This window comes from Oryza brachyantha, chromosome 3 (assembly GCF_000231095.2).
Source record: "Oryza brachyantha chromosome 3, ObraRS2, whole genome shotgun sequence".
In the NCBI taxonomy this organism is placed as follows: domain Eukaryota; kingdom Viridiplantae; phylum Streptophyta; class Magnoliopsida; order Poales; family Poaceae; genus Oryza; species Oryza brachyantha.
This window is the reverse complement of record NC_023165.2, coordinates 1,434,858-1,485,824: the sequence shown is the minus strand read 5'-3', so window position 1 is coordinate 1,485,824 and position 50,967 is coordinate 1,434,858. Positions and strand designations below refer to the sequence as shown.

At 42.7% G+C, this 50,967-nt stretch overlaps 5 protein-coding genes across 6 annotated transcripts; 2 read left to right on the top strand and 3 right to left on the bottom strand.

Moving 5' to 3' along the window:
- The first annotated feature begins 8,093 nt into the window (after positions 1-8,093).
- LOC102700695 (protein NLP1) lies at positions 8,094-12,832 on the top strand. Its single transcript, XM_040521725.1, has 5 exons — positions 8,094-9,265; positions 9,469-9,516; positions 9,597-10,617; positions 11,017-12,471; positions 12,579-12,832. Exons 1-4 carry the CDS (start codon positions 8,432-8,434, stop codon positions 11,910-11,912), a joined length of 2,799 nt encoding a protein of 932 aa, XP_040377659.1. The 5' UTR covers positions 8,094-8,431; the 3' UTR covers positions 11,913-12,471; positions 12,579-12,832.
- A 62-nt stretch (positions 12,833-12,894) lies between these two features.
- Positions 12,895-16,566, bottom strand: LOC102700416 (probable serine/threonine-protein kinase PIX13). Its single transcript, XM_040521726.1, has 6 exons — positions 16,374-16,566; positions 15,946-16,295; positions 15,363-15,498; positions 14,590-14,726; positions 13,973-14,096; positions 12,895-13,872 (listed from the first exon to the last, which is right to left on the bottom strand). Exons 1-6 carry the CDS (start codon positions 16,441-16,443, stop codon positions 13,478-13,480), a joined length of 1,212 nt encoding a protein of 403 aa, XP_040377660.1. The 5' UTR covers positions 16,444-16,566; the 3' UTR covers positions 12,895-13,477.
- Positions 16,567-17,901: 1,335 nt separating this feature from the next.
- LOC102706262 (probable serine/threonine-protein kinase PBL21) lies at positions 17,902-22,966 on the bottom strand. Of its 2 annotated transcripts, none has more exons than XM_015835684.2 (5): positions 22,194-22,966; positions 21,952-22,124; positions 21,662-21,851; positions 19,050-19,441; positions 17,902-18,605 (listed from the first exon to the last, which is right to left on the bottom strand). In XM_015835684.2, the coding sequence occupies exons 1-5, from the start codon at positions 22,279-22,281 to the stop codon at positions 18,300-18,302; spliced, it is 1,149 nt and encodes a 382-aa protein (XP_015691170.1). In that variant the 5' UTR covers positions 22,282-22,966; the 3' UTR covers positions 17,902-18,299. The 2 variants fall into 2 exon arrangements, with proteins under 2 accessions (XP_015691170.1, XP_006649331.1); XM_006649268.3 differs by having other exon boundaries at positions 21,952-22,121; positions 22,194-22,964.
- A 6,581-nt stretch (positions 22,967-29,547) lies between these two features.
- Positions 29,548-35,718, bottom strand: LOC102700130. The gene is made up of 9 exons (XM_015835724.2): positions 35,323-35,718; positions 34,646-34,721; positions 34,468-34,552; positions 34,317-34,362; positions 34,123-34,221; positions 32,430-32,498; positions 31,414-31,744; positions 31,197-31,330; positions 29,548-31,050 (listed from the first exon to the last, which is right to left on the bottom strand). Exons 1-9 carry the CDS (start codon positions 35,602-35,604, stop codon positions 30,196-30,198), a joined length of 1,977 nt encoding a protein of 658 aa, XP_015691210.2. The 5' UTR covers positions 35,605-35,718; the 3' UTR covers positions 29,548-30,195.
- Positions 35,719-38,413: 2,695 nt separating this feature from the next.
- LOC102705985 lies at positions 38,414-49,648 on the top strand. The gene is given in 20 exon segments (XM_040522083.1): positions 38,414-38,532; positions 38,616-38,703; positions 38,782-38,872; positions 39,688-39,772; positions 39,944-40,100; positions 40,483-40,594; positions 42,661-42,764; positions 42,767-42,801; positions 43,124-43,210; positions 44,166-44,186; positions 44,560-44,608; positions 44,643-44,695; positions 44,731-44,734; positions 44,984-45,024; positions 45,027-45,102; positions 45,750-45,854; positions 46,093-46,172; positions 46,679-48,433; positions 48,527-48,695; positions 48,782-49,648. Coding segments are annotated over 20 exon segments (3,816 nt in total). The 5' UTR covers positions 38,414-38,487; the 3' UTR covers positions 49,441-49,648.
- Positions 49,649-50,967: the final 1,319 nt, after the last annotated feature.

The window sequence follows — 50,967 nt, the reverse complement described above, 5'->3', positions numbered from 1 at the left end:
AACTACTAATTAGTAGCCAACGATACGAAAGTTTTTAAAAAATAAGTTCCACCACTAATACATGCGATAGGTTAATATGTGTATATGATTGAAAAAAAATACTAATAAGATATATATCTTGCTTATTGTATCAATAAGTAACAATTATACGTTCTATCAACATGTGTAGTTTAGATGATGTGATATATGCTTGTAGTCATTAGTTAGCTATACTATTAAACTTGCTCTTAATGGTTTGCAAGGGGCGCACTTACGTGGTATGTTGATCTAGTCTTTATATAATGTGATGGTTACATAACATCACATTTGGTATAAATAATAAAAAATAAAAGCACGCCAGATAAAACTGTCATACAAAGTACCGAGGGAGTCTTAATAACGAACTAGTTTTAAAAGGATCCCTCAGCCTAGTTTTATGATTGAGAAATAAGAATCGAACTCACCCTATAGTTGACAGAGCGAAAATGGACCTTTCCCAATAAATTTTTACCTCTGTCTTTCCGCATCTGTTTATCCATATAAGCTAAATTTAAATTTTCAACCTTTGATTTTGAGTTGATTTTAGGATTTTTTTTTGAAGTTTATTTTTTTAGCATTGACTTATATCACTGTATTTATTCATAATATTTTTTATTTGTAAATATGTTGTTTGACTTTTCTATAAAAATACCAAATAATCACCCTTATCGTGTGAGTTGGGCCACAATAGTTCGGTACTCACCAGTCACACCAAAGTCCACAAACATTTTTGTTCGGTTCTTACCGAGAGAAACAAGAAAGGACAGGAGAGGCTTAGCTCCAAACTCCAATTGCAATTGGCAATTTGGGCCACAAAGTTTTAAAGGGAAAAGCAACGTGCCATGTCTATGACTTGCAAGTTAATTGCGCTAGCTTCCTCGCTCTCTACTTCTCTGCATTCCACTAGAAAGCACTAGCTAGCTTCTCCTTTGTTAACAGCGTACGCGCGTGTACGTACGTAGCACTAACAACGCATTACCGACGGCTTCTTTTGCTAATATAACGTACGTACACGCAGCCCTAACAGCGCATTACCGGCCGCCCATTCGTAGATCGAGCTGTTTCGATTTTCTTGGTCGCTCTTCTGGTTCAGTTATGGCCATGACGCCAAACGAAGCCGTCGATCGAGCACAATCCTTATCTGGATGTCACAAGCTGTATACGGCGCCCCTGCACGTGTACGACCAAGTACGGATCAGTATTATCCTGATTCCTAGTCCAACTGAATTTCAGTTTTTTTTTCCTTCTGCACTTTTATCCGGACTTTATATCCAAACGAATATATACAGCTATTTTTTAAATTTAGAAACTTAGACCTTAAATAAATTAATCTAAAATTTATGCTTCTATAGAGATTTAAACTTAGATCCTTGGATGCTAACTGAATTTTAGATAATTAAGATGGAAGAAGGGAAGCACTGTAGTAGACACTTAAAGTTGATTTTGGGTTTTTTCATCGTAGTTTATTTTTTAACTGGGTTTTATATTAATAATATATATATATATATATAAGTTTTATTCATAAATATTTTTATTTATAAATATGTTGTTTAACATTTTCTCTCAGTCACCCCCGGTGACCCGGTCAGTCTTTGCAACGTAGATTCCTTCCTCTCGTTGCGGGGAGAATCTACAAGTAGACGTTAAACAAACTTGAGTGTTGGGCTTAGCAGAATGGCAGGATAGTATTAGCTGCGCCATTTGCAGGGGCAAATTGAAGTGCCCCACGCATTAGTGTCAAGTGGCTAACTTATCAATCGCCTCGTTCCCCAATGCCATGAGTTTTTGCTGCTGCATCTTAGGCTGATCAATCTACATTAAGAATCTGACACATGTATGATGTCTGAATTAATCACCCGGTTAATGCAGAGATTTGTTTAGATGCAGTTGCGACTTAGTGCGCACGAAGCTGTGGATGAGGCAGTCTTAGCTTCAGGTGTACCAAACGGATTAATTGTTCAAACTAATTAAGAATATATACGATACATGCATGATCCACCAGTTGAGAAATATATTGGGGTTTTTTTTTCTTCAAACAAAGGGGAGAACCCAATACCATCGGCTACTGGCTGCAGGGAACTAAATTAATATGACGTTAGTTAATGGGTACTAATGTGTTTCAACGCGCAAATGTGTCAGATTAATCATGCAAAACGACGAGAAATTTCTTGCTCATACAGCTAGCTTAGCTTTATTGAATCTTTGTTCTGAATATGAATATATGGTCCATTGGACTTTTGTTATGTCTGAACATGTCACGGTCTCTGTCCATCAAAGTTCAGAAAAATCGAGTGAGAGATATGATCCATCCATGTATGGTGCTTGCTAGCAAGAAACTAGCTACGTGTTGGAACTTAATTTGTTCATGTCATAATTAACAAACCATTGCAGCAAGTTGTCAGTTAGCGATGGTGTGACGCAAGTTGTGATTTAATTATGCATTAGCTTTTGCAACCTGCGTGCCGCCCACGGGTGTCAATTAGCACCAACCAATTCTTCTGCTGGAACCCAAGAAACTAACTGCACTAACTATTATCCTAAGACAAATCATTTCAAGATGTTCACATCAACCAAACGTAGTTAATGTTAACCTTTCTTCCTCTTTTTTACTTCTGAGAATACGCACAAAAACTATGCTCTATGCTCCAAGAGTACTACTCCACGTCTTGAAAACTACCAATTAATATCTCTATCGCGAGTGACTGCTTAACAGCGATTAAGGCCCTGTTTTGTAAAAAAAAAAAAAAATTCGCGTTCACCCGTCGCATCAAATCGTTGGACACATGTATAGAGCATTAAATATAGTTAAAAAATAACCAATTGTACAGTTTAAAAGGAATTTACGAGACGAACCTTTTGAGTCTAATTAGACCATGATTAGCCATAACTGGTACAGTAACTCACATGTATTAATGATAGAAATTAGGCTTAAAAAATTATATTATGTTTTTCTGACGTCATATGTACCTAGTTTTTTAATTAGTCGTTGAAATAGTCTTCCGACATCTAGTCAAACATCTCCGATGTGACACTCATCCCAAAAACTTCAATGAACTAAACAAACCAAGCTATATAGATGAATAGATGTAGATGCATGATTCAGCAGTTAATTTCTGCAGAGATTCGTTGGCAGCAAGCATAATCATCCACACATGCAGGAGAATCCAGCAATAAACTGACAGTCCAATACCACTAGGGCGAGTATCTTCAGTTCTTTCTCCGTTAAGTATTAATCAAACCTAGCTTAATTAAGATACTAAACCGCGAGATCGAGCTCACAGCAAATAGGAGCCAATAACTTACCGTCAAAGGATTATTAACAAGCACGTAGGCATGCCTATAGCATTACTGATCTACCAGTTTTAAGCTGATTCATCCACTAATTAATGAACTTCAGTTGCTTGCATCATCATCATCATCTCCTTCAACCCTAAACTTTGTTTAGCAAAAGTCTTGCCCCCACATGAAGACCCACACGCACCACACATAATGGATTCCAAGTTCCCCATTAACAAGTTAATTTGATCCCTTTGGATCATGGACCACCATGTGAAACCCTAGTGACCTTGTGGCCTGCACAAGCTTGTGTGCATGTCCCACTTTTATTTTCTTCATTGCACTTGCAGATAAAAATTGGTGCCCGGTTAATTAACTAATTCGTTTCAAATATTCCAGGGAGATCTGCCTCAATAACCATTACCTTTCTTACGACTTACCATGGCTATTAGTGGACGATACTTTACGTACCTAACCAAAGTCACTTTACTTAATTATAAGGTGTTCGTTTCAAACAGAGAAACATCAAGCGGCAGTGCCACTTGACTTTCAACTGCATGCTACGAATAAACAAACGGCATATTGAGAAACAAAAAATAATTTATTGATAAAAATTATATATATATATATATATGTATTCTTAACGATCTAAAGACAAGGCTGAAAAATATATTTTAGTGATTTTTTTAAAAATCAATTCTAAATTTAAAATTTAAAATTTAAAATTTGGTTTATAAGTATAAGCGTAAATAAAAAGATTGAGGTGATATACTTTTTTCTTCGCATGAGATGGGACTTTACTGACCAATTTGAGCTCACCAACCCCCTCGGATTTTGGATGTTGCTTCTTCAACTACCACCAAGTTCATACGTCCATGTTTGTATCAGTAGGGCTAAAATTGGAGTGAACTATGCACTATTCCCATGAGATTTTATAGATTTCTGGATTATTTAATTTTATTGTAATCATTTAAGAACACAAACAACTAGGTTAAATAATACAAAGTTAAAAATGTTGCTTTAGAAAGACCGGGTGATGAACTTTTACATATAATTTTTATAGCAAAACCCATCGCTCTGAAGTTTGTAAAGTGTGGCTATAAAAAAAACAGACTCCCTCCATTTTCTTCTCCGTGACGTCGTTAACTTTTAGGTTCAAGTTCAAACAACCTTTTTATCCAAAAAATGTATAATTATTAGTTATTTTATTATCATTTAATTTATTATTATATAAATATTAAGTATGAATTATAATTGTGTATATTGGGATAAATTTTTGAATAAGACGAGATCCAAAATATAATGTCAGTCGTATAAAAAATGAAGGGAGTAAAATTATTCGGAGGGAAACTAACGCAGACATAATCTTACGTGGCATTACCAAACTAAATTAATTAAGCATGGCCAGCAAGCTGGTTGATTCGGAATCTTTTCTCCGTGGAACTGAACTGCTGGTGTCAATATCAAAGCATGGGAGGATCTTTGATTGGAGATTTTAATCAATTCCGTCTTAAATTAGTCAGCAACCAGCTTGCTTGCTTGGATTAAACTTTTGATTCCTGCTTTAATAATAGTTGGAAGTAGAGAGCTGGTGAGAGTTGAAACGCCAACATGTCTCGAGATTCAGGACAGCTAACAAAGAGAAAATAGCTCGCGTAGCAATCAGTGTACTACACTTGTACGAACACGGATGTGCGTTGTAATTTACACATAATAATCTTTTAAAAGCCCGAAACTTTTTTTTTGGCTTCTGGTTGATGTGATGTGGTTAATTTATACGCTGAATCCACGGGCAATAAGGTGAAGTCCACTGCAATGGTAATAGTCAGATCAAAATATCAGGGAATAACAAAAGTTTCTTGTGAAACATTGTGCTAATCCGATTGACAGAGATGTTTCAAGATTGTACTAAACCAGTGCTCCACTTCAAAACTACTGGTCTCAAATATAAAACCCCGTAGTATTCCCCTGGTCAAAGCATAAGAGAAAAATTGATTTTAATACTTAATTTTCAAGTTCGCCCCAGCATTTTCTTATTCATAAACTTATTTTCTAGCACTTACTTTTAAATTGTTAAAAATGCATGTAAAAATTTCACCCATAAGTTATTTTGATGGTTGATTAGTAGTACTACCATAAGCGAAACAATGAGATGTAAGGCTTTTGGGAAATTTCCAGCATCTACAGCTTCTCCAAAATTTCCAACTCCCTGGAACAATTCAGATTTCTACTTAGATTATAAAATCAGCTTAAAAAACTAGAAAATAAACTAGCATTAGCTATACACTATTACTCTAAAAATAATACAAACCTACGTAAATAAAAATAACTTCATTAACTTTTTTCTCATAATTTCGCATATTTGTCTTGTACAAATTTTATATGTAAATAACAAATTTAATTTGTGTTTAATATATATTTAATAATAACTTAAATTATAATAAAATAAAAAACAATTATGTAAGCCATTTAAAATTTTTAAATAGAATAAATGATTAAACGTGGACCTGCATCTTAAGTTCTTAACTGCGTCATGTATTAGAGCAATTTCAATAGTATAGTATAGTTAACCACTAACTTCAATTTATCTTTAGTCAATTTAATAGTTAACTTATACAATAGCTAACTACAAAATATATACCACCATGTCTTACATGTTATACATATACTGTGTATTGGAATACATGCTGTCGCGAGCTATAAATTAATAGCTCACTCCTCTTTTCTCTTTTTATCTTCTTAAAATATATTTATAGCTGGTATTGACGAAGAATACGGGTCTGTTTGGCACAACTCTAGCTCCCAACTCTAACTTACCTAGAGCTGGAGTTGTGCCAAACGGTCTAGATTCACCAAAAGTTGGAGCGGAGTGGGGTGAATCGCTCCAGCGTTTTATACTAACGAGGTGGAGCGGCCAAAACGTGGCTCCACAGCTCCACTCTGATCATGATATGAGATTTACCTATGCATCTATTGGGCAACGTGGGTCAATGCATGACACAACCGTGTTATTTACTGCACTTCAAACTGATTTAACTATCTTTTCTCATCTTCCACAAGGTAAATAACGTGCTATATCTTGGTTTTTGTTCCTTTTCAAATGAGTATAAATTGATACATTTCTATACATTTGTGTTCTAGGGAAATATTATCTTGTCGATGCTGGCTATCCAAATCGCCCAGGGTACTTAGCGCCATATAAGGGACAAAGATATCATGTCCCATAATTTCGGAGAGGTACATCGCCGAGTGGTGAGAAAGAAAACTTCAACTTCTTACACTCCAGTTTGCGCACCATCATTGAGAGATGCTTTGGTGTATGGAAGATGAAGTGGCGGATTCTACTCAAAATGTCTAGCTTTCCAATGTGGAAACAGAAGATGGTTGTGGTGGCAACAATGGCATTGCATAATTTCATTCGTGACCATGATGCGTCGGATAGGCATATTCATAGGTTTGAGAGGAATTCAGATTATGTGCCTACCATTCCATCTAGATTTAGGAGATATGTGTTTTCTCAAGATGCATCGGATACATCCACTGAGGGTCAAAATGATGTATCCATGGATGTATTTTGTGATGACCTAGCCGGTCGTATTGCAGGATGATGGACATATGCCATATTTTGTGTTGTTCCATGGTATTTTGCTTTATCTTTTGATGACAATACTTCTAGTTATTATTAGTAGACATTTATATTATTAAATACATGTCATGCAAAAACTTGAGTATCAATTTGTTCAAGTATCAATTTTTGTATTATTATAAAATTACTAAACATGCTGAGATTATTTTAGAATAAGCCACTGTGCTGAAATTTTGATGAAAAAATATATATTTAGTACTACATAAAGTTAACTGTGAAAAAACACAAGGTTAGCATTGTCTATCTACCTCCTATCCTCTCTTTCAGAATTTTTGGAGCTGAGCAGATAGACAAATATTTTCAGACCACCTTTAGGTCCCAGTGAAACTAGGGAGTTGGAGTTTAGAGTTAGGATCTAAGTAAATGTGGCTCTCCAGCCCTACATCTTGTGCTGCGCAGAGCACGGAACGTCGCCGTCGTCGTGGTCTTCCCCCCGAGCACGACATGCCATGGCCCACGCATATCCCTCACACACACACTCAGACACCAGCGAAATACCCGCCCTGCCCCTCCCGGCCAACCGAAACCTAGTTGACTTCCGGCCCCCACAAGGCCCATTCCCGCCATTTTCCCTCGCGCCAAATAAACAACGAGCTCACGTGGGCCCCGCCGGAGCTGGGGCCGGAGCGAGCTTGCAGATTCCGTCGCCGTCGTCACCCACCGTCGTGCGGCTGCACAAACAAAAGATGCAAGCGAAGAGAGAGCGCACAAGAGGGAGGTGGTAGTAGTAGATAGAATCAAAGAGAGCGCACTCCGAGGAGGAGGCTACTGCTGCTGCACAAATACGATTCCACCACCGCCTCTCTCGATCGCATCTTCTTCCTCTCTCTCGCCGCGGGAATCCCTTCTGATTCTTGCTCATCCTCAGATTAAACTGTTCTATTGGAGCCCCCCCTTTGTTGCTGTCACTGCTGCTGCGCCTACGAGAGATCGACCATGCTCTGCTTCTGCTGCTGCTTCTGAGCTAGGTGGGTCAGCTCAACTGGCCAGATTGTAGTAATCAAAGCTGGCGTTTTTTTTCTTCTTTTGGTGTGTTTTTCTCGTTTGATTCTTGCTCTTCTTGTGGGAGTAGCTGGTTAGTGTGTTTGTGTGTCGTCTTGTCTTTCTTTCTTTGCGGGCGGGGCGGGGAGGGGGAAGGGGAGGGGAGGGGGGCGTGACGGCGATGTGCCTTTGCTTTCCATGATGGGGATGTGTCGTCGGCTTCTGCTCCCCATCAATAGGCTCGCGTTGCGGTGTGTGGCGCGAGGTAGTGGATTCCGCTGTGGCAGCCATGCGACCAAAAAGATCACGTCGTGTTGCCTGCCTGCTACTCGATTCCTTGGGTTCGTAGAGAATTTGGCATAAAAAGGTTTTGCATTTTTCTCGCTGCCCAATTAATCCCAGGTTCGTGGCTCCGGTTTCTTGGCGTGCGCGGCGCGGCTGCGTTTCTGCTTCGACTTCTTTGGCGGATTGGTATGATTGGATTCTGAGGTCAGGCTGGGTGAGCCGGTCATGGAGCAGAGGCCGCCGCCGAGCGAGGATGATGGGTTGCTGGGATGCGGGATGAGCGGAACGGGCGATATCGCCGCCGGCGACCTGGATCTCATGGAGGAGTTCCTGCTGGCGACGCCGGGGCTCGATTTGTCGGAGTTCTGGCATCCCGGCGCGTCCCCGGGAGCGAGCCCCTTCTCCCCGCTGTTCGACCTCGGCAGCAGCGTCACCGCCTTGACTCCTCCCCCCGCGCCGGTCGGCGATGACGACAGGGACGAGGAGGCGGAGGTGCCCAGCCGTGGCGGCCTCGAGGTGAGCCCGACGCACCGCGGCTGGGTGCTCCAGGCGCCGCAGGAGGCGGCTGCGGAGCCGACGGTGAAGGAGCGGCTGCGGCGCGCGCTGGAGCGCATCGCGTCGCAGTCACAGGCGCAGCGTGGAGACGGCGGGGAGCTGCTCGTGCAGGTCTGGGTGCCGACGCGGATCGGCGACCGGCAGGTGCTGACGACGTGCGGGCAGCCGTTCTGGCTAGACCGCCGCAACCATCGCCTCGCTAGCTACCGGTCGGTGTCGATGAAGTACCAGTTCTCCGCCGACGAGAGCTCGCGCGCCGACCTGGGGCTCCCCGGCCGGGTCTTCGTCGGCCGCGTCCCCGAGTGGACGCCGGACGTCCGCTACTTCTCCAACGAGGAGTACCCACGGGTCCAGCACGCCCAGTACTTCGACATCCGCGGGAGCATCGCGCTGCCGGTGTTCGAGCCGCGGAGCCGGGCCTGCCTTGGCGTCGTCGAGCTCGTCATGACCACGCAGAAGATCAACTACAGTACAGAGATCGAGAACATCTGCAGTGCTCTCAAGGTAGATTCCGCAATACTACTCTTTCTGCTCCATTTGATTCTCCAAAGCCAAAAAAAATGTACTTAACCTATTCGATGAAATGTCATTAGGAAAAGATGTGATAACTGCTGGGCACACCAATCCCCAAAGTAATCAATCTTTTCACTTCTCCTACCTCGGTGTTATGCTTGTCTTAGTAAAGCTACTTTCTTGAAAAATTACAGGAAGTTGATCTAAGGAGTTCGGATGTTTCAAGTGACCCTCGTTCCAAGGTGAGCTGAAAGATATTAAAGATCAGAGTGCTTTGCTGAACTATTGTTCTCAGTAACAGAAGCTGCCTACTTGATGCCAGGTGGTTGATACTTCCTACCGAGCAATTGTACCTGAGATCATGGATGTTCTCAGAGCTGTTTGTGATACCCACAACCTGCCATTGGCCCAGACATGGATACCGTGCATATGCCAGGCCAAGAGGGGAACCCGCCACTCTGATGAAAGATTTAAGTATTGCGTGTCCACTGTGGATGAGGCTTGTTATGTCCGCGATTGCTCTGTATTAGGCTTTCACCAAGCTTGCGCCGAGCATCATCTGTTCAGAGGTGAGGGTATTGTTGGCAAGGCATTTGGGACGAATGAGCCGTGTTTCTCCCCAGACATTACTGCCTACAGCAAGACCCAGTACCCTCTTTCACATCATGCTAAACTTTTCAGCTTGAGGGCAGCAGTGGCCATCCGGCTGCGAAGTGTCAGGACTGGAAACCTGGACTTTGTCTTGGAGTTTTTCTTGCCATTGAAGTGCATAAAGACTGAAGAGCAAAGGGCTATGCTCAATTCTTTGTCTAATACCATACAACAAGTATGCTATACATTAAGAGTTGTGACTCCAAAAGAACTGGTAAATGATGAACCATTTGAAGTTAGCCAACCAACCAGACCAGAATTTTATGCCAAGTCTGTGCATGAAAACTTGGATGAGCTTTGTAGTGGTATTAATGTTCCTGGAAGGACGACAACATTGGAAGCTTCTGAAGAGGTATCCTCATGGATAGCCGGCCTAGCGGATGCTCAGAAAGGAGCAAAGGGAGAAATAGATGTTCCATTTGAATTCAGCAAACACGATGATGAAGGGTTTAGTGTTACAGCTGGCTGGCATACTTCATTGGTTATAGCACCTGAGGGCAGCATCTTTTCAGGGTTTAAGCATCACGAAGATTACGATGTCAAGGAAAACACTTGTTCCAGTGACCCAAGCCATTCGAACTCAGATAAAGCAGTAGAGAAAAGGCGCACTAAGACGGAGAAAACAGTTAGCCTGCAAGATCTTCGGAAGCATTTTGCTGGTAGCCTGAAAGAAGCTGCAAAGAATTTAGGAGGTAATTTAATGACTAAATAATCTCTGAAATTGCCTTCTTTACCCTTTTTTGTGTAGTTTGCCTTGTATATTTATCCCCTTGGATCATTGGATGAGTATTCAGTTGATTGTAGACAGCTTCGTACACTATTGCAATCATAAAATATCGTAATACCCTTACCCTTTTCAAGCATGGCCCCAAAGAACTGAAACATGGTTGTTCACAAATCATAATAATAAGATGTTTAACCTTCCTTTTTTGGGGTTTTTTTTTTTTGGGGGGGGGGGGGGCTATGTAATGGTTAATTCGAATTTCTTGGTTTTGCGTAGTGCTAACTGAAAGTATACAGGTAATAGGTGTAATGTTTCATTCGTTACTTGCATATGGTTGACTGAGATGTGTTTCTTCCATTTGCTCCAGTGTGCCCGACTACGCTGAAGAGAATATGCAGGCAACATGGAATCAATCGCTGGCCATCACGAAAGATCAAGAAAGTTGGGCACTCCCTGAAGAAATTGCAAATGGTCATTGATTCAGTACATGGTCCGGAAGGAACAGTTCAGCTCAGTTCACTCTATGAGAATTTTACCAAGACCACATGGTCAGAAAGAGAGCTACAAGGAAATGCCATTTTTCCAGCATCTGAGCAAAACTTTCAGTTGGAACCTTCAATTCCTGATCGGCCATGTGAGGGCAGATTCACTTCTCACACTTCTGGCTCTAATTCCCTCTCCCCATCCTGCAGTCACAGCTCAAATTCTAGCCTTGGTTGTTCCAGTGGCCCAAAGCCTCAGCAACAGCACGGCAGTGCTCCTCAACTTGCAGTCAAACAGGAAATTTCTATGGAGGAGATTCATGGCTCCACACCAATCAAATCAGCTAGCCATGCAGAGGCCGAGCTGCAAATGTTTGTTGAAGAAAGACCCGCCACGCTGTTTAGGTCTCAGAGTCAAGTACTTGTAAGTGAACACAAACAGACAGAAAACATGTCGAACATGCAAAAAGCAAGGTCTGATTCTCTCAAAATAAAAGCCATCTATGGTGAGGAAAGATGTATATTCCGTCTTCAGCCTAGTTGGAGCTTTCAAAGGCTAAAAGAAGAGATTGTAAAGCGGTTTGGCATTGCTCAGGACACTCATGTGGACCTCAAGTACTTGGATGATGAATCGGAGTGGGTTCTTTTAACTTGTGATGCAGACCTACTGGAGTGTATTGATGTATACAAGTCATCAAGTAATCAAACAGTTAGAATTTTGGTTAATCCTAGCATTCAACCGGTGCTTGGTGCTTCCTTCGGTCAAACAGGTCTATCTTGACGTTTGCCTCAGGCCTCAGCTGTAAGTCAAGATGATATACAGTGGCTTCAGATTTAGATAGATTCCTGGGGTGAGGTGCAAACTAATAGACAGGTGCCTGCTAATTGCTGCAATTGGACCGTGTTGTGTTCTAGAATTGGAAATGAAGTAATCGTTGATGTTCCCTCTCAGCGCTTGGTATTGATTTGCATGTGCTCAAGTGCATGCAGTCCAGTCCACGACAATAGAAGATGGAGCTGTATGCCTTTTGTTCAGTTTCACAACCTTAGGAACTTTGTGTAGGCAGACCAAACTAGTGTACATAATTGTAGGTCAGAGGATAGAAATAGTTTGAATTTGTCGAAACTAATCTTTGGGATAGGTTTAGCACTCATGATCAAGTTACAGAACAAAAGTTAGTGGTTCTTTTGGGGTTTCATCTGACTCTAGTTCTCAAGTATCTACTTCAAGGTTTGAGCATTTCAAAGCTTACCTCAGGCTCAGGTTACCCGTTACCGTGTGTCTGTTCAACCTTCAGGGGCAGCATTTTTTTGCAATTCTGAAGTATTCTCTCACCAGTGTAAGTACTTTTTAATATATATATATATATATTGCTTTCCTTTGTTAGCCTCATTAATGGTCATGGTAACCTTATACTACGTATTTGCTTGCACCCATGTATTGCAGAAACGAAGGTTCACGAGAAAGCTCCCTGAGTACTAGCAAGGCAACAAGATAATCTCCAATGTCGAGATGCACTTCTGTTGGTTTTATACCAGTGTTAAGCATGAATCTTAGTTGTATGTTGAAGTCGGACATTTTGCTGTGGCTCGATCGTGTAAGTTTGCTCTACGAGTGATGATGTTTTTTTGTATATCCATCATGTACAGTTCAGTACAAAATGCAGGAATTGTGCTACTTGGCGACATTGTAGCAAATCATATGTTTTCTTATCTCTCTGTTTTTTCCATTTTCCTACTTGCCAGCTCTACCTTTTTAGCCATTTCACTAACAGTTTTGAGTGAATACAAGATTACATCGTTACTGTAATAGAGAATATTAATAAGAGAATGAGAAAGGAAACGAAAGAGATACATAGATAGGCGAGGGAATGTACAAAGGAGAAAAATGAAACTGTACCTGAGCATGTCAGAACTTCCGAGGTTAATCTGCGTATTTCTGTCCTCAAATCTACACTGCATTTATTCCAAAAATCAAGTCACGTATATATGTGCTTCTCCTGAATGCACAGGTCTGGATCATCTTGTCGCTCTCCTGACCGATCCCTACCCGGAAAGGGACTCGGTTCATCGCTACCACTACTTATGGATCCCAGAGTTTCATCATTTGCAATGGAGCAATCTTATCGTCCTTAAAAAAGATATCATAAGGTAAAATTTGATATCTCACTTCAAATACCAAAAGGTATTAAATTTTATATATAAAACAGAGCTACCTCATCTCATCTAAGAATGTGAAAATTGCTCTTTGCAAAGTGAGATTGTTAACGATGACACGCGCCGTAGAAACCAAAAGAATCAATACAATTCGGTTCATGTTAATTAGTCTGCAGAACAATCTCAAGTTCACCGCGGCTTCGAAGGGTTTCGGTGCGGCGACCGGTGCGCGACGGGGGCGCGCGGCGGCAGCCTCGACGCCGGCGGCCGCGCGGCGCCCATGGACTCGATCTCCTGGAGCGCCGCGACGACGTCGTCCATGGACGGCCGGCTCTTGGGGTCGCCGCAGAGGCACCTGTCGGCGAGCTTGGCCGCCCGGGCCGCCGCCCTGGCCGGGTAGTCGCCGGCCAGCCGCTGGTCCATCAGCCCCGCCAGCTTCTTGCCACCGGCGATGTACGGCCGCGCCCACTCCACCAGGTTCTGCTGGTGGCTGGGCCGGTTCAGGTCGTGCGCGCGCAGCCCCGTGAGCAGCTCCAGGAGCACCACGCCGAAGCAGTATACGTCACTCTTCACGTACAGATGGCCTGCAAAAAAACACGATCGGTTTAGTCGCCGTTGCGTCGCACGTCGTCGAGGTAGCCATCAGCGCCGCCGTGCATGCGTGATGCATTAATTCGTACGTACCGGTCGCGACGTACTCCGGCGCGGCGTAGCCGTACGTGCCGATCACCCGCGTCGTCACGTGCGACCTGCCGGCGACCGGCCCGTTCTTGGCGAGCCCGAAGTCTGACAACTTCGGCGTGTAATCCTGAAAAAAGAAAACGTGTACAATGTTACAGTTTGTGTTGCCGGTAACGTTGTTAGTCGATGATGATACGGTGTAATTATGCTAGATTAGGGAGGTGCTCTCATAATTAGTGCCCCGATACGCTACAACTATAATCTATTACCAAATATAGTGTGGTGATATATTTACAAGTAAAAAATAATTTGTAAATACAAATTTTTATATACATGTGTTTTTATTAATCTAAAAATTATGACTGAAAACAAGGAACGAAGAAAAATCCTAAAGTCTACTATAAACTTAAGATTGAAAATTCAAATTTAAGTTTATAAGCACAAGCAGAAACAAAAAGACAGGGTGTTGTTTCTATCATCAAGTTTAGATCTTATATTGTGTGTTTCTATCTCTAGTTACCGATGTCAATTCCAGAGCCGGTTTCCCGACAAGTGGCTATTGGAACTTGGAAGATATCTCGATCGATCTGTATAATCTTGCAAGAAGAGTTGAGAATTACCACGTCGAGGAGGATGTTGGAAGCCTTGAAATCCCTGTAAATGATCTGCCGCTCCGACGAGTGCAGGAAGGCGAGGCCGCGAGCTGCTCCAATGGCGATCTTGAGCCTTAGACTCCATGACAGAGGATCAAGTGCTCCTGAATAGATTACGTTTGTCAAACGCTCCTCAGACGAGTGCACAAAGATCATCGATTAATCACCAACAAGTCAACACGATGAACAAACGATACGGCACTGACTTTGCAGAAGTCAAGCCGGCATCTAAGAGGACAAGTCTGTCTGTTGACAACTAAGGTGGTGTTTAAGATTGGGAAAATTTTTAGGAGAAGTATTACGTCAAATGTTTGACCAGATGTCGGGTTGGGGTTTTCGGACACGAATGAAAAAACGAATTTCACGGCTAGCCTAAAAACCGCGAGACGAATCTTTTGAGCCTAATTAATCCGTCATTCGCACATGTTAGTTACTGTAGCACTTATGGCTAATCATGGATAATTAGGCTCAAAAGATTTGTCTCAAGATTTCTTTCATAACTGTGCAATTAGTTTTTTGGTTCATCTATGTCTAATGCTTTATTTAGGTGTTCAAAAATTCGATGTGATGTTTTTGGAAAAAAATTTAGAAACTAAAAGGCCTAATATTACTATCAGAGAACGTCAAATTATGTTAGGTAGGAGCAGGAGACTAACAAATTATTAGAGAACGTCAAATTATGTCAGATTCAGACATAGGTACAGTTTCAGATCAGTTTAGCAAGTTGGTCGTAGCCTTACTCCTGAATAGATGGTTTTCCAAGCTTCCTCTCGGCATGAACTCGTACACCAGCAGCAGCTCCCTCTCTTCTCTGCAATATCCCAGCAGCTTCACAAGATTTGGATGCACCAATCTGCCCAAGAAGTTGACTTCCGACTATACTTGCACAAAAGAGAAGAAATTGCCCATGAGTTCATGGCTAATCAGAGAACACAGACTCGAATTAACATGGGCAAGGCGCAGTAAGTTAAACAATGCAGCATGCAATTCAAGCAAGCAATGCATCACATTACCAGGTCATCGGTTGACTTGTACAGTTTTTTTTTTCCAGAAAGCAACAGGTTAAAATAAAAGGCCATTTTATCTGGAAAGATAATGTTTTTTAAACGCAGGAAAAGCTCTCTCTTTTTTCAATTTGGGAGGATGTTCAGTTAATCTAATCTGTAAAAAACTAAAAATGATCAGTTAATCTAGAAAAAAACAGGTAAACGTGAACTGTGAAGCTAATTATGCGCAAAACAAAACGCAAATTAGACGAGGAATTGGGTTCGGATTTGCTATCGAACTCATGGCGAAGCGAGCAGCGAGTTGCACTGCGCTGACCTGCCATTCGTGCAGGCCCTGGACGCTCTCCGGGTTGAGCTTCTTGACGGCGACGACGACACCGGCGGAGCTCTTGGCCGGGTTGAGAGTGCGCTCGTCGACCCAGCCCTTGTACACCGGCCCGAAGCCGCCCTCGCCGAGCACCATCTCCGGCTTGAACCCCCGCGTCACCGCCCGGAGCTCCGCCAGCGTAAACACCCTCAGCCTCGGCGCGTCGAGCACCCGCCCCGCCTCCCCACCGCCGTCGCTGCTCCCCTTGCTCGGCCACCGGCTGTACTCCTCCCTCCCACCACCTCCTCCTCCGCCACCGCGGCCGCCTCCTCCTCCCGTCCCGGCAGACACCGTCGTCCCTGCAAGCACACGCCGATTGAATCAAACACGAATCACCTGAAAAAAATCTTCAGAACGTACCGGTGTGTAATCTGCACCTTTGCCCCCACCCGCCGGCTTCTCGTCGGCGGCGGCGGCGGCGTCGGGGCAACAAAAGCAATTCCCCATGTCGACGGCGACCTGATCGGCGGCGGGCGTGTTCTTGATTCGGATCGTGTATGTATATAGGCAAAAACGATGTAAAGCTTCGATTCGCAAGTGAGGAGGAGTAGAACTACCAAACCAACTAAGCTACTCGTATAGTAGACACGGAAATTTGGACGTGGACAGCGCGAGACACTGAGATGGCGCGAAGTGATGAACTGGTCGTTGCGCTGCGTGCTGTCTCGCTCTCTCCGTGAACCCGGTGCACGGCCGGCTCGCCCTCGCCTCCGGGAGATGTATCCTGGTGGTGCGTGGACTCGGTCCACGCAGGTTGGCGGCTCATTGCGTGCGTGCGTGCGTGCGCGTACGCGCCTCATGTGGCTCTCCTCGCTAGATTCCGCTGTTCACTTCCCGGCGCTGCAAGTGCACGCGCTGAGACTGACAGATGGGCTCCACGGATCACGCGGGCCCACTCGGCAGTGGCTGATTAGGTGGTGATTAGCTTCTTCACTAATCCTCCTCGTCTGATTGGATTAGCCAACAGCGCAGCAGCTGCATTTCCGTTTCCTGGAAGCTGCACTAGCATAGCAATGCATGCGCTGACGTCACCTTTCGAATATGAGCACGAGAAAGAAAATTAAATACACTGTACGTAAACTGTAAGTGTGTGTTTTATTCCGGTTGAACGTGAAAGATTATTTGATTTTTCTATAATTATTTTATGGTTAAAATGGTGCAATTAGCTACTACTGCATATTTAAAAATCTATTTTAAAATGCAAGATAAAAAGCTTACATATTTTTTCAAAAAATTTGTATATTTTAGTATTTCAAGAAACATATGCCTAACAACGTAAGAAAAGGCTAAGAATAATAACGGAAAAAGAACTAGGGCGAAGCTGCAAGAAATTTTAATTAGAGTTTATTAATTTTCACCATCTATTCATTTCTCTGATCCAAATTTAGACACTCGTAGCACTAAAATATAAGTCAGTGACACCCCTTTATTTCACTCTTCGTCCCGAAAAGAACACAGCTTAAGTTTTTTGTCATCTCCATGCTCCTGCATTGGGCCAGCTCAGCTCGGCAGCCATTGGTTTGCCCGGATTTGAGGTCGTAGTGACGGGCCTGACGACCATTGGTACCAGAAGAAAATCACCGTGTGCCGGCTAAAAGCGTAAGGTCATTTCAACAAAAGGTTCAGATCATCAGACTTTGGGTTAGGGAAATCATGGCTCTCTTTTTTCTTTTGAGAGGAGATCATGGCTATCCTTGGAGGCGAAGGAAGAAAAGATGATAGCTGAAATGATGTGTGCGCTTCCATGGCGTGACGTGGGTGCTCCATGGACCAAACAAATCTCTTCTTCAGCTTGCTCGTCAGAGTCAACCTTGTCAAGCAAAACTCGCAATTTTTCACTCGCAAAATGTTGCAAGCTAGGAACAGGAGACAATTTTGTAGTACACTCAACTGAGACATTTCAGATTTGTTCCATCCACAAGAAGGCAATAATATGCAGCAAGGCATGAGAGCTTTGTACATGATTAAGAACCTGATCAAAATCCCAATTAAGTACATTGTTCCCATGCTTCTAGTCTGGACTTATGCATGTCTGTTGGCTGTTGCCCAAGCAGGGGACAACCGATGCTATATACACTGGCAACAGGATTAAGGAACTGGAAAACAATAAAAGGAAATGAAAGAACAACAGTCATGGTCAGCTTCAACTATCACCAGTCTCAGCAAACTGTGTCAACCAGGTCGCTAAAGACCAGTTCTTGAATCAAGGCTTTGACTATATGGCATTTTTGACAGTTTCAACTATCTACCCGTCTCACCAGACTGAGATGTTGCTGTTCTTCGAGACAAGCATGTAGTCTAGGCTATGCATACTGTGGAACTCTTCTACCGGCTCGCCTTCTCGATGGTGTGCCGGCAAATTGCGGTGACCCACACCTTGCTGGGGAACTCAGGGACACCGAGGAGCGCTCAGGGACGTATGGTTGGCTTGCGACATGGTTCAGGCCGATCACAACATCAGAGATGATTGGGCGGACGTGGGGCTGGTCTTGGAGGCACATGATGCTGATCACAACCAACTGATTTAGTGCAGATGTTGGATAGCAGCCCTGCAGAGCCGGGTCAGCGAGCCTGTGGAATTTCCTCTTGTCATGCAGAAATGGTCTTGACTGCAAAAATCCAGAAAAAAGAGCCAGCATTAATGAATGAGCTTAAATATCTAAAAGTGCCAAAGCTTTTCACAATTGAATTGGATGGTGTGCATATATGGTAATCATCATCAGGGAACATACAATGCACTGCCTCCATATAAAAGGATGCCACGGCAATATGGAAAATCATTTTAGCACTATCTAACACATAAAGGGAACTCAGAGACATTTTTTTTTGGCGGGGTGGAACTCAGAGACATCTCTAAGGAAATTAAGGGTTTGTCATACGACTGATTTGCATATACAGAAAACACTGTGATCCTTTTGCCAGGTCTTAAGCTCTAAATTTCGAATAAAAAAAACCTATGACAAGCAACTACTATATTGGTTTGAGTTTGAGAAGCGTTAGAAGAAGACATCAAACATTGGAAGCATCAACTGAGAGAAGGTAAAGCTGCTTACCCATGTTAGTAAACTCTGCTCTGGTTTAGGTCTTGAAGCATCATAGATCCTTCTTCCAGTGATCAATTCCAACAGGAGAACACCAAAACTGTATATATCAGATTTCATGGTAAGCTTACCACTCAACACATAGTCAGGGGCACAGTAGCCATAAGTGCCCATGACCCTGGTGGAGACATGAGTTCTGTCACCAACTGGTCCAACTTTTGCTAGTCCAAAATCAGAGAGCTTTGGTTTGTAGTCCTCATCCAACAGAATGTTAGCAGCTTTCATGTCACGGTAAATTATAGGAGGATCAGCCACATTGTGCAAATACGAAAGCCCTTCTGCCACTCCAACAGCTATCCTCATGCGGGTATTCCAGTCGAGTGGCTGCTTGCCAACAGGAACATCTATAAAAGTTGAACTTTCTATTAAATCAATGAAATGTATTTCAGAATGTAGTTTTGAGCAATGGCCATCAAGTATATCAAAACAAGCAATTTGATAATGCACAACTTCAAATATTCTATCACATAATTGCATAGCAAAGTCAAATTGATTCACAGTCCCATTATGGGATGGGAATTATCATTGATATAAGATGGAATAGCACTTCATCAAATCAAAATATATATTTACAAAAATGAAGAATCTTCACAAAAAAAGTTAAGATGATTCACAACATGCCTATAACCTAGCAGGCTAATGCTGGTATCATTCAGGAAGGCATGTGCTGTTCGGGGATGAGACAAGCCATGAAGGCCTGCGGACTTTAATGATTAACTGTGGGGACAGTTTGGCTAGAGTTGGGTATTATTTTGCTGAACAATTTTGGCATCTAGGAAAATGGTTGATCAGCACAAGGTTTCTTTTCAGGTTGGAGCTTAAATAAACAAGTATCACAAAACTTGTGTTGACTGAATAATGGATCTGCATTGTTTTTTTAGTTTTCCACCTTGAACAAATGGATGGTTAGCACAATCCATACTAAAGTTTAATACAATAAAACTTACAAACTTTGCCATAACTAGTTCTCATTTAATAGACAATAAATACATCTCAGTCATTGGGAATAAGTATAACTGGTCTACAACCCTATGTAGAGAACCCACTGAAAGATAACTAGTTTGCCTGTCATTTTACCGGCAATAAAAGTTCATTCATGGTGTTGAGGTATCAGAAACATATTGATTTTTGTGTGAATGGGACCAGAAAAAGGGCAAAGGCAAGGACATGGAAGGCTAGGATTTTTACTCGGAAGAAAGAGTAGAATGGTTGTGACGTATTTATTGAATAGCTCAATTATTGTCATTTATTCTGACATTTCACTTCTTTAAATACAGAATCTGAATTGTAATCGAACTCGTAAGTAGTATGTAAGGTGGATGCTCCAATAGTCAATGGAGATAGATAGTAACAAAAATAGCTGAGTTTGAAGTTTATAGCTATTTGTTTTTTTTTATGTGCATCAATAACCTCAGCTTTATCATCATTGTCATCTACTCCTATCTCACAGCAAAAATTTTCAGTGCATAAAAGATTGGTTTTGAGAATTTCAGTGAGACCTTGTAGCAGTAATAGAAGATAACTATGTATTACTTCCATTTCATATTATAAGATGTTCTAGCCCTCCTTAGAATCATATGGGTTCTAATGAATCTAGGCATATATATAACATATTTATTGATCTATGGATGGATTTAGGTAAGGCCAAAACATCTTATAATATGGAACAAAGGGAGTACAATGACAACCTCTCATATACTATGTCAATGAAATAATAACGAGCTAATACTACAACACACAAAAAAAATACTTTGACGCTACAAGATTATTGGTTAGTACTACCATATGAGGATGCCTTGCTCTAAAAATAACTACTAAGTGAGGATTTATTATGATCTAGTCATGGAGATTGATTCCTTTCATTGTGCAGTCCTAAAAAGTCCCCTTTCATTATTAAACACACTATATTTTTATGATGACCGCGTAGTTAATAATCATAACGATATTGATAAGTGAGTCAAAACATACTGCAGCATGGGAGCTGCAGTAAAATCATTTACAAACAGCAACAAAGCTTTAAAAAAAACTTGTCAAGAAAAAAATTCAGGAGTTGGAAAAAAAGCACTCAGTTCTTGAACCAGGAAAAGAAGATATAGATGATTTGCTTGTTCAGGGTTTCTCTCTCCTTTCATCTAATTTCATATTGAGCTAACCAAATACTCCATGTCATATCTTCTTTTATCTTTTCCTCATAAACATACCATTAACATTTAACAAAATATCAGTCAGGAAATATATCATGATATTTCTTTTCAGACTGAGATTTGGAAAGCACGTCATTAGAGTGAAGGAGAGGCAGTAAATTGGAGCTGTAAACCCCTGGAGTGGATTGCCATCTAAAGGAGCCAAAGATGTATCACAAGCAGACAACTACCGTAAGAACAAAAAAATGAGATGTTAACACAGGTTCATATTATGCCAAAAATTTAGGCAAATAGGGAGTGCATTTCAACAGTAATGTGTAATCTGCCAAGAGCAGACGAATTCCGCGTCAACACCAAATGCCAACACAAACTAGGCCTATCATCAGGCTATCATGCACAGGAAGTTTGAGGAGAACGTACCGAAGAGATGGCTCTCCAAGCTGCCGAATGGCATGTACTCATACACCAGCAGCCTCTCGTCACCCTGCGCGCAGAAGCCGACCAAACTGACGAGATGAGGATGGTTGAGCACGGTCAACATCAGCACCTCCACCAAGAATTCGTTCCTCCCCTGTACACCGTCCTGAGTGAGCTGCTTCACTGCCACCATCTAGACATCACAGACGAAGAACATAAAAAAATACATAAAAATAATCAAATCTTGGAGCAGAAAAGATCTCGAGTAGAATATGGAAGAGTCGGTGAACCACCTGCCCATTGATCTTGCCCTTGTACACCTTCCCGAAGCCACCCTCGCCGATGAAATTTGCCTCGTTGAAGTAGCCTGTCGCCACGGACAGATCCTTAAAGGTGAAGCTGTGCGCGTAGCCGTTCCCCCCATCCGGCGCCAAAGGCGCGACCTTTCTCCTCGCATCGGCGCCTGCTACGGGAAAGAGTCAGAATCCGTGCAGAAAAAAAAAAACAAACAAACCGACACAGCACACCCAGGAACCTGATGATTCGTCTGAAGAGTGGTAATTGGGCTTGGATGGCTTGAGGTCGTCGTCCACCTCCGGCAAGAAGCACCCGAAGCAAGCCATCTCAATCAACGCCGCGAATTCCTCGAGACGCCCCCTCGCCGGAGAGCTCTTATCATAACACACAACCGCAAGAAGAAAAGCCAAAGAGAAGAGGGGCAAGGGCAAGGCTCAAGAGCAAGACGAGAAGAGAAGAGAAGAGAGAGCTACTCCTATCCAAGAAGCGGCTAGTATTAATGCACGAGCGAACCGGGCATGGAACGCCCACCCTGGGTCCCAAGAAGAAACTCCAAATCAGGAGCCGGATTGATCACCAACCGGCGAGGGATTGCGGGGTTAGGAGGCAACAACCCGAGGGATTTGGCGAAACGGGGCAAGAAATTATAGCAACGGGCGTCGCCATGGCCCCGCCCCCCGGTGCCGCCGCGCCCTTGGTCCCCATGCCCGAACCGCAACCCCGCAGCAAAGGAGCAATCTTGGAAGGCATTAACCGGGCAAAATCCAATTTATTTACCCATTCATCCTGCCAAATCTCCCTGGAGATTTCCTCTCATCGGCAGGCTCCACGAGGGGGAGATGAAATCGAAGGGGCAAGCGCCCGGCTACCGGATTTGGACGCCGGCCATCAGTCTCGCGGCTTCTTCGGCGTCTCCCTTCCCCTCTCTCCTGTTCCGATTTCTAAAAAGGTGGGTTCTTTGGCTGCTGCTTTGGCTTTTTCCCGCGAGCTGGGGAAGTGTGGATAGTAGCGAGGGTTCTTGGCTCGGAGCGCGCTGCTGATGTAGCTGTACGCTGTGTACTCCGATATATAATCATCGCTTTCTTCGCCAGCGTGATCCGGCATTGACGGTTAGCACGCGAGCATCCACGGTTATTTGCCACTCCTCTCACTCTCACTGTGGAGTGTGTGTCCAGCACTCTCCAGCCAGATCACTGCAGCTGCCAGCAGGGACGTGCTTCATGTCACGAGGGTGACATGTGGGCCCCGAATTCGACCTAGCAGGTCCCACATGTCATTGTCAGATTCGTGTATTCTTTTTTTTTTCATATTACAGTAAGACTTACAAGTACACGTAAACAGACACACCCAAACCCATGTGAATGCGCCCCTAATACTCAATTAATACACGCTCAAAAATGTCGGATGGCTATGCTAGATGATCTTGAACCTTATCAAATTTATATTGAACGCTGCTATCAAATTCGAGTAATTGTAGTAGTTGTGTACAGATCCCATTCACAACTTCACTGTCACTGTAGATGATTCCACGTATCTGTACATCCTTGAAAGGATGGTTTCACCTTTCTTTACACGAAGAAATGGGCACCATATCCTGTCCCAGGAGACCTGGGAGCTGAACCCATGTGAGTAAGCGAGAAGGTTGAACAGCTTCACGGCGACCGGGCCATTGATCCCAGCAACACAATCTGTACCACAGCCACCAGGATTGGATTCCATTCAGGCAGGGAGACAAGGGCGTCAAGTAGCATGGTACGTTTGCTGCACTAACGTTTCACAGTGCCACGCAACAGTGGAATCTGTAAATAAATTTCAGTCATCCTATGCTGCTTTCTCTGAATGAAGCATCAATGAACAACCAGGACTGAAGCAGTTCAGGCAGCTGAGTTATGCTGAATCTTAAATGCATTTGCATTTGTTAGCTGAAAACTTGCCTTCCTCAGCTCCTATCCCTTCTCCAAATGCGTCGGCGTGTGAGGTAAAAATGTGGTATAATGTGCAGGGATTCAGATGTGGGAACAGTGCTTGGTTAGCGTGTCAGTAATCATGGAAGATGCTGGTGCATGCATGTGTGTGCGCCTTGGGCTTCAGAACACTATGAAACAACGTGCTCATGTTTTTTTTTTTTTTTGTATATACATCAGCTTCAGATAGAAAATTGCAACTGATCATTATGCTTTCTGAACTGGGGATGGTGATCACGATTAACAACAGCCTCCAATGTTCCAAATACAAGCATCCCTAGCTATGAATTGGGACATATAACATTCTTGGTATTATCCTTCCTCGAAAAAAAAATGCTTGGTATTATCCCCTTTTTTGTAGCTTGTGCATGGTAGTATGGCATACAAATAACTATGATGCCTTTGTTGGAATTTCGATATAGTTGCATATGTAATTGCATAGTAAATTGTGAAGCTGTTGTGTCCTCTTCAAGAGAGACAAATGCATCTTCCAAGCAGAACAAACTTCCTTATTAAGTACTACTACGCAACAAGAGCTAACAAGAGCTGGACACAACTTCTATGCATATAGTCAAGACAAGAGCATCTAGATATACAATTAAATAATTAAAAATAGATTTTTAAATGACAAGAAGCCATAGCTAACATTTTTCACTTTTGACAGTGGGTAAAGAATCTGTCGGTGCCATCTTCTTGCCCTTCAACTCTAGCATCCTCTTCTTCAAGTTCCAAATCAGCCTTTGCTTTAGGGTCAAATTTGGCCTGCCAAGCTGGACCATTGTCAGGAGAAGTGTTCCCTGAAATGCTTTCCTAAGCTATTTCCAGTGCAGCTCTTGATGGATGCGAGAACAAAATTGCTACCAAACGCTTCTGCATCCACAATCATATTTGCTTTGGGTCCACAGCCCGAATACATAGGACTTAGTACATGGCATTAATTAACTAGTAAAGCTATGATCTGATCGAACAAGTACTCTCAAGAAATCATATGGAGCAGATCTGATTTTTCTTTTCAATGCACTAAAACACTTAAAAATACATGGAAACAATTATTGGCATATAATAGAGACTATAATACAATATCTACCAGAAAATTCTGGAGCTGAGACATCAGACATGTCCCCTACAATGCCACCGGAGACTGTTGTGTGGAGTCGAACATGTTTCAGAAACCCCTTTTATTTCCAGAGAAAAGGAGTACAGGAAGTTTTCAGGATTTTTTTTTAAAGGTTCAGAATGTTTCAGGCTTTCAGCAATGAATCGCATTTGCCATTTGAAGCAGGACAATCCCATGTGAATATGATCTCACTTGTAAAGTCCAATGTATCAATTGATCAACTCCAATTACTCGTTTGTCTAGACTAACTTTAGATGCCGAGTGCTGCAAATTAAAGCTGTGATTAAGGGTTAATTTGACAGCAACTAGTCATTGTAGTTGCCTATGATCTCTAGATTGATAAGTATATATACCAGGATATAATCATATACTAGCTGCAACATGGGCTCATCATTTGGATCGTAGCGAGCAAGAACAAGGAGTAGGGGTATCATCATCGCCATCGAGCAAGTAGTCCAAAAACTTTTTGCAGACGAACAGGAATCGGAATGGATTGCAGCTGCGTCATGCATATGCATGGCCCGGGCACGCAGCATGATATGATGGACGGTGCGTGCCTGCGACCTCAGGGAAAGTTGCCAACCTTGCAACAGTGCAAACAATGGCCAATGATGGACTCAACTTGATGTAGTTTTGGTGTTCTTTTTCGAAGTCCTTGCAAAGGTACCGAAAAGGCTTACCTCCCTCCGGGTTTGCAATACCAACCGGAAAACAACGAACGCTAGCTTTTTTATTATTGTAAAAAATTATCTTGAGATATCATTTTTCTAAAAAAAATTAGAATCCTGAGAGACATAACTTAAAGTATTAAAATTTTATAAATAATTTTTTTGGTACTTTAAGATACTTTTTAACAATGGTAAAAAGAACCCTTTCATTAAACATAAAAGCTGGTCTATGGAGTTGACCGAAAGTTGTCGACTTTTATCGTTTTTTCCTTGTCTTTTTTCTTTTTGGAAAACTTACAGTTACAGAGATTGGTTGTCGCTTTGAAACAATAATGTAAATACTACACCAACACCTCTTCGGAAAAAGTTGTGATTGATCAACAACGGATGTCTTTTTTATTTTAATGACGTGATAAGGGGGGGGGGGGGGGGGGGGTTTAAGCCTCACTATGAGATATTTCATCGTTTCTTATATATCATATAGATAGTTATAGAAAAAATTAAAAATTCAGCAAAATGTATTAATGCATGACACATCAATCTACAAATAAACAAGCTTAAATTTAACATCTACAAGGTAAAAAAATATTTATGAATTAGTATGCTCATATATATTACTTAGAAATTAATTTGTTTTTATTTACAACCTGTAGATGTTAAATTTGAGGTTGTTTATTTGTGGAGTGATGTGTCATGCATTAATCTATATTAAGATGCTTTTAATTATTTTATAACTATTTTTATGACACAAAAAACCGAGGAACATTGTGTATGCCTGAGACAAACATCCATTATCTCACTACTTCAAAGCAGACTCATCAGTCTTTCTCCCCATCCCACCTAATGCAAAAACCATTGATTCAATAAAACAGAAAAATATCAAATCGTTTCTTAATAAAACCGTTTCTTTTTTCAAGATATATGTGCAGTCTATCATCAGTTGTATAAACCACTCTGTTTTATTATTGGTTGCAATTATGTGAAGAAATTCCTGTATTATTGGTTGCTAATTGTGCGAAGAATTCCTTGCGACATGTTCACGAACCCATCAACGCACGTGTCGTTGACGATGGATGCATGAACAACTAAACAAATGGTGGTCGAAACGAAGGCAGCACAGAGGAATCGAGAATATATGAGACACTACAATGGTGGTTGCCTGGATGTGTTAGGCTTCCAAGGACGGGCCGGCGCTGAAAGGCTAGCAGCTAAACTGTTCTAAGCACAAATTAATGGCCGCATAGAATAGAAACTGGTTTACCTCCGTGTCTTTACATTGTTATGTTCAACATTTAACCATTGTCTTATTTTTTAAAAAAATTATTATTATTATTATTATTATTATTAAATAATAAAACATGAATAATACTTTTGTGTGACTATTTTTTAAAAATTTTTATATTTTTGAAGTAAAACGAATGATCACACGGAAATTGACAAATACAATTAAATTAGGACGTTGGGAATATGCCTGCACGCATCAGGTGACGAAGATCTAGCTAGAATAGCTAGCTGTGTGCCTGTGTGCTGTGCTACACGAGCAGTACGTCGTCAATAAAGAGATTGATTGATCAGTTAGTTAATCAATTTAATCAGTGGCATCAAGTAGCCTGGTTGATTCTCGGCTGGTGTCACAACTGAAAAAACCCCTTCTATGTTAGTGGGACAAAGAGGCAGCTGAGTGTCCGTATTACCTTTGTGGACCAAATGGCGCCTAAAAAGATGACGCTATGAAGTGTAACATTAGTAAATTGGCAAGTGGATGTGGAACAGATTGCAGCTTAATTAATCTCTTCCATGCATGTGATGAAAGCTGAATCGATCGCCTCACATGCGCGAACGCACGACAAATTCACGGCGAAATTGTAGCGTTTCGATGGCCACTTGCGTTTCGTCAAGTACTCAAGTCGTAAGGTATATAATGAGTGTTCCTAGGACGTCTGTCTGATGATCATAAGCAGTTGTTAATTAATCTGTGTCTTGACATAAGATTACATATGTAGATATGCTCATTCCATTCCTTCCAAACCACTCCAGTCCGCTGACGATCTGCCATGATCGGTCTATCAGGGTGTTTTGCGTAGCTCACAAGCCAATCTTTTCGCCCCAATCAATCCCTACTGGATATATAGCAATCAAGCAGATGATTGTAATAGACAAAAACTGCGAGATTGATTGCAACAAAATGAAGATGTCCAATGGGTAAAGACTACAAGTCTGAGATGGGGTCGTCGATGTGTGGTTTCATTCACCGGTTCAATCATATTTTCCGCAACCACGATTACACATTCGTGGTTCTTCTTTCAATATGAATTTAATAAGATTAACGGACTTATCACTTAGGTCATCTTTTCATTTTTTTTTCCAGGAAAAAGCCATACACACATATTTGCATATAGAGAATAATTTACGAATAAAAATTTTATATACATGTTGATAGTGATCTAAAAGCCGCTAATGAAAATAAAATACGATGAAAAAACCTCAAAATCCACTCCAAATTTAAGATTAAAAATTTAAATTTTAACTTCAAAGCGTAAGAAAGCCAAGAGATAGGGGTGTCTGTCTTTCGACGGTGTATAAATGGTTTTACTTTGAGTATAGGTATCTTCCCTATAATGAGAAAATCGAACTCCGATTCTCTCCGTTTTAAAATATATTCCCTCCCGTCAGCGGTGAACCTAGAAAAAAATTACCGGTGGTTCTATACATCATAACATATAATGTTTTTATTTTTAACTAGTAACGCAATTAATATAGACTAAAACAACTAAACATTAGAATTTTACTTGGGTCATGTCACCGACCCCGGCTAGCACTATATAGAAACGCCACCGTCTCTGGCTAAGGGCACCTCCAATGCAGGTGCTTAGTGAGGTGCTTAGCAACATAATTAAGCTAAGCACTATACTTAAGTTGAGCTGTTTAGCTTAATTAAGTTATTAAGCACCTCACTAAGCACTCTGTATTTATATGACATTTAGGAAAAAAAATTATAACTACATTCAAGTCAATCTGACTGACCTAAATATCATATGTCCAAAACTGGAGGTAGTAGTTATTTTGAGAGGGCTATATTAATGACAAAGTAAAGTAATCGAGTTAGCTTGTCTACATACACACTGTACTTTGGTTTGCGACTGAATATATAGACGGCATGGAAACCAGCAGCTAGCTGCAGTTTTTAGCCGAGGGGGGAAGTGAAGCTGGAACAGTAAGCAGAAGACACTGGTACCGTAGGACAGTACGGGCCCGAACAGTTTCACTGTGAGGAAGTTATGGAATGGCCGGGGCCGCCGCCGCGCAGCAAACCCAGCCCCAACCGGATCTCGATGCCACAATGAATGGGGCAGCGGCGCCGAGCATGATGGCTACGACGACGACGACGAGAGTTGAAACGAGGCCATATGCATGCCATATCGCCATTGCCATCGATACCGGTGGCTGCCTCACGGGCTTTCACGTGTTGCTGATACCTGATACTACTACCACTATACGGCCCGTGCATGCTTTGCTGTAGCGAAATCTGTGAGATTTTGAGCTGTTTTTTTGCTCTTGGTGTGGGCTGGCCGCCTGCCGACTCGATCGTCGTCGTCATCGCGATCTCGACGGATGCGGATTCAGATTTCGGGGCAGCAGATCGCTTCGAGTCATGCAACATCCATGCAGATCAGCAGGAGGAAGGACATGGCACGGCTCAGTTTTTTCACCTTCCAACTGGATTTGATCTGGCTGTGTACGTGAGAGAGAGAGAGAGAGAGAGAGAGGAGAGGCCGAGAGAGAGTAATCATTGTGTCTTGTGCTGTGAAAACGAAGGACAGCTGAATGCTGGCACGGGGAAAAATATCAAGACCATATCTGCTCCTACTATATGCCAGATTCCAGGGCAAGAAGTACAGTAACAGCAACATCAACAAGTGTTAAACAGCACTACATAATCATGTCAGTAAAAATGTCAACACAGAATCATGTCAGAGGCTCAGAGCAAGATTTGATGACTCAGGCTACTACTCAGCTCAACTGGGGTGGAGGTCCAGCAGCCATGGCATTCTTCCATCCACCCCAGTCTCATACAGTATGTGGAACCGGATTCATCGTCCTCGCAGGAAAAGGCACACGTATTCACTTGCCTCTCTGCTTGTATACCTCCACTACTATAATGTTACACATTGGATGCCAGACGCTGCCCATCCGGAAACATCATCGAAAATAAGATTAGAATCTATACAGGTTACCTACCCTTTTACAACAAATTCGCTGGGCGTCAAATGATTCAATGGCTCTAGTTACTCCTTCCCATGACCTCTCCTCACAATGAATTATTCTTCGACGAGAAATCCATTGTTATTCTCCTGAGCACCACACAGTGTGCTGCTACAGACACCATCAGCATAGCAGAAGCCGGAGAATAAGGACTCGAGAAGCTGAGATTCTGAATCATGTTCCATCAAGGATGGTGCTAAGCTGAACTATGTCAATGGCTACTTGTATTCAGAGCTGTAATGCCAGGTCCGGATGCTTTTTTGGATTTGCCAACTTTCCACTTGGCATGGATCCTGATGGCTGAACACCAGCACCTAAACTTGGAGCAGAACCTGTCTCGTTTTGTGCTGACGCGGCTTCTGAATCATGACCTGAATCTGGTGAAGGATTAGTGGCTGCCTTCCCAACATCCCCATTTTGTGTTGCTTTGATGCTATTGGCCACCAGTGGGTGCCCATGGATAAAGCCATTGGTTCTGCCATTGACTCCAGAAAACATCCCAAGTACTTGAGCATGTGTCAACTGCATCTGCCCCAAGAACCCTTGCCCTGTAAATTGACTAATCGTGTTTGGCCCAGCAGTGAAGCCATTCATATTCGAGTGGATTTCTCGACTATGGTTGTGCTGCTGCAAGGTAGGTGCCTGTCCAGTACTACCCACACCATCACATGACACGCTAGCTCCGTTTTCATGATTGACCAATGGGTTGGCAGGAAATTTTGAACTCGTCTCAACACATGCAGATGTCGAAGCCACTGGCTCAGTTCTAGTTAGATGCTCTTCACCAGCAGCATCCTCATTCGGAGAAAATCCAGACTTCTGATGGGATTCATCATTTTTGGATGTCATGTTGCTGGCTGGAACACTAGTAGACTGGATTGATGGATCAGGCAGTGCCGGAACTCGAGACCAATGAGAGTTTTCGGGTGGTTCACCATCCACAACCCATCCTGGGCCAAAATTTGTCCCAGGAGGCAGTAGCCGCCTGATTCTCTTTGCCGCTATATCCCAGCCAATGGGACCAAATTTTGCAGCAAACCGTGCCAAGCTCCTAGCATATGCATGTGGCTGTTGAAGTCCCACCTGTTTCAATATTAAAAAGAACTCAGAACTGTGATATCAATGCAGCAGATAGTAGTTGCCAATGTTCAATTTTAGGTAAGTGGGCAAGATTTATAAATCTTTTAATGCGTAAATTATTCAGGACAAAATTATCTGAATGTGCTTACCGGCAAAAGTAGTTTCCTCTCACCATCAAGGGCAGAAAACAGAGGACTACTATGAAAATATTGCGGATCATATGTACTACGCCGATCATCATCTGAAATAGTGGGGGTGGTCTTCTTTCCATACTTCGAAGGGCCTAAAAGATACCACAATATCAAACCATGTTCTTCCATAAGTACAGCTCTGTAGAGATATGCGCACTTAGCAGTAAAAACAAACCTGAATAGTCACCAAATTTATCTGTTCTTTTGCCAGCAAAAGAACCAAGTATATTATTTTGAAGAAAGGATGAGTCTCTTGCTGTTATGTTTGCATTTCGAGTTCTGTCTCCAGTCAACCTTTTTCTGATTGTCTCAACATGATCTGCAGATTTTGCTTTTGCATTGGATAAATCTGGTGAAGCATCATTATCAGTCTTCTCAACAATTTTCTTTGCATATTTTGGCGGCCTGCCTCTTCTGGGTGCAGTCTTGGGTTGTTCTTCTTCACCATCACTAACTTGCCTCAGGTTCTCAAAATCCTTTTTGGCCAGAGCCTCAATGGATCGTGCCTAGGTACATAAATGGACACCTCAGGGATTGGAAGCCAAGACTACACAAGCAGGCTAACTTGCATAATGAAATATTCTTACGACGAAATAGAACAGAAAGGACCATATCAATGGATTTCAGTGGCATAGGAGTTTATCCTACATATAATGTCCTGTATTATGCCAGTGCATTGGTTTCTTTTGTGCTGCAGTATTTCCTGCTGGGGAAACATACTGTAGAAGATAGCAAACTTGATGTTTTGGCTTTACAGAAATTATCAGTATAAGAAAAGTCAGATGGATTTTCAATGCCCAAAGAGTCAAAAGAAGTATTAAAATATAATACCAAAGGAGGTTGATTTAAAATCTAGAGTTGCATTTACCAAAGGAGGTTGATTTAAAATCTAGAGTTGCATTTAGTGTATCAATGATATTCATGCTTTTAGTGCATTTGAAATCTAGTGTTGCCAACACCAGCAACACAATATGAACAAAAAGGATACACACCATTTGTGAAAAAGGTGTGCAGATTTTTATTGAAGTCTAAAAAAACTGCACCAAGCATAAAAATTTGCAAAGCTTATGAATAACCTACATAACTCAAGCATCGAATGTGTGAAGACAATATGTAAGTATATCTGCCAAGATGGATCACATGGTCCTAGAGCAAAAGGCACATGCACTACAGCATTAGTAAAGCAGATACCTGCCGATAGTAGATCGTGTCGTCTGAATTGTAGGACATGGCATTTGATGTAAGTAAAAATACATCACTCTGCACGATCAGAAAAAAAAAAGATTACTCATCATGATTTGCTTCATGCTTTACTAGTTTCTTGAAAAAAAAAATAGTTTCCCATACAGCAAACATATGCAGGAAAAGTGCATAACTCTCAGAGGTGTTGTTGTGTCAAGATACACACCAATTTTTCAAAAAAAATGAAACATTGTACAAAAATGAACGAACAAAATATGCCACTGAGTTTTCCAAATCCACAATATGCCACTTGTTGAGAAGTTAATTAGTGGGGCATCAGCTGTACATTATGGTTTAATTAGTGGGGCATCAGCTGTACATTATGGACCTTTGATGGAACTCAGTGGTATGAAAATAGATAGCCCCCAAAAACAAAATAATAAAGTAACTTTATGTGTACATATCACATGGTACTATGGTAGGATAGCATGTCACGAAAGGTTTTTCAATGGTCTGAAATAACATCCCTCTCTTCTAAAATGCTTATCGAGTGGGAAATGCAGATTTTGAAGAGTAGGGGCTGAAAGCAAAGCATAGACATTAGAAAGAAAGAAAAAAAATAGTGGCTTGAGAAGATGTGCCAGAATAGGAAACATGAAAGCTGATTGAAGTTCACTTCACACGTGGATCCCTTATTAGAAAGAACAAATCTATTTGACCTGATGCAGAATTTGGATATTGGACTCAAAACACCATTGACTGCAATCCTAACAACAAATCAACTCGGTGTTCACTTCACCAAAAAAGTTCACAACAGCTAAGGGGATAGACAAAGTTAACCTATCCAAGAAGTACAGTGTCAATGTGGAGTATGGTTTACAAAGTCTTTGAGATATTGATATTTTTTGTTAAAGAAGCCAATTTGAGAATACAGAACCATCTCATTTGGGATTACTCTTAGCAACCATCTGGATAGATTTGCACAGGTGAAAATTCACAATCCAACGATCTAGCCTGAGTTAGCATGACAGATGAGCCCTGTGCTGGCCTGGTGGAAAGAACGCAAAGGTTCCCACCAAGCTGGGCAAATCAATTGCGTACAGAAAGACCACAAACAGTAAGCATAAAGTATCTGTAAGCTATTGAATGGATACAGCATGGGAGCTAAAACAGGAGGAATCATTGTGAAGTTTACTGGGCTTTCTCTTAGCTAAAGTCCAAGATGATCATTAAAAAGTAGCACATGCAACCTCTGCATGCCATCATAGAGCAGTTTCCATTAATGAAGGCATTAACTCATATAAACGAACCATAATTTGACCTGTGTAATAACAAGGATATATAGCAATGTACTTTCTCAAAACAGGAATTCCTTGACAACGTTACCAAAATGCAGAGGAAACTTCAGTGGCATCATAAACAGTATTAACAAATCCATTGAATGTGAATTTTAAGAGTATATTTTAACTTAAAAACTGTAATAACCACTTGCATAACAGTACAAACAAAAGAGAGAAAAGACATAAGCTAGACATAAGGCCTTGGATTTCACAAGAAAACAACAGAACTATCCATTATAAATCAATAGAAAAAAGGACAGAACAGTAAACAGAAGCAAACATCTGGACTGTCAGTGAATTAATAGAGCCAAAAAAACAGACAACCCGCAAGGAGACAGCAACTCAAACTACAGGCAACATACCTCAAACTGCTCTAAGGTGGTATAAGAGTCATTCAACAGCTTCTCACGTATCGTCGAGAAGTCCATAGGATGGTCGATGATCTCATGGTAATCTGGAAGCTGCAGGCACGCAAACAGAAACAGCATATATGCTATCAGCATCAACACAACTAACACAAAAAAAACACCGCAGACCAAGAACTGAATTTGCTCACCTCCTCAGGGTCGACGGGCTCCGAGAAAACTCCATAGGTGTCCTTCCTGGGAGCAGTACAAAGAAGAGAGACACACATAGCTGAAGCAATCAGAGGCAAGCTCTTATTGTGGGGAGAAGAGAACTACATCAGGATGGGGCCGGGCACTCACTTCTGGAGCCTGTCGAGGATGAAGAGAAGCAACTTTTTGTCCGGGAGGGGAGTCCCCGTGGGCCCGCCATCCGACGCAGCGTCCCCTGCTCCCACAAGCGCAAGGAGGCGTTCACCCGAGAAAATTTCAAATTCTTTAACTACTTCAACACTAATGCTTGCTTCCCTCCAAGCCTCACCTTTCCCGGTCGCTTTCGCCGCGACCTTCTTCTCCTCCACCACCACATCCTCCTTCACCGCCCCCTCCTCCTCATCCTGCAGCAGCATCGGAGAGCAGCTGTTAGGAGTCGAATTCGGCATGGAAACCAAGTTTTGAGCGAAGGTGGTGGCTCAAAAACGTCAGCTTTTTCCATCACCAGTGCGAATTGCTGCAAAACACCTGACTTCGCACACAAAAAACGAAGACTTTTCCCGCTTTTTCAACTCCGGACAGCGCTTGGAGCACAATAATCCGGGAGAAAAGCGGTCAAATCCGTCAAAACTTGTCAGATCCGCGTACTGTTCCCTTCGATGGAAAGGATTAAAGCGCTGACAAGGTCAAGATCCCTAGACCCGGGGCTCCAGGGGAAAACCAAAATAAAATCCAAACCCGCGCCCAAAAAGCAACACTCTCCAAGAAGCCAAAAATCCCCAAGTGCCACTCCCACAGTCGCACTGATCTCCCCTCCCGCGCAGATTCCCCACCACGGAGCGAGCCGTACCACGAAACCACCCCCGAAAAAAATTCCAAAATCGCAGATCCAACCACTACGGCTCCGCATCGCCGCGTGTCCCACGGCAAAAACCCCCCCTCGGGGCGGCCCCCAAAACCTCGGAAATTTCGAAAAATTGGCGCGGCAGGGGAGGAGACGCCGACCTCGCCGCCGCCGGAGAGGACGCTCTTGAGCCGCTTCTGCCGTCGACGCCCTCTACCGACCCCGTCGTCGTCCTCGTCGGAGGGATTGGGGTCCCTGCGGGTGGGGGACGGGGCGGTGCTAGGGTTTTGGGCCTGGAGGCGGAGGCTACGGCGCTGTAGGTCGAGGAGGGACGGCCGCCCCTTCTTCTTGCGCTTCCGCTGCGGGGATGGGGTTTCGGCCGGGGGCGGCGGCGGGGGCGGCGGAGGAGGAGGAGCGGCCGCGGCCTTCCGGGTCTTCGCCATCGGAGGCAGCCGCAACGGCGGCGGCGGCGGAAGGGAGGAGGAGGTGGTGGTGGTGGTGGTGGGGCGGCCTCGCCTGCGAACGGGTCGGGGTGCGTGTGGCTTTGCGTGCGTTTGGTATTTTTCCTTGGGGCCTTTCGGTTGCGGCGGGGTCGTCCGGCTCGGGCGGGATCACCTCCGTCGCTGATATGTGGGACACGGGATCCCGGGGCCCACATGGAGGCCACCTCAGGCTCGGGCGGTCCGTGTAACTGGTTTCGGATCGGCCGGCCTCCGGGGGCGTTTGGTGGGGGGTGGGACCGGTCGAGCGCGTGTCGTGGGCGAGCCTCATTGGTGGGTGCTCCACGGGTCATGTAGGTACTTGTTTTCTACTGCTAATCTACTGCTAAATTGGAAAATTTTGGAGCAGGAGGACGTTGGCCCACATGTCAGTGGACCGTTTTTGACATTTTTTGTCATTTGGTAGTACTGTTATATTGCCCGCAATTCTATTTACATTTTCCGATCTGGCGTTTTATGTAGACCGTTTTAACAAAGGTTAATCGGACAGTCGGTGTGCTGACCGAGCTTACCTGATTTTTTATAACTAGGTAATATTATAGATGATAAAATTAATTAATATAGAATTCAAAATCTATTATAGAAATGTGACATTATGAACTTTTATATATATATATATATACACCTTTTGCAAAATATGCAATGTTTGATAGGAAAGTGCGCTTAGAAAACGATGAATAATCCAGCCGAGAAGAATACAACCAAGGCATATGGATGTTTCGACCACAAAAATATGAGCTATTACATGTCACGTGTCTACTCGCTTTTGAACTGTTTGACTCTCGTTTTGGCTCATGGTTGTTCCACCAATATTCCAATTTTGAGTGTTGTATGTACTGGAGTTTGATAAAACATGAGATAAATATATTAAAATTATAGATTTTATAACTCTACTTGTATATGCCAGATGGGCTAAAAATATTTTTTTACGGACAAATGTAGTATATTATAAGATATTTAACTTTTTTAAAGGCACAAAATTTAGGTTTGATTAAATCTATGAAAACATAGCGGCATCCTTAATATAAAACTAATATATATGTCAAGCGTGAATTGAATGTTCTATTTTTATTATTATCGATATAATTGTACTTATATATAAATTTAATCAAACTTAACAAACTTCAACTTTAAAAAATAAAGTCATCTTGTAATATAACATGAAATAGGGGTAAGCACGTGTAAGTGTGTAACATATGTCTGTGATGTGTCATTTGTGTGCTCTATTGACTGTTGTGCTCGCCCAAAAAAAACACCGTTAAATGGACAAGACAATGCTTAAGGCGCCACCACATATAGAAAAATAGTCTCTCCGTAAAATAAAACATCGTTTTTACCATTTTTCTCACAATGATTATATTTTTTAAAGTAATCGTTTTTTTTAAGTTTGAGAATATAGAGACAAATTCAAGTACATTAGGGTTGAAGAAAGTTAGATAAATACATTGGACTTAATAAAGGTGAAGTGTATTTTAGTTATACATTAATACTACGTGTGGAATAGGATGAAGATGGAATTTTTTTTGGGTTAGAGGTTTCAACTGCATGTAGTATTTGTTTCAGCATGCTGTATCAAGCGAAATGACATGCAAAAAACTGAGATGTATAGATCATAATGCTTGTCAGTACAAATGGCTGTTGCCAAAGTTCGTTATCCTCGTATTTCTGGACAAGCTTATGCTTACAATATAATTAAAAGCTTAAATTTAAAGTTAATTTAAGATTTATCATAATTTATTTTTAACATCTTTGGAAGTGTCTTCGCTCATACTTATAAACAAAAAACAATGAGGCTCTGCCATATCAAATCACGGAGAAAATTAGTATTACATTAGTTTTATATTATATAATTTTTAAGTCCTTTCTATGGATACTAATAATTTAAATACATGTATAAACATATTCATTTATCCGGTTAAACCTAAAACATCATAATTCTACTAACGGAGGTGGTACCAGACACGCGACCGAGACAGTGAAACAACAACATGTCCTTGCATGAAAGACATTTTTACGGCTACAGTTTATTAGTGGAAGACACGCAATCAAGGTAAAAATAGTAATTTTGTGATAAGACTGTCGTGCTTTGAGTGGTCCACATCCAAATATAGAAAACCGTAAAAAATGTCAATTAATTCTAAAAACAAGTCCTGAAAATCAAAACATGTTAGTTATAAGAACAAATTTCATCATCTATATTATCATTTAGATGATCATCTAAAAATAGATTCTTTATTCATATTAGTTATCACTTCAACAGAATATTCATATTACATTGTTTATATATATTATTAATGTTTTACAACATCATCCTCTATTATTGTTTCCTTTTGTGATGGGATGATGAGATATGGAGAAAGAAGAGAGAATATTAATATATATATATTAATATATATAGTGTTCCTCTCCAATGGGGATCCTAATCTATTTATAGTTGACGAGATAAATAAGCTGATAGAATCTTTTTTCCCTACGTAGTACATCATATATTTTAGAATAAATAATAGGATGGATGAGTTTGCTCCGTGGGTCAAACAAGCAGGCATTAAATGCAGCATTTGGATTGTATCGAAAATCGTATTTCTTTTTACTGGGCCGTTCTGTATATACGGCTGGGCCCAACTCTACGTACCACACGTTGGCCCAGTAGTGGCGGAAAATAATCCTACCCAGCCCATTCCACGTTTACGCCTTCTCTGGGCTGGCTTCCTGGCTACGCCTTGTGCGTCTCCTCCTCTGGTCTGGTCGTGCCCTCGCCTCGGGCTGCCGCCGGTGACCTGACCTGCCCGGCTGCCCCCGTCGCGGCTGACTGCCACAGCCGATCCGATGGCCGCCGCGCCGTCGAGGTGCCTGCTCGTCACCGGCCCGCCGGTAAGGAAGCCTCCTTCCCCAAGCCCCAACGCTAAAACCCTTCTGCTTCGCCAACTGCCTCACGGCCGCCGCCGCTCTCGCAGGGCGTGGGGAAGACGACGCTGGTTATGCGGGTGTTCGAAGCCCTCCGGGCATACCACCCGCACCTCAGCATTCGCGGCTTCTACACCCGTACTGCCCTTTTCAGAGGTTTGACACGCTTGCTTGCTGTTCGCGAGCAGAAATCTCACCTGTTTTTGTGTTGTGCAGGTGAGGTGAGGGAGAGTGGGGAAAGGGTCGGGTTCGAGGTCGTCACGCTCGATGGACGAAGCGGGCCGCTCGCCTCCTCCAAGGTTTCCAGGTCGGGTTCATATGGCTAATGTGCTTGAATTTTAGTAGTAATTACTTGCCTAACATCTATGCAGGAGATACATTTGTCTTTCTGCACCCAAACGAAGTGCATTTGGTGCACATGTTGTGAAAATCTCAAAGGATATGTGATGGGATACTCGTTTCTCGTGCAGTTCCTACTCGTGCTGTGTTAGTCTGGAAATTTTCGTTTTCAAACTGTGGAGTACATATAGCCTGCCCTGTATACCATCTAGTTTCAGTCACCTTAGATAGTCAAATTCCATACTCGTCAAAAGTAAAGACCCTTTCCTTATCAATGGACAGAGTTGTATATGACGTAGTAACCTATATCTGTTGCATTTTTTTACCTTCTCACTTATGCAGTGACAGGGATGGGGGAATACCAACCTGCTGATGGTATCCAGCATATTTGGATGTCTTATGTCTCATATCATGTGCAGGGCTCGTATCTGTCTGGCACTTTCCCTTATTTTCTGAACTTCTATCCATTTGACTGTGACACACTTCTCATCGCAACCATAATTGTGAAACTAGTTAGTGTCATTGGCCATCATTAGGATAATTTGATACTACTACTGAAAGTTCCGGTGCAAAATACTGGTATTTAAGAACTTGATGTTCCACGGTTCCTTATTTTCCCCTCTAATATTCTGGATTCTTACCTTAGAACAAAGCTTGTAAGGTTTGACTATTGATCTTTGTTAGATACTTACATTTGAATCCCGTCAATCCAATTTTTATGTATGCTTACTGAATTTACCTGATGGCTGTCCATGTCATCTGTAAGATTTTCTTTTCTTGCAGCTGCGAGTCTTTTACATGGCCAACTGTTGGGAAGTACAAAGTAGACATAGCATCTTTTGAGTTGCTAGCATTGCCTGAGCTGCAGGTAAGCCATTCCGATTAAAGATGTGAAGAATAAAGGAAAGGATGCACATTGTATTAGCACATTCGTGCTAGACATGTAAATGTAATTTTAATTGCACAATGATCAAAATAGTTGGTATAAACTTTTTTTGGTGTGTGTGAACCGGTGGTAATAACTTCTTTTTCATATCAGGTAAAAGAAGACACAGATCTTTTCATTATTGATGAAGTGGGTAAAATGGAATTGTTTTGTTCGGCATTTTTCCCTGCTGTAATGAGAGTTATTGAATCGAACATTCCAGTGCTAGCCACGATTCCGGCACCAAGATTAGGCCGAGATATTCCTGGAGGTACCATCACTTCATAATTAACATCTTGACAGAAGCTACTTATTAATGATTTTATTAGCTGTACCACCTTCTACGGAGTACCATTTGCATGGTCATCTGCTTTAAAATGCCAATTCAATTATAGGTTTATTACAAAGTTGCACATGTGTACATTTCTGTAAGCCCTCTACCTTATATCCAGCTATACAGCCTATACTTATACATTGAAAGAACTAAAGGATATTTCGTTTACTCTTACAAGAATAATATTTTTGTGCCACAGCCTTCTTCAGATGTACACATGAGTTATGATTCTGAATTTCTGATTTCCTGAATCCACACACATACAAAAAGCAAAGAACTACAATAAACTAATTCTATATATTCCTCACATAAAATGCAGTTGCGAGGTTGAGGAATCATCCTGGAGCAGTTATTGACACCTTAAATACTGGTAATAGGGATGCCATGAGAGAGGGTATCTACAATCAATTGAGCAGCTTGTTGCAGAAAAGGTGATTGTTGCCCTCTATGTGCTTCTTTTGTCAGTCTTTATAGTGTGTAAAACTGCATTTTTCTTAATGCAAATGAAGAGCACTCTTTTAGTGATTGCCCCATAAATTAGTAGCTTGTAACAGATTGTTTGGTCAAATATGCAAGTATTGTACCTCAATTATCTTTTCTATGTTTATCGACCATGGAAAGGCAGCGGACAGTCATATTCTTGTACTTTGCTGGTTAAATTTGGATATGAGTAAAGTACATAACATTAGTTGGTTCTTCTTTCATGTATTTAAATTCATCCAGTTAAGTTTGTATCCTCAGAACAGACTAGTTTGCAAACTGTGATAATGCCTTTAGCGTGTAGTGCTTTTGAAACTAGTACCACATGCTATACACAATTCATTTGCTACTGGGCCATTATTGTTGCATATATTGTATCAATGAAAGCTCTTAGTTTGGTTTTGCATCCCTGTTGTATGCTGCATTGGTTATTTCTCTTTCTCGTTTGTCTTTTTTAAGATGACCAAGTAGCTTAAATGAAAATCAAGTTGAATTGTAATAATTCACATGAGATGACTTGATATAGGGATTTCAAGCAGTTTGCCAGTTTCATATCAAAAAAGAACTTTTGGTTTCTTGTGGAGTATATGAGCACTAAAATGGTAATGCCTAAATTGAGTGATAAATCATGTGGGATAGTTCAGTTCAAAATGCATCATGTAGTTCTATGGGTCGAGGCATGGTCGCCTTTTTTGGCCTGAATTAGATTTTGTGCTGGCAGATTATCAAACCCATTCTAAAAGTAGGAGGTATATAATTCACTAACAAAATAGAACTGATTCTATATGCATATAAATCTTCTCTGATCTAAAGTGTAGTACAAGCAGACCCCAGCCAATGCATTAAAAAACTCAAAAGAGAATAGAGAACTTGTTTTATATTTCAAAATCACAACAGCAGCAGCTATGCAAATGATCGCACCTATTAAGAAAAGAGAGTATCAAAATATATTAGGCTTGTCAATCTCATACTATGATCCATGTAAAAACAATTCATGGACAGAGATGGTCTCCTCTCTGCCATGCTTCCAGCATTTTGGACCATTGTTTCCAAGCCACCACCTAATTCAGTAGGGCTTATCTCTCAAGCAAGCAGCAACTTCACATGACACATGTTCTTGTGGGGGCACTTGATATGAATGATCACAGGAATTTTTACCCAAAGATGCACTAGCTTTTCATTGAGATGGGCACATAATTAAAGCGCAGTGCACTGATGATGACACCACTTTACAACCCACTGAGCCCGAGTTCCTCTTAAAACCCTTGCAGAAAGACACCATAAAATGCCAACCCTCTGAGTTTTGGTTATAATTAGCAAATGGCAAGTGAATGAAGGACCATCTCAGTAGTGTTTTTGAGTTTTAACTATTCAAAGCTCCTTTACACTTGTTGACGATGTTTTTGAAGGCAGAAAGTGCAAGGCAATCTCAGAAGAGATACGGTGATCTATTTTATCTGTAAAATCTTTTCATTACGTGTAATGTTGAGCTGGAAGAAGCAGACATGCACAAGGACGAGTATAGCAGGTTATTCAGGGGGAGTTTTACTCCATTGGGTCTGAGACACTGAGTAGTCATTTCAGGGAAAGAATAATTCTCAACTGAAGCTCATAAATAATTGGGAGTTCTTGTGCACACAAGTGTGCCTGGTCTAAAATGTCCATAATGTTCTACTCTTGAGAAAATGTTGGTGAACAATAGTCGTATACTCGTATTGGGTGTTCTGAATCGACAGCCCAGCGATTACCCTATTGCCCCTTTGCTTTAGGCAGCGTGGAGGAACTGAATGGTATTGATTCGCTGGGGAGCCCCACCATGTGATCTGTTCATCTAGGAGGGTCACAGTTTAACTAGTTTATCAATCAGATATGATTTTTCTTCTTCTTTGCAAGTTTAGTTTAGTAGTGAGGAATGATGGCTATGCATGCATGCACGCCATTTCATAATCTCACAACCAAACATAGCCGCAGAAAGAAGATTTACCTCCCTACGGAAAGTGCCCTGTTTGCTCTGCAGGAATGCTGTTAGCTTCATGTCCCTGAGAAGATCCAACATGAAGAAGCATGTCTCCTTCAAATTCATTGAGCTATGCTTCCTTGTGCTGTCCATCTTGCAGCAGCAAGCCCCACTTCTGGATCTGATCTCCCTTAGAATGAGGTAAACTCCTTCATTACTACTCCCTCTCCTGTTTAGATAAGATTTAATTAAACCTTTTAAATTCCAATCATTAATGATTTCCAGATGTTTAGTTCAAAACAAAGAAAAATGGTACGGGATATTGTCTTAAGTACTATCATAATATCATAAATTTATTAGATTTTTCAAAAAATTCTAATATAAATTGATGAGCGGAATTTTCAAATTTTGATCAGATCTTATCCTAAGTGTTAAATATTTCTAACCGAAGGGATACATGTTCCCGACTTCTCCCTGTTAAGTGTTACCCAATTCTGCAAGCCGGCCGTTTTCTTATCCCTAGATTCAGTCGACATGGATGAAACACCGGAGACAAGGAGGAGAAAACATGGGTCCGTCCAGCCTAATAGCCTGTTTCAGTTGGCATGCAGTTTGGTGAGACATGCAGAGAAAGAATTAAGAGGCAATAATACAGTGGCCAGTGCTGCATACAAATAATAATATGGACCATCAGATCTACATGCTGTTTTGTAATGTCATTGCTGGTAGCTAGTGGCAGCTAATAACCTCCCAGTCCAATCTGTACTACACTTAAACCCCCAATTAAGTGTATAGATAGATTTGTTACTGGGTCAAGCTAGATAGGCGTGCATGTGCATGCGGACGTCACCAACAACATTCTGATCAAGCAAGGAGATCCTCGCCATCAGCTGTCGCCCTCTCGCATGGGGTCGCTTCTCCCGCTGGTGCACCACACCTACCCGGTTATCCACTGGGTGTGTCTCTGCTGCTTAGGCAGTGCCGCAGCATCGTGTTCATGAGTTTGGGCATTTCTCTTGCGAAAAAAAATGTCTTAGTAATGAACTAATGATAGCCTTGTGTGTTACTGTAGTGTAGGCATGTTATACCGGGGCTGGAGAAATTAGATTTAGTATGTGTTTTTAATGTCCAGGTTACAGTGAAAACGGTCATGGAAATTCCCGATCGATCGAGCGCCCTTTTCATATAGTGCTCTCATTTCTGTTTTTAACCATTTATAGAATTTGATTTTTCTAAATTATGTTAGTGTTGTGTCATATCAACACTAAATAGTTAAATTGATAAATAATTTTGATTTCCGTTTCTGTAGATATGCTACCGATTTTGACTGTTTTCACCCTTCTAGGTATGCAAAACCTGTGGTTCAGTTCAACTTTCTGTTTTTTCTTGTAGGGTTTCTTTCTTTCTTTTTTATTTAGACATTGGTGCTAGTAAATTGGGGGTACAAATGTACAATACAACCCTGGGTGTCTCAAGTGATCCTCCTATAGATTATTAAGTGGTTAACTGAATATTTAAAGGGAGAAACATCTCATCCAATTCCCACATGATGCTGACCAGCGCAGGGGGGGATAAGGAAGATACAGGTTGCATAGGCGCTGACTGCATCCCACGCCTTCTTCAGAAGCCGAAGGCAGTTAACAGAATGGCGCCAAATGGAACGGCCTCGTGTGGGTTAGGAAAAACGGAAAAGATCAAAGCGTGTGGTGCACCAACTAGAATCCTCGCATCCTTGAGCTGTCATCCCAGCTAAATAACTCAGCAAAAGCTGCTCTTCTGTTACTGAAGCTGGCTCTTGTAATTAAGAGAATCTTCCATGGCTGCATACAAGGAAAGCTGTCATTTTGATCGGCAACCCCACATAAACCTCTTCTTTTATCTGATGGAAGCTGTCATTTTGATCTGTTACCCCACAAAACATCATCTTTCCTCTGTTATGAGGAGAAATTATGGCCAAAGCATTTGATGGTTTTCTCTTCTTCACCAGCATATATGGAAGGGCAGCTGGGTATGCACGCATTCTAGCTGGAGTAGAATACAAGGCCAGGAAGAGATCAAGGCATCTCTCCCGGCATCTGTTAAAAATTTCCAAGAGGTAAAGGCTAAAAGAGAGAGGAGATTAGGGACAAGAGAGGTGGCAAGGGGAAGATGGTGATCAAGAGGGAATATTAAAGGCAAGTAAGGAGACCAAAAGGAGGGTGGTTGTGGGGAAAGAGAGGCAAAGCGAGAAGCTTTCGCTTTCCCGGCTGTTGCTTTCCTCCCTCTTCATGGGCTGTAACTCTTATACCACTACCTGCACATGAGCGCAGGCTCATCAACGAGAAGCTCGCAGCTCATTGCAGAGCATCGCAGCGTGGCGTCTCTTCTCCTCTTACCCCACGAGACCCCATTTCCACGGTGGGAGAAGCAACAACGTGGACTGCCTCCTTCCGCCGCGGATCGGCGCGGTGGTCGCCGGAGATCTGCATGCTAACTGCCGCGAGGAGGAACGAGAGGATCCTTGTACGTAGCCTGCTCTTTTTCAGTTGTTCTTGTTTGATCAGCTCCTCTGTTCCGTCCGTTTAGTTCATGTTTCTGGTTCTTCTCTGGTTCTGGGAGGAATGCGGTTGCTTCTGATCTGCTTGCACGTGGTGGGGTTCAACAGCACATCATGTTGACGTCTTTGGATCATCATTTGCTTCTGTTCATGTGCTCAGCCGTCTTGATGACTGGATGGTTCCTTCAAAATGAAATGAACTCAAGAAAGCATTTCGCAGAAGATTCTACCTCTAGTTCGTCTGATGTTTTTTTTTTTTGTGTGTGTGTGTGTTCGTGTTATTTGGGGTCCATCTTGATAACTCGTACGAAATTCCATCTCTTCAAAATTGGAAAATCTTGTTCTTGTTTGGGCTATTCTTCAAAGGAATTCTGTGCATGCTAAACATGCATTGACTTTGGTGAAATGAGCAAATTTCTTCATAAATTCTGTCTTGTGCACTTGTTTGACTTTTTTTAACGGAAAAATTCATAGCGCTGATCATAAGTTGTGTTCATTTCTGTATTTTTTGTTATGGGACTTTCTGTAGAATCTGACATGATATCTCATAATTTTACAGTATAGTAAGGTCTATCTCGTTTGTCCTTCAGAGGTCCTAATTTCGCCACCGCAGTGTACTGCTGGATCTCTCTCGCAAGTGCCACCATGCTGCAGTACCTGGACTTCTCTCATGCTAGCACCTCAAGGAAGTGGTCATCACACAAGAGGCAGGGCGATGGTACGGTGATACACGGTGATTCATTTCTCTCTGTCCAACTTGCACATGGTCTTTGCCTGAAATTCCGAATCATCAAATCGCCAGGACAAGTGGCCATTAACGTCCTTAATGATAGATGATGCGTAATGCTCACTTGAAATGAAAGAGTTATTGAGAATTTCTGTGGTGTGTTTCCAGCTATTGGTTATTGAATTTGGAGCAAATTTAATTGATCAAGGTGCCGTCTTTGAATTTGTAGGATTCGAAGCCCCTAGGAATAGCATGGAGTTCACCTTGGAGGCTCCACAAAGCTATGGCTTCTTCCAAGAGGATGTCCCGGTGAGTCTTTGTACATTCCTCTCATTTTTTGTCCCCCAATAAGCATCTGGTAAGTTCTGTTTCCAGAAAAGAACCTTTTTTTTTCAGTGACAAACAGTTCATCTTCTGCATGAGAGAACGAAAGTAGTTAGATTTTCCTTGACAGATGAGATGTGTACTTATGGTCTTTGTACATCGGTAACATTGCTGCTAGGTGTATCTGTACCTGAATGTTGCTGCATGAGAAGACATCATGAAACATCCATTAATAATGGTGCCAAACAGTAGACCCCCAGCTACTGTTGGGTACATAAGTTACTATTTGGCATCTATCCCCATGTGGATGAATTATTTCATCGTGAAAACAAAGTTGTGTCTTTCATCAATAAAAAAGGAGCTATATTAACCGATGTTAATTCTTGATTTGATGATGTGGAAAAAAACTGCACTGTACATCCTGTGCAAGAGCTAATTTAACTGGCTAGAATTTTTGCAGCGCCTGATTAAGCTTGCTATAATTTGTGCAGTACTCCTGTAACATGAGGCAACAATATCCAAAAGCTGGTCTCAACCACTCTTCATCTCCAATCAAGAGGCTCATACATGATGACATATCCTTCAGAACAAATGAAGTTCAGAATCAGAAGAGACCCAGTGTCATTGCCAGGTTGATGGGCATGGACTCACCCCCACTGAACACAACCGCCGGCGAGCTCGGGGGCTACTCGGAGGAGAAAAGGCAAGACACGATCACCACTAGAACAATGCCAAGAAGAGATCCTTCTGAAACGGTCTCAACCAAGCATGTCTCCTTCGTGCAACACAAGGGCTCCATGAAGCATGCACCGAAGCAAGCTGAGGTCTGCGCCTACGACGACGGCATGGAGCTCTTTGGCCAGCTGAGCAAGGCGATCAGCACTGAATGGGCTAAACCGCAGCCGCGAGAACACCCGCAGGAGGAGGAGCTGCAGAAGTTCAAGAAGGAGTTCGAGGCGTGGCAGACGAGCAGGATGTGGGAGCAGTCGAGAGCTCTCGAATTGGAGAGCCATCTCGACGACGAGGAGGAGGACGACGACGACGCCCGGTGCACTGACATCGTGCCGTACAGGTTCCAGCACAGAGGGAAAGATAATGCCAACAACAAGCACACGCACTCCAATGGCGACGCGCACTGGAGGAGGAGCAAGGAGAGCGGCACGTCGATCTCCGGCAGCCGCACGTTCTCTCTGACGAGCGCAGACGCCAGCTCGACGAGGCTGCCGCTGTCGAGGTTCTACTACGAGGAGGAGAGGCTGCTGTCGCCGAAGAGAATCGTGATCCTGAAGCCCTGCCCCGAGATGAGCACCGACGACATCGAGGAGTCGTCGTTGGGGTCGCCGGAGCTGGTGAAGAAGGAGAACAACATGGAGGCCTTCCTCGAGGAGGTGAAGAAGCGGCTCAAGATCGAGCTCGAAGGGAGGATGGCCTCCGACGACAAGGGTGACCGGTGGGCCGCCGCTGGCGACATCCCGGCCGACCCGAAGCAGATTGCCCGGAGCATCGCCAACCAGATCAGGGAGACCGTCACCAAGGACCTGCACCCGGCGCTTGTCCGGTCGGAGTCAACGCGGTCGTACCGCAGCGACGTCCCGCTCAACGGGCAGAGCCAAATGGATTACATCTGCAGAGACGCCAGGAAGCACCTCTCCGACAGGCTGAAGAATGTGCTCCGACGGGAGCCGGAGACCGAGCCGCCGCCGCTATCTCACCGGAGAAGAACCGCCTCGGCGTCGTTCGACGAAGAGCCGAGGCCGAAGCCGAGGCACGAGGTGGCCAGGAAGGGCAAGATAAGGAGCAAGGAGGAGAAGAAGCACGCGATCGAATCCGACGTCAGGTCTTTCCGGCGTGGCCACCACAAGGCGTCGCCAACTCCGGCGCTCGACTCCGACCCGGTGTCGCCGAGGAACCTCATCAGGTCGTTCTCCGCGCCGGTGTCAGGGACCACCTTCGTGAAGCTTCTCTCGGAGGAGCCGCGGGTGCTGACCGGAGCACGGCTGCAGCGCAAGCAGGAAGGCTATGGGAGCAGGCCGCCGCCGCCGTCGGAGGAGGAGAGGAAGGGGAGGAAGGACACGTTCAACATCAAAGGCAGGGTGTCCAACCTGAGACAGAACCTGGGGCTGCGAGCTAAGCTGTTCGGCAAGAAGCTCCACTCCGCCGATGAGTCGCCGTTCCCCGACGACCTCCCCCCGATCGGCACGCTGGTCACCGCCCCTTCAGTCCTCATCCACCCCGGCGTCCTCCAGGTGAGGCAAAAAGCTGAATTCTTTGAGCACATTCTGCTCCAATATTGAGCGTCAGCGCAATCTGACATGAGACTGCTGCTTGTTTTGTGGCAGGAGAACTCCACCGAGGTGCCGCCGAGCCCGGCGTCGTGGTGCAGCAGCCCACCTGATGAGATGAGCAGGGGAGGCTACCCGAGCCCTGTCTCGCCATTGGAGGCTTCTTTCAGCGAGCACCGATCCCCATTGAAGATGGCGGCTAAGGACATGAGCTCGAGTGCTTCTGGTAAGTGCAGCTTGCTTCCTGAATTTGCTTGGGTACATACTGCAATGTCATATGCATTCTGGTTCTGACCAAATAACTTTACTCAGAACCAGAGCATCCATCGTCGGAGCAAGCTCAAACGGATCAAGAACTCGCGGAAACAAGTCCAATCCAGGACGAGTGCGACGACGATGACGCCACGGGCGAGGTGGATCAACCCGTGAAAGCTTACATCAGAGCAGTTCTCGTCGTTGCCGGTCTGTACGGCCAGAGACGAAGCTCTGACCACTCCTTCTCGGACCGCGAGGTGAAGCCGATCCCGGCGTGGGTGTTCGAGGAAGTCGAGTCGTCGTCGTCGTCCTCAGCCCCGGCCACCGACTGCGACGCGGCGGCCGCCGTCGACCACCGCCTCCTCTTCGACCTAATAAACGAGTCGCTGCCGCGGGTCGTCCAGGCCTCGACGACGCTGTGCGCGTTCAGCAGGTGGTACGGCGCGGCGGCGGGGGCGGCTCCGAGGAGGGCCCCCGGCGGCAAGAGGCTACTGGACGGGCTGTGGAACTCCGTGCAGGCGTGGCTGGAGCCGCCGCCGCCGACGGACTCGCCCAACTCCGTGGACGAGCTGATCGGCCGCGACCTGAGCATGTCGCCGTGGAATGGCCCGTTCCGCGAGGACGTCGGCGCGGCCGGCGCGGAGATGGAGGCGGAGATACTGGACGAGCTCGTCGACGAGACGCTCTGGGACGTGCTCCTCAACGTAGGCGACTGATCATCGGTCACGTATAGCGGTCTCGTCGATCTCCTTCTCCTGGAGTATACCTGTACATCATGGGGTGTGTGTTTTACTCTCCTTTTTTTCAGAGTGTTTGCTGGTTTTGGTGAGTGTATAATGTCCATCAGCTTGTGTATCCGAGGATACTGAATGTATAACGAATCGAAAAAAGAGTGAAAAGAAATGAATGCAACTGCTCTTGATTCTCAAGATGGACTCTAGAGGAGAGGAGTGATTGTTTGCCCTTTTACGAGAAAAAAACAAACATAAACCATAAACAATTTGTAAATAAAACTCTTAAATGTATATTTTTGGTGATTTAAAAGTCAATACTAAAATTAAACTATGATGAAAAACATAAATCAACTTTAAATTTAAAGTTGAAAATTTAAATTTTAGCTAAGAAGCATAAGTAGAAAGCGAAAAGATAGGAGTCTAAATTGTTCTATAACAATAGCATTACATCTGTCCTTTATCCCGAGTTATAAAGGAGCACTCGTTATATCCTCAAGAAATCAACTTCTAATTTTAAGCATGAACATACATATGTCAAATTCGATCCTATATGTCACTTTGGATTTGTCCTAATTTAAACATTTAAGTTTGACCAAGTTTATATAAATATAACAATATTTCTAATACAAAATAAATATACTATAAAAATATATTCAATTATGATTTAATTAAACTAATTTATTGTTATAGATGCTAATATTTTTAATAAATTTAAAGTGGTTTGACTTATGGTAGATTAAAACGACATGTAAGATGAAACGGAGGGCGTATTTTTTTCCTGCGGAGTAGGGTGTCCTGGTTTGGTTAAGCTAAATGCGGTGTTCGCTTCATTTGCGTCGGGTAGAGAATATCAAATACTCGGAAAATTTATTTCGGTGTATTCCTTGATAATAAAAAGAGAGTGACGGGCCGAATCACGGACGACGGCCCATTATAGAATCAGCAATTCAGCTTCAAGTGGAGGTCCGCTATGATGAAAATATTTATCATCCCGCGATTAGATATCCATTCGTTTCTTCCATACATAGTTATTGAAAAAATTGAGAAAAATAATAAGATAAATTAATAAGAGATATATTACACAACAAACATTCAAAATGTAATTGTGAATGCGTGCATACAAAATTCAGTTTAAATTATTTTTATAGATGATTTTACAAGTATGTGGAGTGATATATCTCGTATTAATATATCTTGTTAATTTTTTAATACTCCATCCGTTTCATATATAAGATATAACTACTTTTTTAAATTTTGATTTATTTTAAATTCTTCACCATTAAAACATCCAACCATATTACATGTATACACAGTAATCCAAATAAAGAGGCGTTTATAACTTTTTTTTTAAGTGTTTCTGTTAGTGGCAGTTGGGTGATTGGCTGATTGCATCTTATATTATGAACGATGGGAGTAACTATTTGATATGATAGAGAGAAAAAAAGTTAGACATCCATGAAAATATTTTCCTACAACGTACGTACAAGTCTGTCTGGATCAACTCACCAC

Excerpts from the sequence above, each read along its gene's own strand:
- LOC102700695 (XM_040521725.1), top strand. The coding sequence starts at position 8,432 with ATGGAGCAGAGGCCGCCGCCGAGCGAGGATGATGGGTTGCTGGGATGC. Across the intron at positions 9,266-9,468 it reads ACATCTGCAGTGCTCTCAAG|GAAGTTGATCTAAGGAGTTC; the intron begins GTAGATTCCGCA and ends GAAAAATTACAG. Across the intron at positions 10,618-11,016 it reads AGCTGCAAAGAATTTAGGAG|TGTGCCCGACTACGCTGAAG; the intron begins GTAATTTAATGA and ends CATTTGCTCCAG.
- LOC102706262 (XM_015835684.2), bottom strand. The coding sequence starts at position 22,281 with ATGGCTTGCTTCGGGTGCTTCTTGCCGGAGGTGGACGACGACCTCAAG. Across the intron at positions 21,852-21,951 it reads AGGGCAAGATCAATGGGCAG|ATGGTGGCAGTGAAGCAGCT; the intron begins GTGGTTCACCGA and ends TGTGATGTCTAG. Across the intron at positions 18,606-19,049 it reads AGCAGAGTTTACTAACATGG|TCAAGACCATTTCTGCATGA; the intron begins GTAAGCAGCTTT and ends GGATTTTTGCAG.
- LOC102700130 (XM_015835724.2), bottom strand. The coding sequence starts at position 35,604 with ATGGCGAAGACCCGGAAGGCCGCGGCCGCTCCTCCTCCTCCGCCGCCC. Across the intron at positions 34,553-34,645 it reads GGCGAAAGCGACCGGGAAAG|GGGACGCTGCGTCGGATGGC; the intron begins GTGAGGCTTGGA and ends TTGTGGGAGCAG. Across the intron at positions 31,331-31,413 it reads TAAATTTGGTGACTATTCAG|GCCCTTCGAAGTATGGAAAG; the intron begins GTTTGTTTTTAC and ends GGTATCTTTTAG.
- LOC102700416 (XM_040521726.1), bottom strand. The coding sequence starts at position 16,443 with ATGGGGAATTGCTTTTGTTGCCCCGACGCCGCCGCCGCCGCCGACGAG. Across the intron at positions 14,097-14,589 it reads CCAACATCCTCCTCGACGTG|GATTACACGCCGAAGTTGTC; the intron begins GTAATTCTCAAC and ends TTCTTTTTTCAG. Across the intron at positions 13,873-13,972 it reads GCCGGAGTACGTCGCGACCG|GCCATCTGTACGTGAAGAGT; the intron begins GTACGTACGAAT and ends GTTTTTTTGCAG.